Genomic DNA, 72,089 nt, shown 5'->3' with positions numbered 1-72,089 from the left:
CTTTCCTACTTTAATGCTTTCATTTGATGGAGGGGATATGAGGGTGATATTTATAAATCTTATATATAATATCAATCAGTCAAGGGTATTAGTGTCATTGTGAAGTAATGGCTTACTTCAATATCATGCACACAATTTATACCATATATGATATAACCACCCACTCTAGATAGCACCATTGGGTTGATCTATCCATATGTTAATAGTTCTGGAAGAATGGGAACGCCGCCATTAGAAGATCGGCATTCTAGAAATAGGTTACCTATATAATTCAAGACCAATGCAACGTTGGAAACATCACCTTCAGTCAGAAATCAGTGATGAAGAACATTGGCGCTGCCCCATTTTAATAAAATGGAAATATCCGACATTGCTGATGTATAATTTGTTGAATTGGAGGAATGAGTGTTCAGGTAGGACTGGTGTGAGTGAATAGACTCAATAATATAGGTAAATAGCGAGCCTGAGTTATCCCCGATTTTATGAATGAGAAAAGCTTTCATCAATATTACCTTTAAACCCTAACAAGACATTATAACCAAGTCACAAAAACTAAATGGGGAATATGAAGTATCAGAATAAATTGAGGAGAAAGAACATCGAAATGAAGATGAAGATTAACTACAATTATGCAGAGCCATACCTTAATACTCTAAATTACTTGATCATGATGTTACCCGAGTTTATAAAAATAGCATGTTGATATCATTTCATATTCAAGTTATTATTAATGCACAGCTAATTCATTTAATTCTTGTTATAATCGCAACCTAATCACGAATTAAGAGGAATTGTTTGTCATTAGTAGATGTCAATATACATCTAAGGTTACGTGCGCCATTCTCAAGCCATTGTAATTTTAGTATCTATTTTATCTCAACATACCAATTACCTATTAATTACGTTCCATCCCGGCTGTTTCGTACTGACTGGAGAATTATTTAAAAGTCTCAACACCCTCACCCCCCCCCCTTGGATTGAATGTCGGAACACCCAACCGAGTTCCATCGAATAAAAGAAAAACTAGAATTGAACAGGACATTTTATAAAAAAAACAATCAATTTCAATACATAATCACGAAGTTTCATAATGATACTTAAACAATCGAAATCGATTTTTTGTAAGCTCCCTGTACTATCTGATAATAAACTAATCTATACTTTCATAAGGGACAAAAAAAATTATTTCATAAATTTTATTGGGATTAATTATTTCGTTAAATATAATTTCATACTAGTTTCATTAATCAATTAATTGATTCAAAATTGTGTTCCTAATGTCATGACGTAATTAAATATTTCAGGCCAACAATTACTCATAATTTATAATCAATAGTGAGTGACTGATAGTCATTATTAAATAATGAACCAATGAAAGCATAAACAACAACTTGCAATCAATAATTGATCAAAACTGCACTAGGACTAATGTTAGTTGATTGCAGAATCGATTAGAATTATATTTGTTTAATCAATAGCCGATATAGCCGAAATAACATGTCTAAACTCATATTTCTAAATTCAACAAATTAAAGAACCCCTGGTATCTCTTCAATAATATATTATTTCCCTCTGTAAGATTCATATATATGTATACACACACACACACACACATATATATATATATATATATATATATATATATATAGAGAGAGAGAGAGAGAGAGAGAGAGAGGGAGATAGAGAGAGAGAGTGTGAGTAACGTCCCTTTTTAAAGGTGAATATTCATCATTATTATTGTTTACAATGAAATGTTATCGTATTCTTCCATTGTTCATTTCAATGAACAATTTTATTTTTTATACAAGACTCTTATCTGTCAAAATGTATTTAAAAGTATGCCAACATATTTATAAAGACATACCCGAAAGTTTCTATTGCCAAACTTTGGAGGCTGCATGGCTTTCAGTTATCATGACACATCCATTCAACCAAAGCCCCATCATGCTATCTTATGAAGATGTGAAAGTACTGGCACATTTAAAAGAAACGTTGTGACATTGTTTTGTTTATTTTTACCCCTTGTTCTCTTTACAAACGCGCCCACCAAACACAATTAAACACAACCACATTCAATTGCACCATTAAGCACACACCCTAACACCCACCCTTACACACACACACACACACACACTATACACCGACCTCATCCACTCGTACATACTCTTTCGATCGCGCTCGTTCTCCCCCTCTCTCTCCCCTTTTTTCTGTCTCACTCTGTCTCTCTCTTCCTCTCTTACTCTCTTCTCTTCTTTATCTCTCACTTTCTTTAACTCTATTTTTATAATTATATCATATAACTCTCTTTGCTCCTGCACACACGGGCAATTGTATATACAGTGCGTATCAAAAAAAAGTTTACACTTTGAAAAAGCCCTGAGAATTAAAAAATATACAACATGTGGGTATTTTTTCACATATAATCTTGGGTTTGGGTCTCATCTATCCAATGAAAGTAAAAGTTTTGACAGAATGTTACACTTGAGTGAGCATTGTCCATTTTTGTACAGCTCGCAGAAATCTGTTTGCACAGAAATGCTTGTTTTCATGCTGTGTCAAGGGGAAAGTGCGAAATCAAACTTACCCTGCGAAACATTTCTCATACATTTCCCATTGCACTTTTCGTCAATTGTAATAAATGGATACATTCAAGCATTTTGTAACAATTTTGCCACCTAAATTGAAATTTCAACACTTAATAAACACAACCTTTACCCTTTTTTTGTGCCAGCTGGATCTGAGGACATAACTAAATCTGAAAAAAAAGTTTATATCAGACATCTCCAGCATTTTTAACTAAGTTTTTATCATTTAAAGTGGGTTTACATTTCATTTTTCATTTAATACTTGTTTCTCCTCACCTTTTCCAAGCTTGACAATGATTAACAAAATGAAAATCAAGCCTAAGCCATTTCATGTAAATCACAGCTCAGTGTAAAGCAAATATTGTCAAGATGGCCTCGGTGTGTGTGGGAATGGGGTGGGGCGCAATGCACTCTTCGAAGTTTTTTGGGCAAGGAAACAAGTCAAAAGGGTAAAATATATCTTCAAATCAATTTTACTAGTTAAATTCAACGTGTTCTACATGATTAAGGTCTACTTTTATTCGCATAACTATTTCAAAGTTCTGCGCAAATCATTTTCCTCTAACTTTTCAAAAGTAAGTGGTGCTCACTCAAGCGGAAATATTTTTCAATAGTTACATCGTCATTTGCTTAAATTGATCTGTACCAATGTTAAAATGTGGAAAAATCTTCAGGATATTACAAACGTATAATTTTACAGGATTTTTTCTAAGTGTAAACTTTTTTTTGATACGCACTGTATAGCTTTTAAAGCTACCGTGCAAATGCTAGAAAATCAAAAGAAACTTAACCAAATTATTATCATTACTTGTAATGTCATTCAGGTTTCCTCTTTTTAGAAACCCTTTAATTCTCTCCGAGGTCGTTTGGTTTCATGTCGCACTAAATTCAGACCTCAATTCATATGAATCGCTGTTACCAAGACAACGCTAGATTATTTGTCACCGCGACTAAAGCTGGGGTTTGATATCGATATGGATCATTTTTCTTTAAAACCTTCTTTAACAATACCATCTTTTCATCACCAACTTGCGCGATTCTACACGGGAGATCAGAAACTGGATTTCGAACATAAAGAGAGAAAGAAATTTGAAACTGTAACCGCTCAACTCTAAACTCTAACAGACGAGGTATTTCATGGATTGTTATATCCTAAGAGCATATAGCTTAAAATTGATTATAATACGATATAAAAACCCAAAAAATGTGTATACTGTATCCGACACTTAAATACTTTGTTTACATACACACACACACACACACACACACACACACACACATATATATATATATATATATAATCTGAAAGAAATGAATGAAGAGAACAATTGTAGGCGTAGCTTATATCAAGGTTCCCCAGAGCAACCTGCCCTTTTTGAAAAATTGGTGATGCCGAAAAAACGTCTATGCCGAGAATCGAACCCGGGCCCCCAGCTTGGAACATTATATTCAATACAAGAGTTGCCACAACTGTTGTACATTTATAATTTCATAATTTCTAGCATTTATCTATATTGGTATCACCTATTGATCAAAAGCTGTTTTTCTACAGGTCCGTGCATTAACTACAATCTTACCTTGACCAAATTCAAATTGCGTAGATTAAGGTCCTCATTCCATATGTAGACGTTATTCTTAGATTGCTCGGTTCACGCGATATCAATCATCACAGTTGTAGGTTTCTTATGATCGGATTTATTCTTTATTCGTTGGTAATCCAACATTTATTGGAAGTTGAATTCGTAAACTTATTTCTATCAGACCATATGGAACGATGATACTGAGTAGTGAGGTTATTGATTTCAAATTTTAAGTATTGTTTTGCTGTTTTTTTTTCAGTTACTGAATCAAGTCATTATTTTCTGTCTAGAATAGCTACATTATCTATTTTTGTCTCCCATTTATTGTTCATGAAATTCAATTCGGCACTAATTGCAAACCTCCGACTTGAACTATGTGAAACAAAATAAGAGAAAATACCCTTAATATGGCTTTATTCCCCTTATGCATTTAGTCATAGACAACTGAGGCTCCATTTTTCTGTTCGCATAATACACGCCACTACCTAATGTTCTTTCTTCTGTTTCAACTAGGATTTATTTTAATCAGTGATCCAATGTTTTCATCTCGTATTGTCCATGACAATGACCATATCACTGTTTCCATCGTAAGAGCAGAATGACCCCTTTATTTGGATATCACGAACATATAGTGTCAAAATTCATTCACTCATATTGGTTTACAAATTGAATATCATTCTACCATTCCGATATAACTATAACGTTAATAACGATACAGACAACTCACTCATATACCCTAATTCCGTCCCCCTCTCTATCTCTCTCACTATCACTGTCCATCTCTCTCCCCTACACACCCTCACAGGTACAACAACAAAATAATCACGCGCACGCATACACTCTCCACTTCATTTTGTCTTGTTCTGTTAAACTCATTCAGGTATTTGGCAATTTTCTTTCATTTTTACCTTAAACATGTTAACCTCTTCTATTATCGGACAAGCGCTGAATGAAAAAAATGTTAGCATAAAAACCAACGGTAAGTTCTATATGAATAATGTCCTGAAAGCCAAAATAATATTTTTAAAATGGCAACGTCTTTTCTTATTTCATAGTCTGTCATCCGATATTTATGAATTGACCATTCTATCCCCCTTCTACATGTTTAGGGTGATAATACTATGAAACGAAAAAAAATCAAACATAATAACATATTATCCAACACCTTAATATGTATTCACAATATTATATCTTGGTAAAATACATTTAAAAATACATTTTTATCCTTCTTCCTTTTTTTTCTTTGATCTGCCACTTCACACCTATCAAGGAAATAATTTAAATGAAATAAAGGAAAGAAAGCCTTTGGAAGCTTGTTGTTGGAAGCTTATGCTGAGGACTAAACTTATCAGAGGAAAGTTGCAAAGAATTCAATTTGGTCTACTTCATGCATGCTCTTTTTAATGGCGATTTAACACTGTAAAAACTGTGGTGTTAAAACTGACACCAGTTGGTGTTAATAGAGGACCACACTCTGAGCTGTTTAAACAAAAGCCTAGAGATTGAATATAACACCAAAGAGTGTAAATGTAACAACCAAAGGTATTGTAATAAAATCTGTAGTTGTTAAACTAACACTTTTAATTTAACACCGGTGTAAAATAACTGGTGTAGTCCTTTATGTACACCGGTTAACACCACAGTTTTTGCTGTGAAGGATTAAAACGCAGACTTCATTGGATTTCTTATGTCAAGAATTCAAATAGGGTGCATACGCTTTATTTCTATACATATAACAACATTTGAACAAGAAGATTGTACAAGAAGTACACAATTCAGTATACTAGGTTCACAGGTTCTTCAGACCATGCAGTGGCGTAGCTAGGATTTTTTTCCCGGGGGGGCACTGGGGGGTCCTTGCTTTTTCAGGGGGGGGCACCAGCCATTTTTCCGGTGTGTGTGTATGTGTCCACAAGGGCGGATCCGACTTTCGCCAATAGGGGACGGGGCCCGAAATTATCTTCACCTATATCAGTCACTTCTTAGTTTTATTCTTATAAAACAACATAAATATGAAATAATCTCATAAGCCTTATAAAAAGTGCGAGCGCGAAGCGCGAGCGATTTTTTTTTTTTTTACTTTAATGTATTTTTTCCTGAAAATTTAATTTTCTGGGCAATGTTATGTGTGATCCTGAACAAGATTCGTATGTAACTAGATGGTTACTGCGAACGCCAAGCGCGATCAGAAATTTTTATCAACTTTTCTAGCATTATAGAAAAGGGACCTGTTAATGAATGCTTACAGTTACCCACGAAGATGGTATATATTTCAATAATGCGAGCGCGAAGCGCGAGCAAATTTTTTGACATTCCGACCTAAAAAATGGTCATTCTAAGCACTTTTTGTATTAATAAATGGGATAGGTATGTAATTAAATTCGCGCTTGCAATTGATGCGAGCGCGAAGCGCGAGAGGAAGAAAATTGAGATTTTAGACCTAAAAGCGAGACACTCTATTCATATTTTGTAAGTCATAAATAGGATATAGTCAACTGGGTATCATTAATAATGCGATCGTGAAGGGTGAGCAGACAATTATTGATATTCTGATGTGAAACTGGATAATTTAAGTACATTTTAAACAAAGAACATGCAGGCTATCGCGCATGTTTTAGATTTAGACCTAGAATCTGGGCATTCTGAATACATTTGTTTAATGGAACATTATGGAATACACGTAGACAATATGAACTTGGCAAATCAAACAATGTGACCACGCAGCGAGAGCTTAAAATGCTGATATGTAGACCATAAAACGGACATTTTACAGAGCACTTAAATTTGTAAATGAAAAAAAAAAGAGTGAGAGCTCGATGTCCGAGCTAAAATATGTTTTGCATATTGACTTCAAAACTTGCTCCATATCAGCCTATTGAGCAAGATATGAATCCCATCCAACAGGCAATTCAGGCGCGAAGCGCCAGCAAAAATTTTATATAGTTACATGAAAAGATTTTTTTTTTAATTGCAAGTCTTCCCCTCACATAATTTCATTCACTCGTCTTCCTCCTCTTATTTTCCTCTTCCTTTTTTCTTCTGTCTTTCTTCTTCTTTTCCTTTTTTCTTTTCTTATTTTCCTTTTTTCTTTCTTCTTCTCCCTTTTTTTTTTGCTCTGCCAATTTTTTCAGGGGGGGCACCTGGGGGGGCACACCAAATCTCAGGGGGGGCACGTGCCCCCCCAGGCCCCCCCGTAGCTACGCCACTGAGACCATGGTTTAAAACTATCAGCGCTTCTCATGGGCCGCTAATGATAAAAACATGTTGAACGCCTTGGATATAGATTGCATTTGGTAACACCAGGTAAATCTCTGGTGCGGAAAACGAAAGACAAATCGTGTTTTTATCGCTGCTCCAAACTTGAACATCATTATTTTTAATTACAATGGGAAAATCAGCTGTTCCACAGGTTAACACGAGCTGCGACTGGAACGGTGGTTGATCAATAGGGATAAAGTTTCATGTTGGGATGTGACGTATACAAGGTGTAATGATGGCGAACACATGAAGAGCGCAAAAGTGAAGCCATCATTAACTATTCATGAAGTTCGGTATTGAGCTATTTGGTATATGAGGAAATTACAGAAACGGTGCGGCTTTGTTGACATGCATGCACGGAATACCTCCCATATCAAATACCAAACGTAGTGAGTGCAAAGATGTGGGTTGTGTGCGGGAGAATGCATGTATGAGTGAGAAAAAATAGGGGCAACAATCATCACAATTATAGGTTTCTTTTCATCGGATTTATTCTTTATTCGTTGGTAATCCAATATTTATTGGAAGTTGAATTCGTAAACATTTTTCGATCGGACCATATGGAACAATGATACTGAACCGTGAGGTTGTTTAGTTCAAATGTTACGTATCGTTTTGCTGTTTTTTGTTACTGAATCAAGTCATTGTTTTATGTTTAGAGTAGCTCCTTAAAGAATTGTTTATGACACTGGGAAGTATATATAAGTTCTTGCATCAATATAGTTCTTAATAATTCAATTCAATTCAATTTATTCAAATTCCATTCAATAAAAATACAAGATACAATATATGAGAAATACATAGTAACAAGACAATTAAGCATACATAAATATAAAATGAAATTTGGGAGACTGCAAGAGACCGAAGGGTCTTGACGAGGCAGACCCCGAGTGCCATCATGGCAATACATATATTGGCATAGGTTAAAAATTATGACATGAACAGGATAAACAAAAAATGTATATACGAAAGTCCTAAACCCCCCTCCCCCATCTTTAAGAAGATTTATAAGTCATATGATGATATAATGTGTTTTTTTTAGCTTACGTTTAAAAGAATAAAGCGAAGAACATTCTTTTATTTCACAAGGCAGCGAGTGCCAAACATCAGGTCCTCTATGTCTAATGGATTTATAAGCAAGTACTGTTTTGGGATTACTAAGATGAACATTGTTAGAACCTCTGGTATTGTGTTCATGAACCTGGGTATTGAATCAAAATTTTTAAAAATTGTAATCATGCATAATTGTTATGGCGCAATAACATTAACTAAATCATTAAACATCACAATGCATTTTCAAGCTTGCATTTTACAGTTGTACATAGGCTGTTTAAATGTATAACTTGTATTTATTATGATATTCCTATATTTTGTCAATACATTTATAATCGTGAAAATTCCTGCAGCGGCATTTTTTTTCTTTTTCATGTAACGATCAGCATATTCAGCATGGGGATTTCGTTCAAAAAATCATATCTGTTCCCCTCCTAGTGTATGAGTAATTTCTTGCAGTCATCTTACCTAAGATATCACGTGTCTAAGTATTAAATGTCTCAATGCCATATGCTTGTTGTTTAATTTTGGTTACGTCCCCACTTTTTGTGTTTACATATTCTATCAGTTATCAATCATTATTTATCTAATATACTGGTTCCTTATAATGAAATTACTACGATTATACTTGTACTGATGCTCATTATATTTTTTTATCTCCAACTTTCTACTTCTTGTGCAATCATTTTTTTAATTTTCTTTAAAACACATGCAATCCCTTTACAGGTTTATGATTTAATTGCCAATCTCTTCTATTGATAATACTTCATGATTACCTTATATCATCTATTTGTACGGTTTTACATGTTTCTTGTGTATACCACCAATTTACTCAATCCACACTATCAGTCACATCCATATTCAGTTTACTTATTGTTACTAAATATAAACTGTATTTTTTAATGTATACTTAGTTCACAAACTGTTCGTAAAATCCTTGCCGAGTCAAAGGAGTTAGCTCAGCTCGCAATAGCTCAGTCAGTAAAGCGGGGGTTCGGATTCCGGTGACTCGGGTTCGATTCCCAAGTGGTGCGCTAGTGCCCTTTGGTAAGACATTATCCTCATTACCAGGTCCCTCGGAGAGGACCTTAAGCCGTTGGTCCCCTGGTTGCCTGCTCACAGGCATCCGTGATTTCTTAGCAGTCAGGTAAAAAAAAACATCGGTATAACTTCGGTATGACCTCATAACGATATTTTTTGCCCGCGCAGTCAAACCATTATTCTTTTGATTCCAATATCATTCTTAGTCTCAGCTTTACGAATTAACTATCTCCATCATTCCTAATTTTTGTATCAGGTCTTATTTTATACTACCAATTTTCTCAATTCATTATGCTATTGTGTACTTATCCTCTTTTTAATGTTCTATAAATTGTATCATTACAGACCGGTACTGGGTACATGTAGCTTGGTCGGGAGGGAGACCCTCGGGTCACAGTTATCAAGTTAAGTCAAAAAAAGAAATCATATGAGGACCCCTCGGTAGACCAGCAGAACCATGATTGATGCTGATGAGTAGGGCCATCCTCCCGTGTTTTTTTTCATTTATGAATTCACATGTATCATTTTAAATGTATTGTTATTTGTTTTTAACGGAAATAAATTCAATTCAAAGTTAGCTTTTCCCAAACCCAGCCAGCTAGTAGCTATATGTAACCGCACACGGTTCTGTTTTTATTCATATATTATTAAATCATCATATTGTAATTGCCGAATCGATAATAAATAAACATTGTATAAAGCATGTTCAATCATCAATTAACATCATTTGTAATTTTAATTGAATTGAGTCGAATTTTTAGGGTTAGTCAGGCACTATTTCCGGCTTGAGACGTCAGCCTTCAGATTTCTTGGCGTTTTTGCCCAATTTCGTGAAGTTCATTGGAATTATATTTGGTATATTGCAAGAAGGGTTTGAAGAGTAGTCTAATCACCAATTTTGATTTATTACGACGAATATACATGTACATGTAAAAATAAAGATAAAAATACTTATGGGTGGGAAATGAGTTTAAACGAAATTATTCAATATACTAATGGATTCATGGAATGTGAGATTTTAGGCGTACAAAACGTTTACACTGCCTTAAAGATGCAAGGCACCACATATGGAATTTGTGTATCATATTTCCCCCCCCCCAAATTGGCCCCTTTAATTAATGTTTGATTGCATGATTCACTTTCAAGATAACAAGGTATAAAGACACATTTAAGCTCTGTTGGTTTGCCGATCAATCAATGAGATGAAGAACGCATTATAGTAAACTTTTCGGGGAGAAAAATGATATCAAACTTACTCGAGTGTTTCGAATGAACCTTCTTATAATTCCCGCCGCTTGTGCTGTAGACAATTCACATCGGATTGTCAACTGTAGTCAAATTTTCGCTGTATATTTTTAGTTTGAGTTTGGTTTAAACGTTTGCTTTCTCTGTTACTTCAGTCCCTTTAAAACTAAATGGAGCAAATATAATACGCATGTTTATTGACTAAAATTGCATTAAGTTATTTAAATTGCAGCTTTTACCGAAAAAGGTAAATTTCACTTAATGTATGATATTCTTATTTCAATTTGTTAAATCAGATATATCAGCTGACAAATATTTGTCAAGTTATGAGAGTCTCGCAGGTAAACTTTAAGGTTTGACCTCAAATGGCCTTTGACCTCACCATGTGACCTCCGACAGCACCGCAACATGATGGTACTACTAATACATCTATCACCCATGATTGGTTGCCATTGGGTCAACAATTGCCGCGAAGTTAAAAATATTTCTATATTTAATGTGATCTCAATTAACATCTCAATTAACCTTTTACCCTTATCATGACCTCCAAAAGCTAGCAGCAGCACCGGAAGTAGTTGTAATAGTAGTAAGGGTGGAATAGTAATGCTGCTTGGGGAAGAAATACATACGAAGACAGTGAATACAGAATAGAATAATGTATGAATATGGAGAAGAAGAAATATTCATGAAGCGGAATGAATTATTCAGAGAACGAACAGCTAGGGGAAGGCATAAATCATAAAATAATGTAGAAGAGAGTAGAGAAAACCGTTAACTGTCTTGACGTTATTGCGTTTGTTTGAAGTGTTCGCTCTGATTGATGATGGAAGTAAATGTTTTCAGATGAAGAGTGATGAGATGATTTCCTCTCAAATGCATTGCATCCATGCACATCTCAACTTGTATCGATGGACCAATGCAAGAGACAGATGTAAAAATGAAAGCATGAAATCTTAGGATTCTTTGCTGCAAGTAACAAGATATAAGAGGTGAATGAAGAAATATATCCCTTTTTTTTTTCTCATCCGAATAGATATATCTATAATTGCATATGTTTGATTATTGCCAGTATTATCAAATACAAACTTGAAATTGGCAAAAATCAACATTCAGGTAATCATATATATATATATATATATATATATACATACCTGGATAAGCCTGTAAAATTGTGAAATATATCATATTAATTGAATGGACACTCACATTTATTTATTTTGTGACTAACATTTGCTTCAAATTAAGCAGAATATTTTTTTTTTCAATTCAATAACAAAAATATAAGTCAGTAATTATGATCATCTCCTCACACAAACTTGTCATGATGGCTATTATCACACAGTTCAGGGAATTTTTGTTCTAAAAACGACTTGCGTGCAAAAGGAAAGAGTGTCTGCGATCTTCTGTTCTTATTGAACATTTTGACCTATCAATGTGTCAGGTATAAGAGCCTGATTGAAACAGGAAAGGAAGCGAAGGCTTTTATTGTAACGTCGAAGAAATCTTCCAGCAATATGAGACGAAGGACAACAGTTACTTAGATTAATTGTTTGAAGTCGATGTATATACCCGCCCTCCCCTTGTCGAGCAAGGTATCGAAATTCTTAGGAGGCTGAACATGGCGTTTGGAAGAAATATTTTTCAATAGTTATAAACAAGCAGAGCAAAAATAATAATCTAATTTTGTGACAGATTTTTTTGTAACATCCCACCAAAATAACATGTAACACTTCATTTTTCGTTTTCTCCTTCTTCATTAAAAAAAAAAATTCTTTGTCGTGAGGCAATAGCCCCTCTTCCCTCAGAAAAAAAAATTGTAGTGAATTATTGTATGTCAACAATTGAGAAATCTTAATCATTAAGCAGATTTGTGAATTCATTTGTAAATTTTTTTTTAACATTTCAATTCTACTTTCTTAAGGAAATTATCACTTGCTGACAAAACAAAACAAAATAATAAAACACTACTTTTACTTCTTCTTTTTCGCCTACTACTACTACTACTACTACTACTATACGTCTACTACTACTACTACTACTACTACTACTACTACTACTACTACTACTACTACTACTACTACTTCTTCTACTACTACTACTACTACTACTATTACTTCTACTTCAAATACTAATTCTACTACTATTACTGCTTTTTCTTCTCCTCCTTCTTCTTTTCCAATTTGCATACGTAAATATTTTTATCGTTTTACAAATGCATTTGTACCCAAAATATGAGTTTCCAAATCACCCACATACACACAGGCATGTATGCACATTATCCACTCGGTGTAAATGCTAGCAATATGAAATGACGCCCACTTTAGCTCATACTGACAAACATGAGTATGAGGAAAATTATGAAAATGCATCGCCATCGGTACCTATTTAACACCTGGATTGAAAATGATAAGTTATGATTTCACTATTATTCAGTATATGGATCTGCGATGGGATTCGGACCCTGGATTCTGTGTGCCAGAACCTGGATATTATTTTTTATTATCCCTCTCCGAGCTTTAAGGGGCTTACTCCGATGATTGGGTAGTCAAGTTTTATAATTTTATTCGCCGACCATCTCGACCATTCAACCGCCGGTCAACTCTCGCAAAGTATAACCTTGCCAGGGACGGCAGTGCAGGTTGGGGTGGGCAGGGGTGACCAACCCCTATGATTTTTTCAACAAGTGTGAAAAAAAGAGGTAAGAAACACAGAAAAGAACAAAAAAGAAAATAAGAGAATAAAAAGTATTATGCAAACTGTAATTATTTTCGAGTTTTACCTCATAACCTCTCATATCCAATTGAGAATTGACGTCAACTTTGCATGCTCCTTACAAAGACCCTTTGGCCGCCCATGAAACATGCACACATCTTCACTGCACACAAAGCACACTTGTGTTTTCCACGCAACAACTTATCAAATTAGGGACTTTATTAAGTATTATTCTTATAATTTTAATACACTCTCGTCAGCCGTGAGTTATACTTCGTGGCGGAAAGAGATTCGGGGTTAACGAGGTATAAGTCAGTCCACATATTTATGTCATTAAAAAGCACAAAGTGTGGGAATTCAACTTTCTATATGACACGTGATAACCATGATGTTAACTCATCTCCCTCTTGCGAATAGATAAAATGATGAAGTGGATTTGTTTTGTTTTCATAGCCATCGCCTTAAAGATCCCAAAGATCCCTTGAAGTATTGAAGAAAATGGGAATGTGAAATCAACCACTCTGACGGGTGTGTGAGAAACAGATTTACTTTTCCATCCCGGGAATCTAATACAGGTATCTTCAAACGCTCTTGAAGTCACCTACCATTCCATATTTCTTGAATGAATATGAAAATTGTATTACCTTCTGATAAAGTAGTTTCTAATTACATTTGACAGTGCTGAAAATGTATAGCCTTAAAAGAAAACAACCCCCTCCCCCCAAAAAAAAACAGACATCCCTCATATATAATTATTATGTTGCCTTTTATACAAAGCGTTTGTTGTAAATGTTCGTTTTAACACTAGAGCAGAGATTATCATCTCAAAATGATACCATGCGGACATGCTTAAATAGTTCTGCCAAATTTGATATGTATCCGGTTACCAACGAATTTATTATTGTATATTGTTATCTAATAGATCAGCTGATGAATTTGTTCCTAATTGATCATGACGAATAATACATTGAACCATAGTAGAGCCACTGCCGGGCTAGCAACCAATGAAATGTTCAAATCTCTCTGGTTCCATATCTTTTTTCTGACCAATCACTCAGATTGAATACAATTTTATTAACTGGAAAATGAAGAGGCAAAATTTTATCGTTTTAAATTACTATTTTCATTTTCCCCGTCTTTATAAATATTATATATATATATATATATATAATATAGAATCCCGAGTCAGCAGGCAACTTGAGATTCTTCCCGTCGATATTTTCTAACGTGTTTCTCATTGATCAACCTTTATGTATGACACGTGATAATCATGATGTCAACACATGGTCGTTATAAAGCTTTAGGTAACAGTTCAATATCATATTGGTATTAATTACCGCTATTGGGCTTCCAGGTTCGTCTCATATTTACACATAACAGTAAAAATCTCTTCACGACACTTTAAATTATATTAATCTGGGTTTAATCAAATAAACGAACTTCATAGTCAAACGCAAAAAATATCCATGTATATTTTTAAAATTAAAATACATGTAGTATCTCTCCAACAAGAGTGAGGCATAAATTTTGCATGTCTTCATAAAAGAAATAAATCTTTCATTCTGCCTGATTGCTTTAATGCTACAAAACCTGCCTAGTGACTTTACTTAATTCGTTTTGTCCAAAGCAGAAAATTCCTTCGTACAGCAATCAATATGTGTTTTGCAAATTAGTTCCTCTCCACAAATTCACATCTACCGTGAAAGCGAGAGAATTCAGTCAGAAGAACAAATCGATTAAATTGCCATAGGTAGGACGTTGTATTTTCATGGCCAATTCAAGTAATACTCTGACCGAAAGCTAAATTTTGCCCTTTTTTCTCAGGTGAACTAAGAAAAAGGAACAGGCTAATTTATTTTAGACATGACATAATGGAATGACACATTCTTCGAAGTCCGCCTTACAGCGCGCTGTAACCGTTAGTTCAAAACCTATTTTGAATGAATAATTAACTGGTCAGGATTTGAATAAATTTATATGTTATTTACTTTATGTAAATAAACTTGAGGTGCATTTTTTTCTTCTAATTTCTGACAATTCTTCATTTCAAGTGGTTATTTCCCTTCCACTGGTACACCTATCATCCTCTTTCTCTCTCCCTCTCTCAGTCTCTCTGTCCATATCTCTTTTTTTTACCTTCCTCCCCTTTTTTTTTCTTTCTTAATCATCCATATCTTCCTTACCTTTTAAGTCTCATTTTCTTATATCCTGTCGTGCTCTGTCACTCGGTTTCTTCCAATTTACATTTGAAACACTGTCATATTCATCACTCCATGCATTCATTTGGCCTTACTATGATCTATTCATAAAAGTATAAATGTGTAATAAAAAAGTGTAATAAAGCATGAAAAAATTAGGATTCTTAAGACTCTGTGTCATTAAATCTGATTATTGTCTCTTCTACAGAATAAGTAATGTTGTACCAGTGTTTGGAGTCGTAATAAATATTGCCTGTGAGGAACCTCATGAAATTCTACTCATCGAGATGCTGTCTTAATCTTGTATCCATAGCAACGGTCCTGAGCGACAAGACACTCTGGTTTGGTATGTTTCCATTACCAGGATTAAGTTACGATTTTAATTAATTTTACCGATCTAAAATAATCTCGCTAAGTTTCTCCACTCTATACATCGTGGCACGGATTCTACCAATTCATTTTTTTTTAATGGTGATGGTGATGATGATGATCAGTATAGGCCTTATAGCGCTGCTATCGCAATAACCACCACCGCCACTACTACTACTACTACTACTACTACTACTACTATACTACTTATTTTTATTATTATTATTTTAATAATACTAGAAAGAATAGTAATAAGAATAGTTATGATAATGACAATTCTAACAGATATTCATTAAACTTTGGGGGAATCCTTTTATTCTAATAATAATAACAACAAAAATAACAACAATGATAATGACAATTATTATCATATAAGGCATCAGCATAGGGTCGTCTTCCTATAGTATTTTTTTTTCTTTCAATCCTCCTATAGTATTTTTCGTGGGATATTGTCCCGGCTTTAGCTCGAGCTGCCTCTTTTAGTGTTGAGTGAATTCAATGAATAAGACTATCCATTCACCTTAACTAGGCTGAGAATAGCACACTATGGATAAATATCTTGCTGAAGGAAAACAGGCCATGACTCAGATTCGAACCCATAAACGACCATCTGTTTGAAAGACGCGAGTCACAATCAACAGACCACGATGAGCCCATGATAACTGTTTTAATAATAAAAATAATAATCATAATAATTATGATAATACTGACAATATCAATAATGAAAGAAACAGTGAATTTATGTGAAATCGATAAAAATCATCAACAGATGGTTCACAAGATATGTTTCATTTTCTATTATCAATCATTCTATCTTTATCATCTACATCTTTCTATCAAGAGGCTTTGTTTCAATTATTATTATGACGTATTATTTACGATAAGTAAAGAGGGAGAAAGATTTGAATAGAAAGAGAGAAGGAAAATATAAGAAAGATGGACAGATATATTTGACATGGGGTTCAATGATAAGATCAAGAAAGACACAGACGAGAGACGTAAGAGATAGAAGAAATTGGGGAAATCGAAAAAATTGAGAAAGGAAGATACAAATTAAGGAAAAGAAATCAAAATCTATTAATTCAAGAAAAATGCAGAGAGAGTGAGAGAGAGAGAGAGAGAAAGAAAGAATAATCTCAGATATAGTTCGTCCATCAGACAGTTGTGTGCACATATATCAAGGGCTTCACCATCCATTAAGGACCTATTTTTATTTTCCACGAACGGCACCAACTCCATATTTAAAGGGAATTCTGCTTTAACTGTCGTCAGTACAGAACAAGCATTTAGAAAAAAATATCAAATTGGTTATTCATGAAACGAAAGTATTTTGGCTCATTATTCACGAATTACTCGTGATGATTTTTAAATTGTCATTGAAAAAAATGTGTTCATCCTGACGAATCTCGTCTTTTAATGAGAGGGACTTGGGTTTGAATCTCACCCAAGGCGTGTTTTCCATCAGCAAGAAATTTATCCACATTGTGCTGCACTAAACCCAGGTGAGGTGAAAGGATACCCGGCAAGATTAATTCCTTGAATGCCCCAAGCGCCTTTAGCAGCTAGAACTACAGCCGGGGTAATATGTAGTGAGCCATCGAATAGGGAACTAGATAAATCGGCGTCTCATAAGTGCTATATTATTATTATCATTATCATCATCATTATCATCATTATTATTATTTACATGGCAAATGGTCGAGTTGATATTAATACGTGTGTTATTGAGTCGATTCATAGCTAATTTCCGACGAACGTACGTAAGATATACAATATAATGAAAATAATTTTTATTAAATACATTACATAAATTTTATTGGACGATTGACATTGTTTTAAGAATTCGTTTGATATTTATTTAAAATATATATTATCTAAGTTATCAAAAGGTAGAAATAATTACAAGAATTCGATGGATCATCATATTTCGGGTTTATTCTTAAAGCAGTCATTCTGTTATAATATCCATGGACTGGTTGAGGCGCAAATTGCAAAGACGGTGCTAACATAAAATTTGACCTTTCTTTCAAACATTATTATGAATTTGTTCCGTTTCCCCCCCCTGTATTCTAGTAAAGTCTTCCAGCAGTATTAATTGCAATGACGTCACTTCCATACGACAACCGCTATGTCAAAACCTTCTTTTAACAAAGGGTCTCCCGTAAAACGAAACATTCCTCCCAAGTCTTGGGTACGATGTTTGGCGTGTTAAATCTCCGGCAGGCATATCACGTGACATCAGTTGTCATGGAAACACAAATTATCTCCACTGTTGGGGCTGTATGGTCTCCGAGTCTTGTTCACCGATTGATATGAGATGACTTGGTAGTTGCGTGCACCAAGATGAGTTGGAAGAAGAACTTGGCTGATGAATAGTAAACAAGTGGTTGACTGAACGGTAGAGACGTTGCGTTGCATCTATTATAGACAATTTCCCGCCATTTCCAAACTATTTCCATCGGCTTTCCAAGTAGCTTATTTTTACCACATTATTATCATACTCCCTGATACTGGTGTTTGAATATTTCCTTTGTTCTGACGTAATAAATGAGAGCAGTGTAGGGGTACATTGTATCCGCCTCACTGTAAGTTATAAGGTCAGTTTGGAGATACAAAGTAACCAAAGAAAAGAACAATACCTCGGAAAAGCATTACTGGAAGACCCAAACGGTAGTATGGTTAAATACAAATGAAGTATAAAAAATCTGAACGAGAATCTCACTTAGGATACATATAAAGTTGACAAACCGATGCGTTTTAATATTGGAGTAGACAGCCATTTACCGATGGCGTGTCAAATGCCTATTCTGCTATGATTTTAATCTTCATTATTATGTACATACACCGTCCTAAGGCAAATCAGAACATGCATTGCTACCGACCAGGGTACTTGAATGATGTCAGCCGTGTAAAAGCTCTATACTACCGAGTGAATACATGGCATGGGCTCGTTTGCCCAAGTTCGTGTGGTTTGAGACAGAGCTGGCCGTTAGTTGTGGCGCCTTGGGTTCAAGACATAAGATATCGATTTCGCACCTTTGTTACGCCATTTGAATTCAGACCACTTTAACATTTTGCATATGTTGGAAAAGGTGAATCGTAAAGTAATCTTTGTGATATTGATGAATTAACCCAGGGTTCTCCCGAAAAATAAGATTGATTATTGTAATGCATGTTATTATATCATTATGATCGCCTCGAACTTGTTACATTTTTCAATATGAAATAGTCCTCACTTTCTTTTCTTTAAATATGTAAATATTCAATTCTTCATCTATTCTCCTTATCGGCGACTACTTTTCTTGCATTTGTATTCATATGCCCCCGCCCATCTACCCTTTCTTTCTTATGTCACTCTCTCCATCGCTCTTCTCGGGTCACCTTCATAAAATTACTAAATATCGAGTATTCCAAGATACATGACCATACTTGGATGGTAGACGTGAGTCAGTAAGTATAATTCTTTACTTTATCTGTTCATCAGATCATCTGCATGCACTTGAATCTATTAATCTGGTATGATAACCTTCCTATACCCCTAAAATCTCTCCCTCGCGATCTATCTTATTCTTCCTCTCTTCTCCCTACGCACGCAAACACACACACGCATCATTCCATCCACCCTCACCCACATCCGCATACACACCATGCACATACATTTTCATAAATACCCCACATACACGCACGCACACGCCCATTCTGGTCCACACTCTTTCTCAGTTTCTTCCATTTCCTCCTTATCTCTTTTCTTTTATCTGGTTATCATTGAAATCTTGGATCAATGTTCAAATAGCATGGCATTTCGCATCACTTATAATTCACTCTCCTGGCCATAACATCTTAAATTTTGGACCTAAAAGTTTTTTGTTAGCATGTAATTTGCACGTATATGCCCATGTCATCAGACAATCTCTTAAAAGTACTCGTGTTGAATTATGTTAGAGTAGTCAAAAACCATGTCGAAGACGGAGTAGCAATTTGTACAAGTGTGTATAAGTAGCAAGTTCGTATACTCCCACTTTATCTTTTCACTAGAGATTTGCAATAAACAAAAAAGTTTGAAATTGTGCAAGCCTTGATATTTTTTATCAAACGAAATCATTGTTATGCCGCGTTGTATTCTTCGCTTAGGCCTATAGGCCCCTTTTCTAAACAAAGTTTATGTTCATTGAAAATCACGATTGTCTTATAATAACATTGTTAATATGTGCTAATATGTTGTTAGTACCTGCACTTGAATGGTTTTATTCTGAATTCCATGTAATGCTGTTTATTACTTTCCATGACTCCCGAAATCTTAAAGCATGTAATCGGTATTTTGAGTGATGGGTAGGTGTTACCTAGGCCTGCGGCAAGTGTTAAAGCGGTTGAGAAGGACATAACTTGAAGCGCATGGGACTGAATTGAGAGCATGTTTTGATACGAATCCTTACCCGACAGGTTTGTAGGCTCCTTGTTTTTCTACATCAAATTTTCCCTAGGGAACCTTGGGAAATGATGACCATCGTAATGCAAGGTAGTAGTAGCTTCACATTAGAAAGACAAAATATAAGCATTCTGGTTTCTTTTCAATTATGATTCGACCAAGTAAGTTTGATCGGCCTAGCTTTAGTTTCTTCTGCTTGCAGTGCAATATTTTTTGGTTTCATCCACCACCTTATCATTATGATTGTAAATCTTTTCCTTTCATTCGTCATGAACAAATATTAATTTCAAAATAAAACACTTTAGTAACGTGTGAATTTATAATTCTAGTATTATGTATATGCAATTTCTGCCCTTTCTAACTAAGAATTATGTGATCTTTAATGTTTATCACTAACATATACTCTTTATTAAGAGACGAAAGCAGAAAACGCACAATACCCAGCCATACGGATTCTAATTAATTGTCCCCACGTTACATTCATAGACTGTCTGGTTCATTAGACATTAAAATCATTACTGAATCTACACGACGCTTTATATTGAAGATTTCTATTTCACATTTACTATGAACACACTATTGTCATATGACGATGATTTTTTTTTTATGCAATTGTTTGTTTTTATTCAGAGTGACATAGATTTTGTTGAGTATTGGGTTAGTTCGCTATGTCCTGTCACTGACTTTGGAAATATATCATTTGAAATCATTCAAGACAATTATAACGATAATAAATCAAACGTTGTGGCTTGATCTACTCTGTTATAATCCAATTTTAATCATTAACGAAATCTAGAAATTATTTAGCAATGTAGCATTCTAAAAAAATGGCAAGTATTTTGGAAAGATATCTAACTCACTGTTTCTCAACAATATTGTCACTTTCACTTTGTATTCACTGAAAATATATTTATAAGTCTTCCTTTAAGATGTAGGTGTGTTGTTTCTCTCCTTATTGATCTGTTTGAGCATCATCCTTATGTCATCTGCTTCTTATTTCCACCCTTATCTCCCAAGGCACTTCTTTATGACTCGTTAGACAGTATGTTCGAATGCACTAACATGGGTTTTTATACGAATATATATTTAAAAACATCATTAAAAGCCTTCCAAATATCTGAAAAGACAAGCGAGGCGTGAGACTTCCTTAGTGTAGAGTGTTAGGCAAATCCACTAGCCAATTGAAACAACATTTGCTCTATTCTATTCTTGTACAATAAAGACACTCAGACTGAGACCCAGATCATTCGTTGCTAAGCAACGGAAACAAAATTCTAATAGACTTTTTCAAACTCTTAGACAGACGTCACGGCCAGTATCGGTAGTTTTGTACAAAACCTTCCCCTGACGAACAAGCGTTTTACGAAGGATATGAATGTTCGAGGGTGGCGAAGCATTGAACGCTGAAAATCGCGTATACTTTGAAACGGAATCTAGTATTTTACCAGTTATTCATTTTATAGTAGAGCCTCACCTCTTCTTTCATATCTACTTAAATATACCCATTCTCGTGGCGCATAGTAGCTGTCTACATGCAACAGCAGCCACATTCTTTGAAATAGGGTCTGTCACCCTTTGCATGTCTGGATCTGGCAGACTACGCTGAGGAAACCACCAGAGTGGTTCAACGGACAGGATGGCGGATATTGCTGAGCGTTGAGGAGCGTGATTAGGGCACTGTGCGACACATAGTACACTGCTTACCAGCCACTGTATCCTGACTTATCTCCAGCCGTCTCGACCAGTCTTTCCACTGGATAAAGACAGGTCAATGACGACATCATTCTTGGTGACTTCAATGCCAGAGTGACCACGCATGTGTGGCGCAGAATGCTGGACAGATCGCCACTTGTTAATCTCAAAGCTAAATATCAGGATCCAGCCACCCAGACGCCCAAGGAAAGAAGACACCCAATGCAGAACGTCTGGATGTACAAAAGCTTAAGAAAGGTGAGGTCACGCAGTTACTGACAGAATAATTCAACAGCAAATAGCAACAGCAGAGCTTTACCCACACGATGTTGAGTTTGCTTGGACGCTTTTTCGTGATACTATCTTTGCCGGTGCCTCTGATATGCTGGGTACCACCACACGTAAGCCCCAGGACTGATTTGATGACAACTATGACCGCATCAAGTCGTTGCTTTACGAGAAACATCGCTTTCACTGTGCACACCTTAACGACCCATCTTCACAGTCAAAGAAAGATGCTTACTGCCAAATCAAAAGACGTGTGCAGGTGGAACTACGCCACAAGCAGGATACTTGGCTATAAGAATGACTGGTGGTCCTTTCTTACGCGCTAAACCATCGAACAGCTTTATGAAACACCCACGAGATACGATGCAGTCTTATGCTGATTGGAATGAACTGATAACAGACAGGGAAAAGTTCATGAACTCTAGGCTGAGCACTTCAGAAATGTCTTTAACCGTCCATCTGCCATCAAACGGAGAGGCGATCGTCAGGCTTCCCCAGGTTTCAACTCAGCACTCTCTTGCCGGCATTCCTTCTTTGGCTGAAGTAGAAAAGGCTGTGAAACGTCTGTCCAGTGGAAAAGCACCTAGCGGTGACTCTACAGAATTCTACAGAATTCTACTCCGGTGGTGTTCCAACCCTGATCAAGAAGCTCTTACAGCTATTCCAATCCATATGTAACCAAAAGAAAATCCCGCAGCTTCAATCGTTCACTTGTACAAGCGGAAAGGGAACCGCCAGACATGTTACAACCATTGCAGCATCTCGTTACTCTGCATTGCTGGAAAGATCCTAGCTGCTATCTCATTTCTCATCTGGAAGAAGTTTTGTGACCTAAAAGTCAGTGTGGATTCAGACAGGGTCAGAATGTTGGTCTCTATACCAGCTTTGTGGACCTGACTAAGGTATTCGACACTGTCTACAGAGAAGGACTCTGGATGATCATGGCTATGTTCGGCTGTCCTACCAAGTTTATCTCACTTGTCAAACAATTCAATGATGGCATGCAAGTTAGCGTGCAGAACCAAGATGTGCACTCAAAGCCTTTCCCTGTCACAAACGATGTCCTGTTCAGTCTGATGTTCTTTGCTGACGGATGCTTTTTATGAAGGCGACATTGGAGTGGACTTCAGATTCCATACTGACGGATGCTGTTCAACCTACGGAAACTACAAGCTAAAACCAAAATCCAGGAAGATTCAGCCAGTGACTTTCTCTTTGCTGATGACTATGCATTGAATGCTAGTACCCAGTCTGACATGCAGGAAATCATGGACCTGCTTGCCAAAGAATGTGATGACTTTTTGACAATTGGCACAAAGAAGACTGAAGTGATGCCTCAGCTAGTTCCTGCAATTCTCTACACAGAGCATTCCATCAATGTCAACAGTGAGAACTTGACGGTTGCAGATAAGTTTATTTACCTTGGTAGTACGCTGTCTCGGTCTGTCAGGATTGATTGAAAGGTAACTTACAAAATTGCAAGTTCCTTTTCGGCTTTCAGCAGACTTAGAGAACGGTCTGGGAGAGAAGATGAATAAGTCTGCTGAGTGCTGACCAAACAAATTGTGTATCGGGCAGTCATCCTGCCGTCCTGTCGTCTCTATATGCATGTGACGCTTGGACAGTCTACAACTGGCAAGCCAGGCAGTTGAATTCTTTCCAATACCATTTCTTTATCTAAATGCAGGACAAAGTGCCAGACACAGAGGTTTTGCAGAGAGCTCGGATGGGAAGTATTATTGCCATGCTCAAGCACTCCCAGCTAAGATGGGCAGGTCATGACCACATAATGGCCGAAGGGCGTTTGCCAAAGAGACTTCTCTACGGCGAGCTGATGGAAGGCAAGCGCTTGCATGGTGGTCAGAACAAGCGTCATCGCTGTGCGCCTGCCCCACTGCCGGCTGGTGCTTGCCCACATTGCAACAGACTTGTTCGGGCGAAGATTGGTCTATTCAGCCATCTTCGTACCCACAGGAGTTTTTGAAGTTGTGATCGTCTTTGCTAGCGAAGGACGAACATCATCAGTAAAACAAAAAAATCATTAAAAAAATCAAGAGTACCTTCGATCATATTCCTGATCTATGAGGAAAAGCTTCGCAAATCTTTGTTGGATTTCGACTTAAGCGTCCTTTAAAATTGTGTGTTTTTCAGCTTAAAACAGAATTTGTAATTCGAGAGATTCAAGCGTATCATTCCTCTTACCGACGTATTCCCTTTATTGCCTACCCACTACTATCCTATTGAGATTTATCTTAATTTTTCTCCTCTCAACATCAAATATATGAATATCTATGTCGTATCTTCACAGCAACTTAAGCTTCACATCAGCAAATAAATTCTCATAAAAATTACTTGATCTTGTAGTACTTGCATTAATTTAATAAGTCGAATAAGAGTATGATAGAGAGACAGAGAGGGGAGAGGGGGAGTGAAAGAGAGAGGGGTACATACAGATAGGGGGTCAGAACACCCATGATTTATGCATTATTCAAATAATTCAGGATTTTTTTAGGCTCTATATTTGCTGTATTTCATTACACTGGCTCCTAAAAAAATTCCCCTACCAATAAAAAAATAAAAGGAGAAAAAAAAGAAAGGAAAAGAATATATAAAGTTGAACTATGATATTCTTTAAAATATAATGCAAATTTCATAACAAATTAGTTTTTAATCTGAAAAAGGGTAAAAATTCGCTTGTTTTTGATAAATGTCTTGCTCCACTTGCCAAGTTGTGCCCCTCAAAGCTTTTGGCTTATTACACCATTGAAAAAATACAAAAAAATAATGCAATCGGGTTATCTTAGGATTAAACTTTAATGTGTAATGACTTGCGAATTAGATTTGCCCTCTCTTTCCGATTTGATACGTTTTTATAAAAAAAAAAATGGTGAACTTGCTCTCCCTTTATTTGTAGAATAAACATTAACATGTCCCTTCACTTAGAAACAAAACAACCATTGACATAATATATGACATCTTCCATATACATTCAAAAATATATACCTTAAAAAAATCTAACCTACTAATTTCATCCAAAACTGCAGCTACAGTTGGATTGTGTTTATTCAGTTCATAACATATGCAATCGGAGATCTGGCATACCTTTATCGACAACAGTTGCCAAGACAACGGACTTCACGTTTATCTCGTATGTATTTCTCATTAGGAGGAGCAGCAAACCTGTCCACCACTTTGTCTAGATTCATAAAAACAGTACTTATTCGGCATCGGTGCTCTTTACTAGCCGAATTTCTGATTACAAGACTTTAAAATTTGTTCATGAATGTTCATGTACCTGACTGATTATAAAGCGTGAATGCTTGATAGTAAGAAACCAAAGGACCAACAGTTAGATGCTCTTTGAGGGACTTAAGCATGCCTAGCTGACTCCCCCCTTGCCCATCGTTGTAGAAGTACATAAGTATATACAAAATGTAGAGATGTAAAACAATTGATAAATTTCCGGAAATGCGGCTGAAAACAAAATGTCTAATTTATCTAAAGTACTTAACGTTTATATCTCGAAAGGCTAAACCTTGACATTGAATATTAACATCATTATTAATATTTAGAAGCAAGGCAAAAATAAATTCACTTCAGTGTTGTGAATTCGATGTTGGTATGGTTGAAGCGAGTCCTACCAAATTTGGGCTGTGAATGGTTTTTTTATGGTGCTCATTCAAGATATGAATCTAAATGAATATATAAAAAAAGAAGATGCATAACACAAATTGTGACGTCATCACTTTGGTAATTAGACAAAAAATCTTTAAAGTCAATAAAGACACAACACTATAACACTTTTTATTGTATTTTGTTGTCCCATTGTATTCTGATCGCAAATCAAATAAAGGGAAAATATTTCAAAGTGTGTACGTTCTTTTTTCAATTATTGAGTCTTCCTGCATTTCAAATAACTGACGGCAAAATATATTGAGCACTTTTTTAATCTCAGTTTCAGGACACTGAAAATTTTCTTTGTTTTCTCTATATATTATCAGGCCTACAAGTACTATGACATGAAAAATTACTTTTCAAATTTGAATTAAAAATAGTTTGGACTATTGAGACATATCATCAATAAAAATAGGAAGAGAAAGAAAATAACAAATTACGTTTTTGTTTTTCTTTCTTCAAATGTATATAAATAGTCAAGGATATTATAAATGAACAATGGAAAAAATGACGATGGGTTGTAAAGTGGATATTTCATTGCATATTCAAATATTGCAATAAGGTGAGAGTAAGAAAGAGTCACTCTGGAAGCAGTTTAACTGATACCATGAATGTCAAATGTAAGTCACATGAATCCAGTTTATGTCTTGAGAAGGCAATCATATAGTGGATGACTTGAATTCATTCCACTTTTAAGCTTTCTACATCTACCATGATCTGTACTTTTATAATTATCAAGAATTTCTTTAATGTCAGATTTCTCATTTTTTCTACATATTAATTGGCAATTATAAAGAAGTCCATTTCATAAAATGGCAAAAGACAAAAATTGTCATAATGTAGAGTGGTATCAGTACTGTAATGCTTAAATGAATCAGTGAGATATGGAAGTTGGGAGTCTTTTCTGCATCGATGTCTATTTATATTTTTGTTATTGTGTCTCCTTTTCCGCTCGTTTTATCTTACTCATCTTTCATTTTTTACATGACATGTGTACCGGGTATGTAGTAGTTGTTCTCCATTGCATGTATAGTATATATTAATATCATTATAAATACCGAAACACGTGCGCAGACACACACACACTCACCCTCACAATCATTTTCTCACTTTCATTCGTTTCTCTCGTTTTTTCTCTTCATTTCTCTCCTCTTTGTCCATTCAATGGGGGGGGGGTATAAGCGCACTCTGAGACATCCCCACGGGACTGTTAAAGATCAAAACATTTGCCAAGTGCGGTGGATGGAGTTATCATGGGAGCGTTTCATGAAAGGATTTGTTGGACGTTTCATCCGACAAGTCGTGTTTTATCCGACAGTTGCCATAGGAACAGTGCCTCTCGACCAATCAGAATCAAAGAAAGTTGTCAGATCTGATAACTTGTCGGACAAAAATATTGATGAAACGCTCTCCAGAAAAGAAAGAAAAGTTAAGGACGAGTCAAGTAATCCTCTCACGCGGTACTCTCCCAGGACATTTTGATCCAGAATTGTGGTATACCTCAATTTATTAAAATATCCTCCCGGTTTTTTTAATTTCATTCGTCATGTTTGTTGAATCTATATACGAGAGAAGAGGGCAAAAAACAATGAGTATAAGAATCTAGCTAACAAATTATATCGACAATTAAACAAATATAACCACGCATGGAGGACGTACAAAATCCAAAATAAAATAGCTTCAAAGCTTTACATCACTTTGTTTTCTTTTTGAAAATACTGCGTGAAAGTTCATGTTGCTTTGAATAGGTTGGTATTGTTATCAAATATCTGATGTTTAATTGTATTATCTTAAAGTAAACTCAATTCTACGTCTCACGATATACCGCATATTCCATAACTAGTTCATTGATCTTGCACGAAGGGAAAAAAACATAAGATGATTACTATATCCACATCTATAATCCAACTTACTCAAATACGTGATAAGAATTTAGGTTTAATTCAAGAAATTGATATTGATGAATATTGGACGACAAACTCAGTCAGTCAGACGGTTTGGTGGAAAACCGATGCTAAAAGTTTCTATACGGGTCAAAGTAATAAAATATTTTTTTATGAGGTCAATTCATATAGAAATATATATATATATACATGTATATATATATATATATATATATATATATATATACATATGTGTGTGTGTGTGTGTGTGTGTTCTACCCTCTTCGAAATATAGACAAGCTTCGCCTATTGCAAAAGGTATTTCATTATTTATTTGAATATGAATAAACAGCTCGACAGTTAATATGGTCATATACTTATACGGTGCTCTCTCAGCAGCAATTTATTTGACCTTAAAACTTTTAATAGACATAAACCATAAAACCGCCAAGATTTCAAGCTCTAATAACCGTAAAGGGTTTAATAGGTTCATCATTACCGAAGGCATATGTACTTGATTTATAGCCACACGCAATATAAATGCACTTTAAAGCTAAATGAACTTAGTTGCAGTTAAACACTGATTCGTGAGAAAGTTTATAAAACCAAGGTAAAGTATTGATATATCATCGTGGATCTAGATCTGGTACAGTTACATAAACTGAACTTTGTGAAATCATAATATCTAGCTAAAAAACGATCACACTGAAGATCGCCAACACAGATAGGCACACGTGGGACAGTGTATTATTATTGCTGGAATAAAGACCCGACGGAAGTGACCGAATCCGCGCTTATTTTGCTTATTTCTCAGCAATTACACAATTTCTTCCAGAATCCTTTGGCACATATTTTTTATTCATAGAAACAGACACTTTGGTGATCATTATATAAAATTCTGTAAAAAAGTCATTTTGAGATCGTTCCCACAACTGGAATTTATCTTTAATATGTAAATATACGAGGTAGTTCGCAGTATAAGGGTTGACAATTCGGGAACATTTTTTTGGGGAAACCTACATAAAGCATGGCGGTATCCGACCCAAGATAAACCTGATAAACAAAAACAAATCAATAAGCAAAAAATGATATGTCATTATCATAAATATAAAGACAAATCCGAAGTTTTGACGGCTATGGCTTTTCATGGCATACCACACCCGTATCGGATAAGGAAACCTTCCATTCCAAGATAGCCCAATTGAAAGAGAATTTTTCAATTCATGTTTCACTATCTTCCTCCTAATCTGCGTCCCTCCTTCATTATACATCCCGTTCTCTACCACCCTCTCTCCTTCTTTCTGTCTCTCTCTCTCTCAAACATACAAAGAAACAAACATGAAGATATAATCAAAACACAATAAGCATTTCCCTCATTTATCTTTGTTAGATTGGTCACACTGGAGAATCGCATTGACATTTTGGATTATTGTAAATATTAACGCCGCGGGAAATAAGAAGGGCGGTTAGATAATGAGCTCTATCAATCAGATGGTAAGAAAAGTAACACTTTTAAAATGCCATATTACATGGCTCTTATGACACGTCTTTGAGGCTCTTTCTAGTCAGTTTATAACCTACATTAATCAATTCAAAAGTCAAACGTTGACATCACCCACCCTAGCCACAAGCCTATATTAATACATACAATATAAGCCCGTCTACATATTGAATATTACATTAAAAGGCCAGAATTTGGATAACAAAAATAATGGGCGACATGAAGATGATGCAATAAAAATGCACATGCCGAGAATCGGGAAATTATATGCATGAAATAGGTAAATAAATTCAGATTGTGATAAACTTTCGATATCAAATACAGCAAAACTGCATTTTATTTTTAAGATGATAATTAATTTCTTTGATTAAACTTCACTTGCAGAAATATAGAGTTGAGACTTTGAGAGGTATCATTAATTTCAGTTACCAAAAGCCAATGTACATGCATTTGTACGGTATTAGATAAGTTAATGTCCACAGAAACTTTGATATGCCAGTGTGTATATAATTATGTGTAGGGGAAATGATTGTGTTTTGGTGGGTGTGCGTAGGTTGGTATGTTTGTTCATTGATTTTAGCGTTAAAAGACAAAAATACGCGTTCGTCAAACTATATCATAAACAGTCTGTATATTTCCATCTCCCTTTCTTATAAATATATATATATATATATATATATATATATATATATATATTCAAAACCCCATTAGTTTAAGAATCTACCAAGAAACTGTTAACTGTTCTTGCTCATGCAATATGTTTCTCTTTACATGTAAGATCAATACAATCATATCATTTTATTAGATTGAGAGCACTATACGCAATGCATTCATTATCATAAAGCATATCACATAAGCACTGACATTATTGATTTTGACATTTGGTTTCTGCAGTGGAATATTGTTCCAGCCGATGACTTTCATGGCTTGAGTATTCATGGGTCAAGCCCATTATAGGTTAATATCACGGCCAACGTAATTGTTTTCATATATCAGGAATCATTTCATTCAAGGCCCTCTACAGATATGTAATAAACTCTACTAATCCGTCTTTCATTTTACCATACATGTATCCAAAATTATGAGGAGAGGGGAGAAAATAAAAACAATAGGAAGAAAAAAAAGGAGAAGAAGAAGGAGGAGGAAGGCAAGAAAAAAAGGAGAAGAAGAAGAAGACCAAGAAGAAGAACAACAACAATAGGAAGAAGAAAAACAAATTAAGATCGAAATATGGTACATCCATTCAAATTAAAGCAAATTCTTACAAATCAGCATGCATTTCGAACTTAGGCATGAGGGGTTGTATTCATTCCAGGCGGGTGTTTCTTAAAGCTGTTCGTAAGATAAGAGCGACTTTAAGAACGACTGGTGATCATTTCTTATGCGCTAAACCGTCGCCAATGAATATACCATTTACCACAAGAAAGGATCACCAGTCGTTCTTAAAGTCGCTCTTAACTTACGAACAGCTTTATGAAACACCCACCAGTATTACTACTTCAGTGAACATCTAAACGATTTATGATCAAAGTAAAAAAAAACGCTGAGAAACTCACTCATCACTATGGAAAAAAAACAGTGGCTTTGAATATTGTGTAATTTTGCAACTTTTGAAAATTGACCTTGCCCCACATTTCAAGGCACTGCACCTCCATGTAAACCATAATCATATCATGTAGGGTATAATCTTAAAGAAAATTAAATGCTCTACTCATTTCTATTAATTACACTTTGATATTTACTAAAAACCAAGGAGGTATTATCGATCAAAGCCAGATTTCCAAACTTTTTTTGAGGAGTTTATATATATATATAAATAAATATATATATATATATATATATATATATATGTAAATCTCTCTCTCTATATATATATATATAGATATATGTTTATGTATATTTGTATTTATCTCTCTCCTTTCTTTGCCTCTCTATTTCTCTCTTACTACTTTTATGATATTCTCTATTTTTCACTTATTCGTTTTAACTTTAAATATTTTGTATACTGGTGTTAGATTGTCTTCCATCCTCTTGATTACTCTAGGTTGCTAAATGTTTATGTATTAAAAAATAGTGACGGAGTTTGCCTCTCAAGCATACATATATACATATAAATATATACTCAACAAAAAAAGTAAGTACCCCCTTAAACAGACATCCATAATTTCCAATCAATGCGAGTTTTTAACATATTTTTACATGAGCGTGTAGGTAATTTTATAAGCTACCCTCTGAGTAAATGTCATGGACGTATTTTATGTCATGCTTCAGTGAGCATCGCCAGAAGGCAAAATTGTCACTTTTCTAAAGTCACAAGCCAAATATCAGGATTTTGATCCCACTTCATTGGAACGAATTCCACATTCTCATCATGAAAAATAGTCAGGATTGTAAAAGGTACTTTCTAAAAGACGATACAAGGTTTTTGCTAAATTTCACGGTTGAGTTAACACAAGTTAGAGTTTTCTATTAGTGGAGTTTTTTGACATTTCTATCGATAAAAATGATCGAATATGATGACAATTATTTTTGGGAAAAGTATCTTTAACAATATTCATCGTTTCACGAATCAATGAACATCTAATGAAAGCAAAAAATACGAATTTCAAATATCATAGACAAGTATTGTTTCATTTTGGTAACTGAAATGATCTTTCCTCAACTTTTTTTGTTATGTTCATGACCAATTAACATGCTTCAATGATTCAAATGCGTTTAAATAAACATTCACGCTTGAATGAACATGTGGAATGCGATTAGCTCTTTTTTACGTTATTGGAAAAAAATGCAATTGCTAACTATGGATATTTGTCACAAACCTCCTGGCATCGTTCATTTGATTTGATTTTTATGAAAATCCCTATGTCTAATTCTTCAATGAGCACACAATATTAAAAAATTAAGCAAATGAGAAGAAAGTTTAAGACCTTGGCCCCACTCTGTGCCATATCGAAAGATTATTTTGGTGTGCGCGCCTTTTGGATAGTATTAATCTAAAGCTATGTGCGAAGTTTCATGAACAAATTATTGGCAGAAGTAACAAAAACCGTCCATGAAACAAACCCTCATTTCATTTTTGTTAAAATGTTGACTTCCTCTCTCATAGACATTGTGTACACTATGGGTGCATATGTTTAAGAATAAGTGACCCCTTATTCAATATGGTGGAACTTTTTTCAAGGCTGTCTTTAGCAATGTCATTTGGCAGTTATGTTTATCAACCTATGGGCAGAATTCTGTGCAAAAGGAAATCGATATTTTTATTCATTGATGAGTGAGCATGCATCAAAGTGGGAAAAGAGGCATTTTCAATGTCACAGACTCATTTTGAGGGGGTAATTAAGTGAATAATGAGGGCAAATTCGGTTTCAAATATGAACTAATTGCTGTTGTTTTTATTACCATCAGTTTTATCACCACACACTTTCCGAACTGTTTACATTTTCATGGTTGAGCGAGCACATTCGAAAACTTTGGAATAAATACTCTTTATACTGCATAAATGCATCCTTTTCCTAACAATTTATCAAGATCAGTTGAATTTATGGCAAATCAGTGTTGGATCCAGAATTTTGAAATGGGGAGGGGCCAAGTAATTGGGGGAGCCACCAGCATTTTCCAATTTCAACATGTTTTAACAAGTTGTATAGGGGATACTACCATAAACCCCTATGATGATACGTCACAAAACATTGTGCTCACTCAACCATAAACATACGATTTCAAAATTGTGTGTGAAGTGGCTAAATGATGGATAGTAAAACAGCATTAACATCATGAAATTCACCTAAAAACAACCCTTGTCCAACTTTGTATTTACACAATCCGAAAAACGACTCTTATGACTTTAAAAAATTGTCATTTTTAATTCAATCTTTGATTACTCATGCATGACTCTCTCATTTTTCTCCAGGAGTGTAGAAACTCACCTACGAAATTTCATATTTTAAAGTTATTCCGTTTAAAAGTTACAGCAATCTGATTTAGGGGGACTTACTTTTTTGATGTGTGTATATATATAGATATATATATATATATATATATATAGAGAGAGAGAGAGAGAGAGAGAGAGAGAGAGAGATAGAGGGAGATGGAGAGAGGGGTGCGTGTTAGGGGTGTAACGTTATGTGAGGATGTGTGTGATTAAGGGATAAAGCAACTGGTAAAGATCGATTAAGTTGATTGGAATAGAGTCTCAATAGAAAAAAAAAATATTGGGAAATATCATCTGCGTGAGATGCTTTAGTGTGTTTTCTTGGTGTTTGGTTTCTATGGTAGGGTAAGATTCTAACCAATCTGAAAATGTCATGCAATAGTGTTCCACAATATTATCTATTCTCTCAAGCGGTTATTGAAATAATTTCTTGTTTGAAATAATCGTTCTTACGATGGCTCTTATAACAAAAGTACAAGAAAGATTTACGGAATTGAACACCAAAAATTGATGTCACATTCTTGAAATATGTCCATTTCATGTCCATATCGCTCGTGAAGAATTGTTTGATGAATGATAGTAATTTTTGGTTGTCATTTTTATACTTACTTTAAAGAATAAACTTCTCTTACGTAGTAATGGATAGAACTAACCTGACTGTTAACCAAGTTACCAGGAGACATTCATCAAGAGTGCTTTTATTTTCATCATCGGGAAAGAGAGAGAGCTAAAAAATATAAAAGGGTTCGTTTGCTTGTACGCTGAACTAAATGAGTTTGAAACCAGTAAATTAAGTAAGTCAACCACTCAATTAAAAAGTATAAAACCAGTCTGACTATACTGAAATGGAAAATGGATCCCATGCAATTCTTTTCTAGATACCTCCTTGATCCGTCAGCCAACCCCCCCCCCTCCTCCCCTAAAAAAGAGAGAAAAGGGAGATCAAACTCACCTTGGTGTGTGTATTAATGGCTGGTCTCTAGCGATACAATTTCTCTGCGCAGATGAGCTCAGTTGATTAACAGATATCCGTCAGACTGCGAATCAATGAAATCTTATCAGATATTCTCTCTTCCCGGTGCTTTCTTTAATCAGTTGCTTAATATGACGGCTTTTAACCCTTCAAGCAAAAGATTACGCAACTCTACTTCGGCAAGGCTAATGTACTAGAAGCTTATGACAGTTTGTCAATAGAAGTGGTCAAATGTCCTCACTTGCCAGCTTTGCCTCCGTTTACTGTTGTAACTTTACTGCTCTGAGATCTCACACTTTATTGTTTGACATATCAATCTACCATAAACTAATATTGATTTGAAAACTTGTTTGTTTCCTGTCAAGTGGAGAATAGGATTCCAAGAATAAGAGTTAGTGTGGTGTGAAATGAGTCTACGGTAGATATGAAAATAGTTGATCATGTAGGGATTCTATCGTTATTCACATATCAATTCCTATGTACAAGAAACCTTAAATGAGATGAGCGTGTTACAGATTCTATTCATGCTTCTACGCTGTAGCTTTACAGGAAGAAATGTTAATCATCCGGAAAATGTCCAAAACCACAAATAGATTTAATGGATATTGTTATTTTTACAATGTCTGAAATGGCGTTATTGTCGATTTTGTAACGTGAATAATTCGCGATGGATTTCAAAACTTCTTACAAACGCAAAAGATCAATGCACTTAGCAATCGCGGTCTACCATACTGTCGGTTTAATAGAATACTAAATATGACCTTGGTTCAAAGCATAATACTCGATTTCAATATAAATAGAAATATATTGACATCCGGTAGTTTCGATCAGTGTATACAGCAGTAATGTCCTCAAATTGGCAAAGTGTATTGATTACAATTTTGAGAGCATTCACAAATGTTTTGTATTGAAAACTGATTTTGATCAGTCTTATAAGTGTATCATCCTCAACATATGCTCAATAGCATAAACGTATATCGCAATCCGATGGATAGAAACTAACAACAAGTAATTAGAAACAATTTTTACAGGATCCCCATGCTCAAGATAACCAACCGATGAAAGTTATTCTCTTGATGCAAATATAGATGGTAAATAACTAGTGTCTGTCAGAATCACTGCTGCAGTCTCAATAAAAGCTCATGTATTTTTATCAGGGTAAGAGCGTAGAACGTAAATCAAAGACGCTTACTCTTTGACCTAATACATCAAGCAAAAGGTGAATCACGATGGGCAGCAATTATCATAAGAAATTGAATCGCACCAAGCCTTTCTTCGTCACACACTTAAAAGATCAACCCAGCACAGGTATGAAGAATGGGGAATGTCACACCAGTTCCCTGAGATGGAGTAAAGGCATCCGACCACTCACAAGACGACGCCGTTGCTATGCTCCAGATTGTAAATGAAATGACCATTGACTGAATTTTAACAGGTAGTTTTCCCGCGCTTCAAGATGTAATTGACTTTTGTTGCATCCAGATACTTGGATCCTAATATGACATAACAAGAGAAAGCAAATCGTTCATTCCCATAGAGGAAAATTGAAAGATAGGTTAGAATGGCAGTTCGACGAATGATCCAGTGTACTCATAGAGCAGAGTGATTTTACGGAGCAAGCAAGTCCAGACGGTTTAGAAATTTATATTGCGCGGCAAGCAGACGATAGCGTGTGTAGATGTACAAAATGATAGAACGTTGTGTCCCGCTTGCACGCGCACAAGCTTTTTTCAATATTACGATTCATCCACATATTGTGCTAAGAAGTATGATGTACGGGAAAGCGAGCGCATCGCATGTACACGAAAGTACTGACAGTCAAGATGTACATAGGAGGGGAGGAAAAAGTGCCCTTCGCCGTATACAACAGCTAGAATAGAGGGATTATGCCCCGTGGGACGAGAATACGACATTAATCAGACTTGGTACTTATGCATAGGGGATGTGCAGGAGGTACCCTCATTGATGACGAAAAAATGGGAGAATGAGAGAGTTAAGAGGAGAAATGACCAGGCTTTGAGTGAATAAATGAATAACTGATTTCTAATTTGGTGTTAAATGACATAATGTACATTTCGTTTTCAGGTTTGGATTGTAGATCGAACACGAGTTATAATAGGGGAAATTGAGATTGACTCTATCATATGTACTGTTGAATATAGCAAATTTTTATTTGGAATGTTTTATATATCCTTTTTAAGAATCGGCAATGACGCAATGACATTTAATAGAGAAATTGAGTAATAGAGAGGCCTGGTGACAACAATCAATGTGTTAGTACCCTTTGGTGAGAAAAGTAGTTCTCGTTGCCACGTCCCTAGGTGAAGATAACACAGAAGATCATTCGTTTCACTTGTTTCAGTACAGGCATTTGTTTTTAGTATAGTCACAGTGTTTAACTATCAAGAAGACATTTCGTGTACATCATCCATTACTATAATAGGGCCGGATCCAGAATTTTCTGAAGGGGGCATTTTTTCCAAAAAAATCTGACAAGCAAAGAAATTCACTCCCGAATGAATGTGATTTATATCACGTAAAATTTGAAAAGCAAAATAACTAAATAAATGCCCCCCCCCCCGATCTAGACCTGCAGTGATTACGATTAGGAAAAAAAAACCTTTGAATCATCCATGTCCATTGAATCCAATCTCCTAATAATGAATAAAGAATGAACATGGAAAGTAAGACAACACCAGACATGCATTTTACCTAATATTTCCATCCAACAAACGTACAATTTCATATTAACCAATGAACTCGTTTTTAAATATAGGAAATGAAATTGCATAACCAGCATATAAGAGACGAGAAATTATGAAATATGAGCTTTATAGCTCTTTTATATGCATGCGCGTATTCGGGAAGGCGAAAGGGGGGGGGGCAAAAAGGGAAAGGGAAGGGGTATAGAAAGAAAAGGAAAAAAGGAAAGGGACAGAGGAAAAGAGAGAGGAAAAAAAAGTGGAGGAAAGAAAGGGGGAAAAGGAGGGGAGGGGAGGGGAGGAGAGAGAGGAAAATAGGAAATAAATGCGCGGAGGGGACGCCAATTTGATGTTGACCAACTTGACCTGAGGTGCAAAATTGATGTTCGACCAAAGGGGAAGGCGCCAAATTTATGTTCAACCGAGGGCGCCAAATTGACCTGTAATAATAATTACTATTTAACCCCTCAAAAAATGACGGAAATTAAATTTTGGCGGGCCGATCGGAGTAATTGTGAATGTAAACATTTTTTCCCCCCTCTCTATTAATGAAAGCTGGATCTGCCCGTTGGTATGACGTAAGAAAATGTGACTGAGGAGAATAAGAAACACTAACAATCATGACTATTGGTCGCTTACTGGGGAAGTTTTGTTATTGTATTTGAATTTCTTGCTTGCCCTTAGTATATACGATCGCATACTTGATCTGAAAAATAAGTTAGAAAAAAAGTATTGAAACCATCGGGATTTGAAACTCTTATCTACTAGTAGATGAGAGGTTCAAATCCCGCTTGAATATGATAATGAATAGACATGGTTTTAATACAAGATCTGCCGATTCTCTTAATGTAATCTTGCCAAACCCAATTTAAAATGTTTCAAACACGGTTATATGTATGCAGGAGGTAAGCTGTGGAACACTTTTCCATATGCTACAAAAATTCAACATCTGTACGATCTTTCAGGCATTTGTATAAGAAAGCATTTTAACTGATTGTTGACTTATACGTATCTTTACCAGTGTAAACGCCAGCTACATTTTTTCTCTTTTCAACTTTTCGTGCAATAATTAATTCTGTTAAGCGCGGACCTGGACGTTACAAGTTTCGTCTCCTATTTACAATAGTTATCTTTGTACGTTTAAGAATGAGCAGTGTGTGTATTGTTTTTAATTCATGTGTTCTTTTCTCTACTATGTGCCATTTCGATTTTCGGAATTTTGGAGGGCAAACTGCCCCTGATTCTCAATCCTTATTCTATTTGTAAGAAAGACTTAGCTTCAAAAGGAAATATTTGATAATTGTCACAGAATCTCGAATGAAATACACTGAATATTTAAAAAGAAAATAATTGGTATTTTCTTTGGACAACCTATAGCCAATCAAATCAACAAAAGGCATTTTTATCGTATATAAAATAAGTCTGCTTCGGCATATGGAATAAAAGAATCACAAATAGTTTAGAAAATGCCGTAGAAATAAAATCGTATATATATATTATATATATATTACACAAACACACACACATACATATATATATGAGCGTTATGTTGAAGAATCCATTAATTATCATTATCGTCATTTTCATTATCCTAATCATTATTGCTATTATAGTCTAATTCTCATTGTTTATCTTAATTATTACGTCTTTTATTACTACTTTTGGTTCACTAACATATGCATTTATCTCGTATAAACATGTATTACTTTTATGTTGCCACGATACCTTGCTTACACCATCAACCCCCCCCCCCCTCTCCCGCACGACTGGAATTTTATCTTTTTTTATCAAATAAACTGCGTAATATCTATATTGACATTTATTTTAAGTCTTACTTTGATATGTCATTTCTCATTTGTATTAAAAATTTCCACCTTTGTTTTACATTTTCAACTCAAACGAGGAGGAGTTAGGTTCAACTTAAACAAAAAGTTTCAGGTAAATAATTAGATGACTATTTGTTTATGATGACTCAACACGCTTATGTAAACACACATTTTTTTAGAATCATATTCTTGTACAAAATGTTTATTATTTCATCTATCGTATATGAAGAAATCTGTCTAAATATATGTTACTGTTTCCTCGATTGTAAGTGAAGTTTGTTTCATTCTTTGCATTTATTTAAATTCAACAGGTATAATCTGCGTGGGCTTTATCATTTCTGGTTTTATCTTTCTCCCTGAGCTTTCCTTCATAGTATCCATAACCAGCCTAATTATTTGAATGCTCTAATGAATCAGTAGTGTGCCTATATATATATATATATATATATATATATATATATATATATATATATATATATATTTCTATATGAATTTATATATTTCTATATGAATTTACCTCATGAAAAATTATTTGATTACTTGACCCGTAGCAACTTTTCTGTGTGTGTGTGTGTGTGTGTAATACAATGTTCGTGTACAATATCCATGTACAATATCGACTGCGGTGAGGCTATTCTCTGATTTTCACATGGCTGTAGGATACACCTCACAAATTATTATTGAACTAATTGATTACTTATAATCAAACAGAAACAAAACAAGGACGAAAACCTTTATATTGGCAATGGATGAAGATGATATTAATAACCAAAATCGGTAAATAAATCATGAAGTGCCCTAGGTACACAATTAGTTAAGGAATTACTCAAGGAAAATGTCTTCCTTATTTTGCAGGAGCAGGCGTGCGCAGAGTATATGAAAACTTTTGGAGTAATATGATTTCGTCTTTCTTTTTCGCTGCTTTTGCAGTAAAATCAACCGCATGTCACGAGAGTATAAGCAGTGATTTATATCAGATATTTTCCAATCACACAACTGGAATTGCTGTGATGTATGAGAGTAGTCCAGTAGATCTCGCTTCAATGACCACTTTGCTCTGATATTCATCTATTATGTAGACAGACCGCCGTTATTCTGCATGCTTGGCGAGTTCTGATAAATCATGTGCTGATATCGATATGAAATTTTGATGATGATGACCAGTTAAAGTATTTGGTAACTAGTCTCAAGGGCTTTTAAGAGGGGTTGAAAATAATCATAATTATGTTTCGAATGCGATTTTTTTAAAGATTTTTTAAAATATTTCTCGGTAAGCAGTCTATAGTTCAGTGAAAGAGGTTATGATAGTAATAGGCCTACTGATTGATTTCTCAGTAGTGCTATATAACTTTTATTCATATATATATATATATATATATATATATATATATATATATATATATATATATATAAAACACTGATGCTTTTTCCATTTCATCACAAATCATTGTTATTCCATCCATTTATTTGCAAACATGTTATGGCTAACTCTGATAGCTGATTTACGTGTGTTAACTTCTGGTATTTTTATTTGTCACTTTACTTTCACATTGTGATAAGCTAAAAAATTATTGTACCGGGTACCTGATTGGCTAAGGGCATTTTTTGTCAAAGTTAAAAAAATCATCGACGTGCGAGTTCACGATGGTAGACCCCAATTCATGCAAAAGGTGAACAACTTCTCCGTAATCAGAATTATATGCACTAGCGTACCTACGGGGGGCAGGGGGCAGACTGCCCCTCCCCTGACGAGTCACAAGCGAAAAAAGGCGAAGCGAAAAAAGGGAAAGAAAAAAGAAAAGAGGAAAAAGGAAAGAGAGAAAAAAGGGGGAAGGGGAAAAAGAAGAAAGAGTTTAAGAGAAAGGGGAAAACAAAACCTGGACTGCAGACTGTCGAAAAAAATGATAAACCGTCGGGCACACGGGGCTGTTCCAGCTGATTTGTTTTTTTAGTTCCGCCATTGTCGGTAAATGTCTATTAAACTGTACACTTTTATCGGAAAATTGCGATTTTACGCAATGCGACTTTAAGAGCTCTCTGTACCAATAGTAAGGATGGACTGGGCTAAACAGGGACAGGAAAAAGGTAGAGAACAACTTTTAGGTAGTATAATTATAACAATAAAAATTTCGCTCGCGCTACTCACTCGCATCAATTTTTCAGTTGGGTACCTAAAATAATGTCTAGTTTTCAGGTTGAAATATCAAAAGTTTTCAGCTCGCGCACTTCGCCCTCGCGTCAATTGATTAGTTAGAAACCAATTTGTTCATGGTTACAAAAAGTGCTTATAATATCCAGTTCTTAGGACGGAAAATAAAAATTTTCAGCTCGCGCTTTGTGCTCACATATAACTATTTAGGTATATCCATCCTGTTCATAGTAAATGAAGTGCATAGAATGTCCGGTTTTCAGGTCGGAATATAAAAAATCAAAAATATATCATTAGAAACCAATTTGTTCACGGTTACAAAAATTGCGTAGAATATCAAGTTAGAATAGGTCGGAATATCAAAAATTTCAGCTCGAGCTTCGCACTTGCATAAAATTCCATCTGTTCATAATTAAATGAAGTGCTTAGAATGTAAACTTTTCAGGCCGAAATATAAAAGGTTTTCAGCTCGCACTTTGCGCTCATTAATATCATATTAATTGTTTTTAACTACCATCTTGTTCATAGTTTTTTAAAAAGATGCTTAGAATGTCCACTTTTCAGGGGGGAATATCGCAAATTTTCAGCTCGCTCTTCGCGATCGCATCAATTAATTATTCAGTTAGAAACCAATTTGTTCATGGTTACTAAAAGTGATTAGAATATCCAGTTCTTAAGTCGGAATCTCAAAAGTTTTAGCTCGCACTTTGCGCCCGTACGACTGTTTAGATACCCATCTTGTAAAACTGCTTAGAATGTCTAATATCCAGTTAGGAATATCAAATTTTTAGCTCGCGCTTCGCGCTCGCATAATTTATTAAGGAAGATACCCATCCTATTCATAGCTAAGTGCACAAAATGTATCGTTTTAGGTCTAATTTTTTAAGAAAATTTCAGCTCGCAATTATTATTTGTATATAATCTTAGTGTAAATTGTTAGGCACTTGCAAGTGAAAGTGAAGACTTTTTGGGGGTGGAGCTTGTCATTTTTTTGTAAACAAACTGTCCCCTTGAAAATCCTGGATCTGCCCCTGGGTTGGATATAGATGAGTATTGGTCGTCGGACGTCAGTAATCGGTACTGAAATCTGTCGCTAAAGGCCTAGCAAAGTAGCATTACCCCTGCTGACACATTCCTCTGGTTATTACCATCCCCCTTTCTACCCTATGTACCCGATCCTTTCGTCCGCTAATCTATCTTTTCCAATTTCAATTCCCTCAACCTTCTAACATTCCTGTCAGTGAGTGAGTGATTTTCCCCATGTCTAGTGATATATCATGTTACTGTCGCATATATTTTCACGTTCATATTTATTTTTTATGAGTGAATGGATGCATTTATTTTTTGTTTTAATTGTGTACATGGAAATAAAACAAATTCGAATCAATACAAGAATACAACACCTTCAAAGAAGAACAAAAGACGTATTTCAATATAAACATTGCAATTACCACTTGATTAGAAATATATCGATCACGATCCAATACATTTCATTTCTGGAATGATATACAAAAAAAGAATTAATTTCGACAATAAAGTACAATCGCCCGATAGCAAATATCAGTAGTAGCAAGATCCCAACTGTTTTTATTGGGCACCCATGAGTAACCTTTCCCACCTCCAGTGCCACTTCAAGACCTACACATCCAAACGTGTATGGGAGGGGGGTGGGCTGCAAAATGCAGGGAACGAGGACTGCGAGGTGCCCAAATATCCTCGTGTATTGGTAATTTTGTGACCGAATGTATAATTTCTGCAAGTTTCATATCATGTAAGAAGGCTAAATAATAATTGAAAAAATGTTCGCTCGCTCGAAAATAAAAAACTGAAGTTGATATTTGGGCAATGATTATAACCTCCCCTCGAAAAAGTATGCCTCTACGTCCATGCCTACTACCCCCCCCCCCCCACCTTCTGACCTTGCTCATCCTTGTCGCTTGCCCCCCCCCCCTGACGAAATATGCCAGGTATGCCACTGATTATATGGATATAATGCGTCACAATTGGCTACGAAATTAGTTCTCAAACCGAAAATTAAATAAAATATACGGATATAATTTTTATCCAAAAATATGATAAAACCTTAATCAAATATGTCAAAAGTGTTTATAATCACGATTAAACATTATCCTTTGACAACACGAATATATCAGTACACTGCTAGACAAGGGACTCGGATTTCAATTTGAACTATTTGTTTACGTTGCCGTATCCATGGTAACGACGGGCAAAACTACCAGTCGTTCGTAAGCATTGACATTACGTGGGCCTACAAATTGAATTGGAAAGCAGTATGGCAATGCCACACAGTTAACAAGGTTTTATCAAGCTTCAAATTGCATTACTCTATTCTGCTCTCTTTTTCCCCCTTTTCTGGAAGAGGATTTCTTTTTCATTTTTATGACCTTTATACACTGAAATTTCGCCACATTGTCACACTTCAACATCTCTCTGTCTCTCTCTCTATCTCTTAAAAAACAGGATGGGTTCCTTTTATTATTTCATGATGGGTTTGAAAATTTGTCTTGTATATATAATTTTGGAAGCGGAAAAAGGGCATATAAATTTACATAATTCTTTATTCTTTTACGGAGTTATTAATTTTGAGTCTTAATATTCCCTTGTAAATACAAATTTCCGCAACCAAGTACTAGATAATAAAGGAAAGCAAGAAATAGTACGTGAAACATGATATCATTTTCTGAGTGTCAAAATCTATCACAAATTGAGATTTGAAAAGGTCAAAATTTGCCATGTATGCCCTGTTATGAAATTCTAAAAGTGTTTTATCTATTATGTCTTTACACACACCCATATAGGCCTATTTCATATTCATTTATACGTTATTATATATGTAAATATATACCGTACATACACAACCTCATCCCACCTTCACGGACACATCACTCCACACACATATATAACTTGAAGTTTGCCGATTTGTCAGATATGAAGACCCATATCTACACCACTTGTGCAGAATATGATGTTGTGGAGTGCCTGGCTGCCTACGATGTAGCATCACTGTGTCTTCACTGCTACACATAAACAAACTAGGGTGCAATGTGCCTGAGAAATGTGAATAAAAAAGCAAAGGAAAAATTAAACTATATACTTGCTCATTCTCATTTTTACCAGTAGTGGTCAAGACCCAAGAAATATTGTGCGTAGCCGAAGCCGTTGTAGTAGATCCATGGACGAAATAAGACGCAAATTGGCCGGGTCAAGGTAATTTCGCTTTTATTTGTACATTTAACAGAAGAATGAAAGCAGGAAAATTTATATTTCACTCTTAATAATGTTCTCAAATCTTTAAATGGGAATGAAACCCTTGAAATAATTTGGCTTGTGTGGAAAGAGACAAATCAAAGATTAAGATAAAAGAAAGTCTGAGAAAAATCGGACAAATAATAAGAAAGTTATGAGCATTTGAATATTGCGATCACTAATGCTATGGAGATCCTCTCATTGGCAATGCGACAGATATGTGTGATGTCACAGGTGAACAACTTTACCTTTGATGGACTATAAAAATACCCCCAAAATGTATCTTTTGCTCGTTCTTATGGTGATACACTCTCTTCATCCATAATATATTCTTTGAAAATCTGTATTACAAGCCCTCCTATAGAAAGAATTAATGATCTGATAAAAGAGGCATTTTAAGTGAAATATATACAAAAGCAGTGGGAAAGTTGTTCACATGTGATATCACACATCTTTGTCGCATTGCCAATAGGAGGATCTACATTACAATAATGATCTAAACTTCAAATGCTCATAACATATTGTTCATTCAATTCTACTCAAACTTGTTGATCTGTTTCTTTGATTTTTCTGTTTTCACACAAGCTATCTTGTTCCAAAGGTTTCATTTTCCTTTAATCGAATTATTCGCACCATCATACACACTGGTAGTAAATAGGTCATGGTGTTATTATTATCCTGCTTTACCATAACAAGCCGGATCCATGGCGTCAAATTTCATACATAAGCAGTGGAATGGTATTTACAGTCATATATTGCTATCTGTGTAAATCAATAAATCAATCATAATTCCCAAATAGATTGCAGTCATCTAACACATGTCTCCTTTATCTTCTGCTATAATAAACGATTTCAGGACAATTACATATAATTGTTTCGTAGATATTGCTTTTTGCCAGGGGAAGTGGGGTCTTTTAACGCTTCCGTAATAGAATCAGCAATCAATTCTGCCAAAATTAAAGATTGTGTTAATATTTTGTTAATATATATCCAGATGCATTAAAAAATGATAAAAGCACCTTCTTTAGTTTATTATAAAAAAAAAGATAACTTGGATGTCTTATCCAATCATCAACATAATCATGAACATCATCATTATCATCATCATCAACTTAACCATTGTTATCATCATCACCATCATCATCACTGAAGTTATAATCAGCATCATCACCATAACCATTGTTATCTTCATCAGCATCATCTTTATCCTTATCATCATCGTCACCACCATTGACGCAAATCAATCATTTCATAAATCTCACTATTCTTTTAATTTCTCACCTTTCATTAACTGAATCTTTGAAAACTTATAGTCAGCTCTCCAACCTACTTTTATTCTCCTTCCCCCTGTTTAGGTTCCATATACAGATATTCATTGGCCTCTGGGGGTATATTAGTAGGTACCTTATTGGACTCTGGTGTTTCAGTCAGTAAGCATTACCATGGAAACAGATTCCATTTTAAGGATGATGAGCACTGATACATAATGCATTTGTGCAGGGACTTCCCTTTCTGCAATTCCAGAGTTAGGATATCCACATTCACGTTTATTCAAAGCACATCTTAAATGTCAATTCTGTATTTTCTTTCGTCTTTCATGATCTTGTTTATTCAATAACGATAAAGCCGGAATCTACATCCGTGGGAAAAAATTGACCACAGATTTAAAAGTGCCATGCAGTTTGGATACCATGGGAGAAAAATTGATGTATACTATGAAAAAAATCAACATCATTAACTTACCACTGATTTCGATTAGATTTTCATACACATGTAACTACCAATCTGGGTGAAATTGTAATTGATCTAAAATGAATTATATCTAGCCTATTGTAACGCTAGAAATTGCCAGGCCACAGGAGTGATTTCTTATTCACATGCCAAAATTCTCTAAAAAAATATATTGATCTTGAACGGACTGAAATGTCAAAGGTCTGATTTTCGGGTTAAATCGGAATCGGAAATTTTGTTTAGTTTGTATAAAACGGATTTTTGACAGCAAAGTGCTTAATTAATAGGTAGACTGATGGATATCTTGTCTTGCGATATTACCCATCTGGAACAGGAAAAATAATATATTCAAAATTAATCTTTTGAACAGAAATAGTGACCATGTTATTTAGTAGTCAATGAATTCAGGCGAAATTTTCATATTCTATTCAAAGTAGTTCTCTGGTCAAAAATTACTGTGATTTTAACAAAATTGTAGTACAATTAAACAAGCAATATGGACAAATTTACGAAATCAGAAGAAATTTATGATACAGTTGGGATATTTAAGTTCTATATTATTTAGATGAGGCATTTGTATGGATATTGTGCAGTGAACGAGCTTATGAAATAGTATTTAAGAAATTATATTATAGATATATGGACTGCATTGAGAGGCTCAAGTGGGCAATGACTAAATGAATGGCTAATGTATATGCTTACAGTTCCCCCTAAATAATGCAAATTTTGAAGAATGCAACAACTGTGCTTTTCTTTCACATTTCAATTAAATTTCTGCGTTTTGCTTCCTTAATTTTACTAAGGTTTATACAATTTATATTGATTTCAGGCATGCGTAACCATTACGTGTTATTTTGTCAGTCATTTTATTAATTCATTTAACAATATTTTGATAAAAGAAGATGACAGTCGTTGGCATTGAATAGATATCCAAGGATAGCTTTTATTTATCTCTCACAAATTAATGCAATATGGAATACATCACCCTGATATCATAACATAGGTACACAGAAATATACACTCAATAATTTGAGGTAAAGTAATATAACATATGAAGAATGTTTCTGATAATCACAAGGTTTTTTTGATCTCATAACGTCAATTTCCACCATTATATGTCTGCATATAATTAATAATGCTAATATATTTCAAAGAACTCGTTTAATGTCAATTGTAATAATTATCAACCAACAACAAAATGTTAACAAGTTAAAATAATTAAGTTTGAATGCTGAATAAGCTTCAGTATCATTAAGCTAATCATCGTACAGACAATAAACTGAACCAAATCAAACAATGTGACTTAACCTATTGCCTTCTGGGAGTAGCTGATCCCTGTTTAATATACTGCATGGAATGACAGAATTCAGTACTCAACGGGTTAATGGTGTGAGCATGGTGATACAGATAAAGCAATGTATAAGTATGTAATAGTAATGTATGAGATTTGTAAAAGGTCTTTTATGTCTTAGGAAAGTGTTTTGATGTCATTGTTTAAGCATTTGACATTTTAAAATGCACCTTTACAAAGCTTTCTCATTAACCAAATGACATAGGCCTACTACTTTTAGCTCCACGATCGACATATATATATATATATATATGTATAGAGAGAGAGAGAGAGAGAGAGAGAGAGAGAGAGAGAGAGAGGGAGAGAGAGAGGGGGTTGTTTAAACTTGGTTTATTATTTCCGGTCCAAGCATAATAACATCAAGAAGGTATAATCATGATAACATGAAACACGGCTATAGATTTAACATACTAACAAATCCCTTGAATTATAAGATTTAAGGAATATGTATCCTAATACAGTTTGAATTCAGTTTACTAATTTCCATACTTTGAGCAGTAATCGTCTTTCACTTTTAAATTAGCATCTATATACAATAAATTTTAATGTACATGTATATGACACAATAGCATAACCGTGCACTCATGAACTATTTGCAAAAATGATTATTTGTGTTGATGTTACTGAAATGCGTGTGAAAATAAATAACAGCATAAGTTAACAGCATCGTATGGCAAAATAAATAATTAATATATTTCATTATATACAAATAAAATGTGTTTCCATTTACGAACGTTTAAAACATAAATGCAACCACTGGCTTACAAAAAGTTTTTTTTGTTTGGTCAATTATCGGCAATAATAGATTAATCCAAGATAAGCTGGAAACAGCCAGGTGATTCAAGAAATGGCTTCTCTGTTGGAGCACCATTCATTAAATAATTGAATATCGATTTTTTTTTTTTGGTAATTATTATCTATGATTTGGCTCATTTATCTTTAAAGCAAAAGTATGCGTTTAAATAAGTAATATACTGGATAGAAGCACAAGGCCTATCTAGATTCGTTGTTGTTTTAGAACTCTTTATAATTGCGTAATGATTTGTCGATAGTCATATCGATAGTCGATAGTCATTCAAATTCCATTCTTGTTTGTTTTCTATAGTTGTTGTGTTTTGTGTTTATTTTCCTTGAAGCGCCATGAGCACCGAAAGGTGGACCTGTGCGCTATATAAGTAGCCACCATTATTATTATTATTATTATATCGTCATCAAGAGACCATTGTATAAATGAGTAAAATGCTTCAAGAAATTACATAATATATGAATATTTCAAACTGCATTTTTTATACGCACTATACAATTAGCATCAGCAACAGCAGCAGCAGCAGTATATAGTAGTAGTAGTAGTAGTAGTAGTAGTAGTAGTTGAAGTAGTAGTATTATAGTAGTTGAAGTAAGGGTAGTAGTAGTAGTAGTAGTAGTAGTAGTAATAATAATCATCATAATAATGATAATAATAATAACGGTATATTTACCCAGGCTGGCCACTTCAGTTCCTAAAACTGTTCTCCCAGCGGGCCCTACTATTATTATTACCCTAAGCTGGGCTACCGATTCAGGTGCACACAGCTTTTTGAGGAATTATTTCCTGCCGGTACCCATTTACCTCACCTGTGCAGTGTCGAGTGCAGCACACCGGGGATTAATTCCTTGCTGAAGGAAACTACGCCATGGCTGGGATTTGAACCCACGACCCTCTGTTTCAAAGTCCGGAGAATAATCCACTGGGCTAAGACGCTCCAGTAGTAGTAGTAGTAGTAGTAGTAGTAGTAGTAGTAGTAGTAGTAGTAGTAGTAGTAGTAATAGTAGTAGTAGTAGTAGTAGAAGTAGTAGTAGTAGTAGTAGTAGTAGTAGTAGTAGTAGCAGTAGTAGAAGTAGTAGTAGTAGTAGTAGTAGTAGTAGTAGTAGTTAATAGTAGTAGTAGTAGTAGTAGTAGTAGTAGTAGTAGTAGTAGTAGTAGTAGTAGTAGCAGTAGTAGAAGTAGTAGTAATAGTAATAGTAGAATTCGTAGTTGTGTTAGTAGTAGTAGTAATGATAATGATGGCAATGATGATGATCGTCATCATCATAGCCGTCGTCGTAAATTAGTAGTGGGCAATTTCTAGTAATAGTCGTAACAGTATCATCCTCTTTATTATCGTCACTATGTTGTATAGAGATTAAAGAATATGAAAGAGCGAATCTTTGCCCATAATTATGAGGCGCCGAATGTACCAATATTATATAGAACAATTATTTGTTATATAATCATTATTTATTAAATAATAACTATTATTTATATATAATTTACATTTTATTTGTAAATAACTACTATTATATAAAATATCATTTCTAATTATTTATATATAATTCCAAGTAATACTTCATTATTTGTAAATAATAATAGTTCGACATTCCATTATTTATAAATAATGATTATTTGTTTTTCATTATTTATAAATAATGATTATTTGTTTTTCATTATTTATAAATAATGATTATTTGTTTTTCATTATTTACAAATAATGATTATTTGTTTTTCATTATTTATAAATAATGATTATTTGTTTTTCATTATTTATAAATAATGATTATTTGTTTTTCATTATTTACAAATAATGATTATTTGTTTTTCATTATTTATAAATAATGATTATTTGTTTTTCATTATTTATAAATAATGATAATTGGTTTTTCATTATTTATAAATAATGATTATTTGTTTTTCATTATTTACAAATAATGATTATTTGTTTTTCATTATTTATAAATAATGATTATTTGTTTTTCATTATTTATAAATAATTTGTTGAGTTTTCCATTATTTATAAATAATGATTATTTGTTAAATAATGAAAACGTCTACTTCATTATTTATAAATAATTTTTTCGAGTGCACCATTATTCTCATTATTTATAAATAATCATTATTTAATGTTCGAGTTTTCCATTATTTATAAATAAAGATTATTTGTTAAATAATGAAATATCTACTTCATTATTTATAAATAATAATTTTGTTTCAATATCCCATTAATCATTATTTATAAACAATTTTTACAGTTTGCCATTATATACAAATAATCATTATTTATATACAAATAACCATTATTTATTAAATAATGCCATTATTTATTAAATAATGCCATTATTTATTAAATAATGCCATTATTTATTAAATAATGGAAAACTCGCTATAACATGCAAATGTGGGACCGCCCATGATATGAATATTCATGATGCGATTTCCTTTTTCGTGATTTTTCTTCACAAATTTTTGTCCATTTCCTCTTCATAATGACATTTCTTGAAGCAATTTTCTAGGGATATGGTCTGATTGTAATATTCTTCATTTTCTATATAACTTCGTCTTCGTAGAAATATCAAAAAGTGTAATTTTATACGATTTTTCCTACAGTTCACAATCCCCATAGGCGCGCGTGTACGGTAGGGACAACCGGTGAATCGACGGAGTGCTCTTCATCGAAATACTACGTTGGTTGGTCCCCGGAAGTGGCGGGCGGAATTTAGCCCGAATCCTCGATGGAAGTCGATCAAGTGCATATGAGCTGAGAGAGTGAAATATCAGTGTACTTGTACAGGCCCTTCTACTTTTTATAAATATTTCTTGTTGCTTTTTTTGTTAAGTTAATTTTTCCAGGTGTAGAGATAAGTTTCAGTTCTAATAGTGCACTTCAAATACATTTTGGAGTGTCTGTTTGAGGCGTTTGGGGCGATTTCACCCTGGCCCCAAAATGCTCGCAACGACAATACGGGGGCATGATGACCCCTAAATTTTTAAAAACTTATTTTTCTATTGAAAATTATCTCAAAATTCACCAAAAGTGTGCACGAAAGCCTTCGTATTTCACTTTTAAAACTCCAAAAAGTGCCCAAATGACAAGCTTGGTCGCTTCGCGGTGTCGCATTCAACTTGAGAACGTTTACGCGTCTGCTTCGATATATCCCCCCCCCCCTCCTCCGAAAGAAATTCTGTATACGGCCATGCTCTAAAGAGCCTGGCACATTGATTTATGTATACTTCATTTTCATTATTTTTATCTCATTATCATCATGGCCTTACGCAGAATTTTTTCCGGGGGGGGGGGGTGGGGGGAGCAGGACGCGCGTAAACTTTCTCATAAAAATCTTGAAAAAGCGAAGCGACCAAGCTTGTCATTTGAGCTTGGTCGCGTCGCTGTCTCGCTTTCAAGATTTTTTTGAGAAACTTTACGCGCGTCCTAGCTGCTCCCCCCCCCCCCCGGTAAAAATTCTGTGTAAGGCCATGATGATAATGTGATAAAAATAATGAAAATGAAAAGTACATATAAATCAATGTGCCATATGCTCTTTTGAGCATGGCCGTTCACAGAATTTCTTTCGGGGGGTGGGGGCAGACGCGCGTAAACGTTCTCAAGTTGAAAGCGAGACAGCGAAGCGACCAAGCTTGTCATTTGGGCTTGGTCCCGTGGCTGTCTCGCTTTCAAGATTTTTTTGAGAAAGTTTACGCGCGTCATGCTCCGGCCCCGGCCCCCCTGGAAAAAAATTATGCGTAAGGCCATGTTGATAATGAGATAAAAATAATGAAAATGAAAGTATACATAAATCAATGTGCCAGGCTCTTTAGAGCATGGCCGTATACAGAATTTCTTTCGGAGGAGGGGGGGGGGGGGGGGGGGGGGGATATATCGAAGCAGACGCGTAAACGTTCTCAAGTTGAATGCGACACAGCGAAGCGACCAAGCTTGTCATTTGGGCACTTTTTGGAGTTTTAAAAGTGAAATACGAAGGCTTTCGTGCACACTTTTGGTGAATTTTGAGATAATTTTCAATAGAAAAATAAGTTTTTAAAAATTTAGGGGTCATCATGCCCCCGTATTGTCGTTGCGAGCATTTTGGGGCCAGGGTGAAATCGCCCCAAACGCCTCAAACAGACACTCCAAAATGTATTTGAAGTGCACTATTAGAACTGAAACTTATCTCTACACCAGGAAAAATTAACTTAACAAAAAAAGCAACAAGAAATATTTATAAAAAGTAGAAGGGCCTGTACAAGTACACTGATATTTCACTCTCTCAGCTCATATGCACTTGATCGACTTCCATCGAGGATTCGGGCTAAATTCCGCCCGCCACTTCCGGGGACCAACCAACGTAGTATTTCGATGAAGAGCACTCCGTCGATTCACCGGTTGTCCCTACCGTACACGCGCGCCTATGGGGATTGTGAACTGTAGGAAAAATCGTATAAAATTACACTTTTTGATATTTCTACGAAGACGAAGTTATATAGAAAATGAAGAATATTACAATCAGACCATATCCCTAGAAAATTGCTTCAAGAAATGTCATTATGAAGAGGAAATGGACAAAAATTTGTGAAGAAAAATCACGAAAAAGGAAATCGCATCATGAATATTCATATCATGGGCGGTCCCACATTTGCATGTTATAGCGAGTTTTCCATTATTTAATAAATAATGGCATTATTTAATAAATAATGGCATTATTTAATAAATAATGGCATTATTTAATAAATAATGGCATTATTTAATAAATAATGGTTATTTGTATATAAATAATGATTATTTGTATATAATGGCAAACTGTAAAAATTGTTTATAAATAATGATTAATGGGATATTGAAACAAAATTATTATTTATAAATAATGAAGTAGATATTTCATTATTTAACAAATAATCTTTATTTATAAATAATGGAAAACTCGAACATTAAATAATGATTATTTATAAATAATGAGAATAATGGTGCACTCGAAAAAATTATTTATAAATAATGAAGTAGACGTTTTCATTATTTAACAAATAATCATTATTTATAAATAATGGAAAACTCAACAAATTATTTATAAATAATGAAAAACAAATAATCATTATTTATAAATAATGAAAAACAAATAATCATTATTTGTAAATAATGAAAAACAAATAATCATTATTTATAAATAATGAAAAACCAATTATCATTATTTATAAATAATGAAAAACAAATAATCATTATTTATAAATAATGAAAAACAAATAATCATTATTTGTAAATAATGAAAAACAAATAATCATTATTTATAAATAATGAAAAACAAATAATCATTATTTATAAATAATGAAAAACAAATAATCATTATTTGTAAATAATGAAAAACAAATAATCATTATTTATAAATAATGAAAAACAAATAATCATTATTTATAAATAATGAAAAACAAATAATCATTATTTATAAATAATGGAATGTCGAACTATTATTATTTACAAATAATGAAGTATTACTTGGAATTATATATAAATAATTAGAAATGATATTTTATATAATAGTAGTTATTTACAAATAAAATGTAAATTATATATAAATAATAGTTATTATTTAATAAATAATGATTATATAACAAATAATTGTTCTATATAATATTGGTACATTCGGCGCCTCATACATAATAGACACAACCCATGGCTGAATGAATTATTGATTTGATAGGCTACATGTAAAGACTCTTTTCCCCAAAATTTGTTCCGGCTTAAAAGGTTAAAATGCATGGAACCTTATCAGTCCGTCAGAAGAAGCAACATTTTCACAGTGCCTTCAATAACACAGCCTTTGAAGTCTTTATACTCAGTAAGAAAGCAATGACTCAACTGGGTGAAAATGATACCTGCCATAACTTCGACAAAAGATTTCCATTAGTTGAGTTATGCGTACTGTTAGAGGCACATGTAAGATATCAATGGAAACCTGAAAAAATTGTTCTTTCATATTTTTGTAAATTCCACTTCTAAATTTGTGTATTCATAATTTCTTGATATCGCCTCCATAAATGTATATTGATGCGCTGTAAATTATTATCAAATTGTTATCTCTTTTTATGTTGTATATCATTACTATTTTGAAGTCGTCAAAAGATGGCGCACAACTATAAATATTTTTTTTCTGAATTTTGAAGAGGGTAATGATATGGGACGCATTCGGTTCTTGTCGGGTCAATTATGGTTTTACTCCACACAAATTGCAACAGAAGGTTTTTTTTTTTCAACTGATTCTGTAGTATTTGACCCCAGGAAAAACATCCTAAAAATCATACTATCAAAATCCACGTCAGGAAAAAGCGGTTATTTTCAAGATGGCGTTTAAAGGGGAGGTTCAGCCTGACAAAAAAGGTTATTGCAAAAAATAGAATTAAAAAAATAATAAAAATTAATGCCCAAGGTTTGAGTAAAAATGGAGTATAAAATGGCTGCTACTACTTAAAAACCGACATAGTTCATTTATTTTACGCTTGAGGAATATGATTCAAGAGTCAAGTAATACATTGAGACAGGTAACAATGACAGTCAGTGGTTGAGTATGTCCAAAATCCAAGATGGCTTATCTTCGACCAACATTTTGAGCGTTTTTGTTCGAATTAATAGTGCGATCAATTATTTAGCTCTCACATATAATTATACAAAACTTCTGATATCATGTAAACATTCTCTCGATTTATTTTTTTCCAATAAATTAAATATATTTTGATCTTTATTCATCAAACGAAAGTGTGCTCATCCGGCACCGATATAAGAAAACGGTCAGGGTAAGTGTGAAATGAGTTAGTGAAAAGTAATATAGAACAGCGTAAAACATACATCCAAAAATTTGGTGTCGTGGTATGAGGAAGGACTCATGTTGGCTTATGCATGCATGTTACATAGAATCGATCTCTTTTCAATGGAAAGCGAGGGTTGAAGGGAAATATTGTCACTGTCCTCAATTCCTTTTCCTTACAAAGATAAGGGAGTGTAAGATAGTAATATAACTTCACATAATTAGCCCGAGAGTTTAGAGAAAGAAAAAAAATACATCCTGAAAAAAAATATTACAAAAGATCAATGCACATGCATTTGAACCAATGTCACGCTTAAAATTTGTTTTCGAGAATATTTGCAGATACTGTTGACTGGTTGAAATATAATTAAATCTTTAAAATAAATATGAGGCATTCCCTGGAATTATTGGAACATAAGAACTTCCATGCAATCACTCCTCCCTGATATGAAGCAGAACTTGCTGATATACCGTAATGTGATGTAAAACTGATTGGTCACTGATAGACGGGAGAGGGCTGAATACACTATCCGACTTCTTACTATAAATAATCCCCAAAGTCACATTCTTCATCGCTTTGATCGGGACAGTCGTATTCACCATTGCACATACCAAATATAGAATAGCACTTGTCTACTGTTTTACACCGCACTTGACCCTCAGGACAACCTGTAATAGAATATAATGAAGAAATTCGTAATATGAAATAAAGAAGCCTATCTATAAAATATCGAGTTTTCTTTGCATACCAGAAACCCTAATTTCTTCCCTCAAGGGCAATTACTTTTCTTTTTAAAGTGATGTCACATTCTTTGATCGCAAGAAATCTGTTTATGACTTATTATCATTAGCATTATTTAATCATAAATGTAAATCATAATTTAGAAAATTGTGAAACTCTATATTTTATTCAACTATTGGTCAAACTTTTGATTATCTGTTAGTGTCTTGACAAGCAATTGGTCATTGTTTTCACTATATGTGTATTAAAAGCACAACCTTCGACCGAATTTTCCTTCCAATGAGCGCAGACATCTGACATTGGTAACATAATTTTTTTAACCAATATTTTTGCAGTGTCTAATGCCAATCTAACTTTCAAACCTCCTACAGATTCCCCCAAATAATAGCAAAATATTGAACTTGTTCTTTTTTTTCAATATCTCGGGGTCATGGTCTACGCTACTGAATTAGTTAAATAAAGAGTTATCAACAAGAACATGAAGAATGCTACAAAACCGTCTAGAAAGAAATAGCGAGATCTCGGATAGTTTCCGAATTATTAAATGTTTGAATCTTTTGTTCAGCACCAATGAAAGTTAGATATAAGTATATATGTTCTCGGTTATTATTCTACAGTAGGCATCTCTACTTACAGAACCACTCATCATGGTGGTTTGGACACGCTGTATATCTATCACATTCTTGATGTGAGAAAAAACAGACACTTTCATGAAGGCATCTTGTTCCATTCAGGTCATGGCAGAAATCCCAGAAAACGTCCGTCTCGCCAAGGTACATGTTAAATGGATCATGGTCTGTAAGGAAAATGAATGGAAATTGCAGCATAAAATATCAGTATATTACAGCTGATAATTATGGTTCGGCCGATTTAGCATATCATTTCTTTTGCAGCGGAAAATTATGTTTGACAAACTAAAGGCTAAGCCTATATCATTGACCAACATCATAAATGATAAAGGAAGATAATTGACGATGAAATGTGCCGGTATATCATAAAAATTGATAGGCCAATATAGACGGCAATAAATGGTTTCATGTTTTTTTTTTCAATTTAATATAAACATGATGTTCCTCCCTAGTCGCTCAGCTTTCTTGTATAAGTCATTCTATATAATACCGGATCATATTTAACCTGGGATTCAGTTTGTTTGGGTCATACAATAACCCGAAATGACGCCAGATGAGACACCGACAGGGTCGAAATGACCTGATCCGGAATTTTTAAGAATGCAAATTTCTAAAAATGCAGCATTACAAATAAGCAAAAGCTTTCATTATCTCAGCAATTTAATCGTAACAAGGAATGTATAGTCGCTCGCTTGTAAAGTAAAATAAAAATGGTGGTACGTTTGGTCTTATTCTCGATAGTGTCATATTGAAAACAAAAATGTTATGTCTGCAAATATTGCATTAAATATTGAATATGTAAATATGACTTTTGTCACGGAATATTTATCTTTCTATAGAGAATGATGATAAATTTTACCCGCTACGTGACATTGTTTCATCATGAATACAAGTCGACACCGAGGCCATAATGATCTAACTGACCAAAATATATGGTGTCTTTCCCTTATCAGATACTTTCATTGAACACATTCCATTTGGCAGCATCCTGGGAGTAAGAAGTGGTCTAACAGTGTCTAAAAGAAGTGTTAGTAGAGTACGCAAATTTATAAAAAGGGATAAAAATAGGAAAAAAAATCTCCTCTGGGAAACCAAACCTTACCACTAATTTTTCCGGTCAAGATACTCTTGGAAATCAGTAAAAGTATCTTGGTCGGAGAAAGGTCAGAGTAAATCTGTTTAGACGGGCACTACTCCGACATTTCCTCCGACTGGGCTTCCTCTGACACTTCCTCCTATCAAAGCAGCCTTTGTCCTGGTGGGGATAAGAGAAATATCTTTGGAATTTTAATCAATGCACAACAAAATTTTACTCCGACTTGGATCTCATGTCTGAACGAGGCTGAAGACTTCCATCTTGAATTGTAAATAGCAGGTTATAATTGTTATACGTGTATTAGTATCATTTAAGGTCAAGTCGACCACAGAAAATGTTGATTTAAATGAATAGAGAAAAATCAAACTAGTATAACGCTGAAAATTTCATCAAAATCGGATGTAAAATAAGAAAGTTATGGCATTATGAAATTTCGCTTGTTTTTTCAGTGATATGCACAACTCAGTGTCATGCAAATGAGTCAGTCGATGATGTCCATCACTCACCATTTCTTTTGTTTTTTATTGTTTGAATTATACAACATTTCATTCTTTACATACTTGACAGTAAGTACCAAGTTGAGTGAACCATAAAAAATTTATGGTATTAAACAATGCAAATTCAACATGTTCAGGGAGGGATTAATCGTTGTTTCACTAGACAATGACGAGAAAATTAGAATATTTTATATTTCATATAATAAAATATAAAAGAAACAGTGAGTGCATGACATCAACAGTCTCCTCATTTGCATACCGATCAGGATGTGCATAACTGTTTGTGAAATTAAGCGAAACTTTAAAATGTCATAACTTTCTTATTTTTCATCCGATTTAGATGAAATTTTCAGTGTTGTGTTTATCGGATTTTTTTCCTTTTTTTTATTCAAATCAACTTTTTGTTGGGGTGGACTTGTCCTTTAAAGTGGATATACATACCACATGCAGTCTCGTCACTTCCATCAGAACAATGAGTGTAATTATCACAAAGCCAGTCAGGTAGAATACACTGCTTATCATTTGCACACTTCATCTGACCAGGTTCACACTCAAATGTACCTGGATAGCAGAAAATTTAACGAATAGTGTTTATACATCGCCAGGCAACACAATGGTCTCACTCAGGGAGGGGACTGTCGTAAAAAAGAACAGTCATCTTCATTTCTCATTACATGTATTTGATTGCATCACTTAGTATGGGTCCGAAAAATTGTAGTTCAAGGGACTGCAATATATGACATTCTTGAAAATTGATATAAGTTAAAATTATGTTGATGGTTATGAAACTGTTTCTTTTGGAAACTATAGGCCCCAACTCCAAATGGTGTCTGGATCCGTCGGTGAAATATGCCTTTATGACGTAACAAGAAACATATCATTAGGCATGTTATTAAGCAAATGATATCGAAATCGACATCATCGTAAAATAGACTTAAAAACGGCTGGTACTAAGCCTAAATTGTTTACCATGACAGCCAATCGCGGCTCGCCGTTTGGCGTCCATTGTCTCTTTCGGTTCTTTTATATATTGTTTCGCTCTAGCGTTCTAGTCAGTCCGGACCTTTCGTTTGAGGACGCGCACGCTTATTTACGACGTTAGTTGATTTTGGAAGAGACTTTTTGGGCCCGTCATCATGGTCGTCCTGCAATGCAAATTGTGTGACATGAGATTTTTTTTTCGTTTCGCATCTGCGACGGAAACATTCAATATGCGTTTCGTGTGCAAAATTTTGGTTGCTACTATGGTAACAGCGATATATCTCATTGAGGACGACTTTCCAAAGCCACATTTGACTCCTCCTAGAGCTCGAGAGGCCGCCCGGGGGGCCCACTTCCATTGATTAGTGGATCCCAGGAGCGACCACGCGTAAAAGGGGACAGAGTGGGCAGGTACGTTACGTATAGGCCTATGTAACGTTATAAGGGTGTCAAAACGATGTTTAAAATGCTGACAAAAAAGGGATATCCAATACTTGTAGGGTTTCACAAGCCAAATTCTTGTTAAGAGATGCATTTTCATAATCTGGAAAAGAATTACTTCCCAGCTTGTTTAGGGTATTTTTCGAAACCCCATGGTCGTGCCTGGTATCCACTCATCAATGGAAGTGGTCCCCCCGGAATTTGAATCTAATCCCCATTTCTGGGGGAAGTAAAACATAATGCCCATTACATCGTGTGCGAGAGGCATATCGTTTGTGTAGAAGGAATAAACAAAAGAAACAAAAGAAACAAAAAGAAACGAGTTCAAATGTATTACATAATGGTGTGCATATATCAACTCACGCGAAATGTTCGGCTGGAGAGGTTGATCTGACCCATGAAATCAATTGCCAGTGATACACCAATAATCCACATTAAATGTAATATCGATTCGATGGACTGTAATGATCTATATCTAAGCCTTCATTCAGTAAGTTTTTCCTCACTCAATATGTACTCGATTTGTTTGAAAAACCACTTTCTTATCCATGTCATAATCTATTTTAGGTCTTCATTTCGAATATCTCAAACCATCAGTCGTAATATACATGCTATGTATGGTGCGAGTGTCGCAGAAAAGGATTTTGCACACGAAAAGCAGATCTGTAGGGCCTGTAACCCCCCTGTAACACAAAGTTTAGCATTGATTGTAGAGCAGTTTTCTACGTTTGATTCTATTGACTATAATGCACATTCAATCTTAAAAATCAAGTGTATGATTAAGCGTTAACTTTTGTGTTAGGGGACCCTAATATTAGCGTCCGTGAGGATTGCGAAAGGTCCCAATTGATGCGATTCTAGTACAGTACGATGAGTGCATGTCGAAAAGCTTCAATATGTCCGTTTTTAAGGCTATTTTACGATTTGCGGTACCAAACACTTATTTAAATCAACATTAGATTGCACTTCAGTTCAGTGCACATGGGTGTAACATTGTACTTACAGATAGATCCGAAATTGTCTTTGCTTACACTCTTAGTTTACATCCCTTCTTTTCCCGAATGAACCGATCACTTATGAATAATGTAAGAGATATTACACTTGAGAGATAAAATTAAAATAATTATTGTGAGCTCTCAAATTCTTTCTATGATATAGGAAGAACATAATTTTAAAGTGACCCAGGGAATATTTTTTATATTAAAGTTCCCTTACATATAACACACGAAACGGCCACCATGTTTTTGTTTGTGGTATCATGCATTACTATTCTTTCTAAATGACTCCAAGCAAAATTGCGTCAATTTATTTGGTCATGCGCAATCGAGCCAGCGCCGTACATTAATCTTTGCCCATTGCTATTGTTATCATCGATTATTATTTGTGATATGAAAAGAATTAGTCCGCGACTGTTATAAAATTCAAGATAATATCTTTACAATTATCGTACCTATTTTTAAAATAATCACCGCCCGGTGTAACAGCAGAATAAAAAGCAATATATACCTGGAGAAATCTGATACTATTCATGATGGTTTGAAACGTACTTCCCCCTGCGGAGCCCAAATAAATTAAGTTTAATTGAAAGGATGGCCTTGAGATATTGTCTAACGGATTCCATATAATCATCTAGCTATTTAAGGAGATAAAGGATAAGTAAGGTCGTTAAATGTAGGGTCACCAACTTTACGATTTGTTTTATCAGTGGTTGCCATTCTCCTCCTCCCCCCACCCCTCCCAGACACAAAATATCGCATTATTTAATTTACCGAAAATCCCGACTGGGAACGACTGGGGAGTAAGCCTTGTACTATTTTCAGAAACTTCGGCTGGTATACTGCCTAGGTAATATTGACTACCATGTAAGAGGTCATAAGGACGAGCGTTTGGTGACAATGGCGTTTATTCCGTCACTTAGAGCATTTAATAACAGATGCTAATTGCGATTATTTAGTCATTAAAATTACTGGCAGATTATCTCACCAGCATCTAATAATACGTTATCTTGCATTTGCACAACCCGGATGATTCGTAAAGCCGTCTTTTAACTTAAGGGTACAAATAACGTCACGAATCACTGGAATATGAAGCACCAAATGTGTTGCAATAACATTGGTCATTGTGTGAAAAATTTGAAATTTTTTAACCCAGACAAAATTGTTGAGGATTTTGATTACTCAATTATAAGCGGCTGTGATACTGCGAGTACTATGTTCCATTCCTTCGTAAATAATGCGTTACTCAATGATATTAATGAACGGGTGTGTGCCACCACATAGACGAGTTGCGTCAAACTTGTTTAACATTAGAAACTCGGGATTGGCCTTGGCCTTGAACACAGGATACCATTCAGGTTAAATGTCCCCCAGTTCTCTATGATAATGTATTTTCTGTATTAAACATTGTCTAGCACAGAATGTGTAAGATGGAATGATATACATACTACAATTATATTCATCTGATCCATCTGGACAATCAAGAAGACCATCACACCGCCATGATGATGGGTAGCAGGTGGATCCTTCCATACATATGAGATTACCTTCAGGACACAGGGCTAGCAAAACAAATCAAACAATAGATATCAAGTTAGTGGTAAATTATCCAGTGAGAAGGGGAGTATTATAAGGAGAAAAGGAGAAAGATATAAGAAAGGGTGAGAGAGGGGGAAGATATGAGATAGAAAACGAAATAGAGCGCCGCAGAATCGATAGCCTAAAATTGAATACACAGATATAGTGTAAAAATTCTGTATATATATATATATATATTTGTAAAGCTATACATGTACAACAGCTTTGACAACTCTTTTATTTAAATATTGTAAAGAAATGGATGAAGAGAACAATGGTAGGCGTAGCTTAAATCAAGGTTCCCCAGAGCTGTCTACCCTTTGGAAGGGTAGACCTTCCAAAGGGTAGACAGCTCTGGGGAACCTTGATTTAAGCTACGCCTACCATTGTTCTCTTCATCCATTTCTTTACAATATATATATATATATATATATATGTTTATATGATGAGCTCAGTTGCAAAAAGGGGTTAGGCCCATTATTCATCAAATTTGATTTTTTGTTGTCTCAATATATAGATTTTTAGTAGCTCTATAAGATGAGACCAAAGAAAAGTTGAAATTCCCATTAAGAAGTGAACAAAAATGGCAACAAAAAATCACCTTTTTTCAAAAGGGGTTAGGTCCATTTCAGTTTTGTTGCAAAAGGGGTTAGGTCCACAAAGATTTTTTTTGGAAAAGAATATTTAAAAAATATGAAGATTGGTAGATTTCTTTTATTTCAAATTTCATATTCACATGGTAGGGTATCATGAAAATTTATTTTCGCATAAGAATATTGCAATATGGGAGGGTTAAAAAAAATGATTTTCTTGGAGTGGACCTAGCCCCTTTTGCAACCAAAATCTTCTGAAGAGATCATTTGTCAAAAGGGGTTAGGTCCATTTTTCATAAATTTTATTGTTTTCTGTCGCAAAACCTATAGATCTTTAGTCGCTCTGATGATACCAAAGAAAATTTTAAATTCAGGTTAAAACGTGAATAAAAGTGGCAAAGAAGAATCACATATATTCATAAGAATATTGCATGCAATTAGTGAGAATAAAAACATGATTTTTCTCGGAATAGTCCAAAGAGGACCTAACCCCTTTTGCAACACATGTATATATATATATATATTGTTCTCTTCATCCATTTCTTTACAATATTTAAATAAAAAGAGTTGCCAAAGCTGTTGTACATGTATAACTTTACACATTTATATATATATATATATATATATATATATATATATATATAAGTTGATTTCAAAATATTGAATGATTTTAAACTCAGTCGTATTTCTTTGCATGGATGAAAAGGTAATGTTCAAGTTATGAATCTTCTAACTAAATTGTCATTTTTTAATGTAAAACTTAATTTTCTGCAATGACCAGCTGGTAATATATAATGATAATTCAACAGAAATTTAAACCAAACAAGAAAAAATAATAAATTAAAACAAAAACATCCTATAGAAAACGCGAATCCCAACTTTGAAAGCGTTTCCAATTTGTTACCTATTTCACACTTTATTCCAATGAAACCAGGTAGGCACGAGCAGTTGTAATCATTGACCATATCGTTACATGTTCCTCCATTATCACAAGGGTCGTCTGCACAGTCATCAGTATCTGAAACGAGTATCACACGGATTATAATAGTATTCCACTTTTTTTCATCTCTTTAGGCTATGTGTGCATGGCCCTGGGAAGCGGGAGTGCTGGGGTACCCAAAAAATCATATGGGGTGATGTGTGTATCATTCTCCCTAGGCAACACCCCTAGGTATTCTGGAAAATGTCTAAAAATCGAAAATGATAACCAAAATGACCTTCATTTCAACTTCTCGTGACCAATTTGACCTCCAATTTGTTGAGAAAACCTTTTTTTTTTTTTTTTTGGGGGGGGGGTCAAAGTTATATCAGCACCCTCTGTAAAAAAAAATTGTGCCCAGGGCCCTATGAGTGACAGTTTCTTTATGTTTTTTGGTTTGTCATTGACATGGGGAGGGGGAGGGGCGTCTCATATTGGTTACTGTACTGAAGACATTCTGTGGGAGACACGTGCGGATTGCTACCATGCCAATGGATATACACATTTCTGTAACCCCTATTACCCCCACTTTAAGACTGGAGTAGAGAGTAGCAACGAGTAGATTGATGTCTTACCAAAGGACGCACGCACCACTGGGAAAATTCCAACGCATGAGTCTGATATACTATACCACAACATTCCAAGACAATATTTTTGGTTATATGCTAAACAGAACCTTGAAAAATTACATTTATATATTTACATGTATGTTATATGTGCATGACTATCTCCCCTGATTTAAGGACGAATCCTCAAGATACATCCACTCCTAGATCAAGTGGGTAACAATAATATATTAAAAAGTAAAGCAGAATACTTATAAACTTATCAAAATCGTACAAACACAATTATGGCAAAGTATACACAACAAAAAAAGTAAGTCCCCCCTTGAACAAACATCAATAATTTCCGAACCAATGCGAGTTTTTGATACATTTTTACACGAGTGTGTAGGTAATTTTATAAGCTACCCTCTGAGTAAATGTTATGGACGTATTTTACGTCATGCTTCAGTGAGCACCGTCAGAAGGCAAAAATGTCACTTTTCAAAAGTCACAAGCCAAAAATCATGACTTTGATTCCATTTTATTGGAACTGATTCCACATTCTCATCATGAAAAATAGTCAAAAGGCTTGTAAAAGGTACTTTCTAAAAGACGATACAATTTTTTGGGCTAAATTTCACGGTTGAATAAACACAAGTCCAAATTTGCTATAATTGGATTTTTTACACATTTTCATCAATAAAAATGATAGAATATGATGACAGTTATTTTTGGGAAGAGTATCTTCAACAATATTCATCCTTTCACGGTTCAATGAACATTTATTGAAAACAAAAAATACGATTTTCAAATATCATAGGCAAGTATTGTTTCATTTTGGTAACTGAAACTGATCTTTTATCAACTTTTTCGTTATTGTCATGACCAATTAACATGCTTCAATGATTCAAAGGCGTTTAATTAAACATTCACGCTTGAATGAACATGTGGAATGTGATTAGCTCTTTTTTACGTTATTGGAAAAAATGCAATTTGTAACTATGGATATCTGTCACAAACCTCCGTGCATGGTTCATTTGATTTGATTTTTATGAAAATCCCGATGTTTAATGCATCAGTGAGCACACAATATTCGAAAATTATGCAAATGAGAAGAAAGTTCAAGGCCTTGGCCCCACTCTGTGCCGCATCGAATTGTTATTTTGGTTTGCGCGCCTTTTGGATAGTGTTACTCTGAAACCATGTGCGAAGTTTCATGAAATAACTGTTGGCAGAAGTAACAAAAACCGTCCATGAAACAAACCCCTTATTTCATATTTGTTAAATTTTGACTTCCTCTCTCATAGACTTGTGTACATTATGGGTGCATATGTTTAAGAATTAGTAACCCCTTATTCAATATGGTGGAACTTTTTTTCAAGGATGTCTACAGCAATGTCATTTGGAAGTAATGTTTATCAACCTATGGGCAGAATTCTGTGCAAAAATGAAATCGATTTGTTTATTTACGGATGAGTGAGCACGCATCAAAGTGAGAAAATGGGTATTTTCAATGTCACAGACTCATTTTAAAGGGTAATAAGGTGAATATAGGGGGCAAATTCGGTTTCAAATGTGACTTTAATTGCTGTTGTTTTTATCATCCATCATTTCTATCACCACACACTTACCGAACTTAACATTTTCATGGTTGAGCGAGCACATTCGAAAACTTAGGAATGAATACTCTTTATACTGCATAAATGCATTATTTTCCTAGCAATTTCTCATGATCAGTTTAATTTATGGACAAATCAGTGGTGGATCCAGAATTTAAAATGGGGGAGGGGCCTATAATCGGGGGAGCCACCAACATTTTCAAATTTTAATATGACCTAACAAGTTGTAGAGGATACTACCAAAAACCCTATGATGATACGTCACAATACAGGGGCCGCGGAACGGTTTTCAAAGTGTGGGGAAGGGGCTGAGCCAAAAGTGGAGGGGGGAGGGGGGGGGCTGACCATGCAAAAAATCACAATCTATGGTCATTTTTACATTTTTGTACATGATTTTGGAAAAAAGTGGGCCCCCCGCACCCCCACTTCCGCGGCCCCTGCGATATTGTGCTCACTCAACCATGAACATACGATATCAAAATTGTGTGTGGAGTGGCTAAATGATGGATAGCAAAACAGCATAACACCATAAAATTCACCCAAAAACAACTTTTGCCCAACTTTGTATTTACACAATCTGAAAAACGACTCTTGTGACTTTCAAAAATTGTCATTTTTAATTCAATCTTTAATTACTAATGCATGACTCAACCGATCAATCTCATTTTTTTGTTAAGTTTTTTGTTAAGTTGCTTAATGAGTGTAGAAAACCACATACGAAATATCATATCTCAAAATAACTCAGTTCAAAAGTTACAGCAATTTGATTTAGGGGGGACTTACTTTTTTTGTTGTGTATATTTATTAGTTTCATCAGACAATGATATGCAATAATGGAGAGTATTGATGGGGATTCCTGTAAAATAACACTCACTATTCTTTTTGCTATTCATGAATATTTAAATTTTTGTTCTAAAAAAAACCAAATTTTTCAGAATGAATTTTACATAATGTTCCTGTGACTAAAACAAATTTACACGACAAATGTAATTATGATAATTTCATTTTCAGCATAATTGATTTTCAGCATAACATTAGCATTGTGTGATTTAGCAAAGTAAAGCCTAACCGACGGATTTTAGATTGAATACATGATATAAATGACCCATGAACCAAAGGTTAACTTACCACAATAAAACTCGTCTGATTCATCTAAACAGTTCACTTCTCCATTACATATATCTGAAGCAAGAATACATTGCTTGCCGTCAGCACATTTTTCCATCGTCGCGAGAGGGCATGATTTGTTTTCTGTAAGATACAAGATTCAAGAGGACTTCATCTCTCATCATGTTCACCAATTGCCAAATGTCTCCAGAGGTTTCGAAGATCGAATGCGTTCCAAAATCCAACAGTTCTATTTTTAATTTCATGGTCCAAATGACCGCTGAATTTAAATTAACCTAATCTTTGGCTAACAATTTGTGATATTTTTAAACTATGCATTAAACTTACTGTTGGAGCATTATTGCAAATATCTGAATTTGCCACTTGTGACATTTTCCCGTGAAAACAGAACGCCAGAAGATTTTCACATTTCCTCGAGTCATGAAAATTTTTCACATCTTTGAAAAAAAAATGTGCACAAGCAGAACAGCCAGTGAAAACATGATTTTGTTCATTTTTTCAGAAATGTTTTTTTTTATTGTACCAACCAATATCAAGACATAGTGTACATTTTAATGCATGCTTTCAATAAGAAACTTTCGAGAAAAAGAAATCATCAATTTTCAACTGCTTTAGAATTTCGATTCTTTGCCATAATTACCTTTGAATTAATATTCGTTTATGATGTTTTTTTTTTCTCTCGTCAGTTTGTTTAATGGAAACTCGTTCCAACATCTGACTTCTAACGATATTTGGAAATCCATATTATGCATTACAAGATGATAATACACAAGATGATAATACAACTTATGCCTCTGGTGATGACTATTGCTGGTTAAAAAGGGGTAATTTGATTTGATATCTCTGTATGACATTTTTTAAATTATACGGTATTTGAGTGTACATTAAGAATGTTGGTTTGTTAGTTTATCATGATAACGTCATGCATTGCCATTAATCCTTGGCCACCCAACTCAGAGTTTACTGATTGACCATGGTGATGATCTTTTACAATTGATGCCTCGATTCTTGTGTATCCATTCAGAAAAGATCAGCCTCATGATCAATCACCAATAGTAATCATAAAATAAGGATAAATCATATTCTCTTGTAAAATAACGAACGGAAAGTCGACATGGTCGGGGTATATATGAAAAGAGGAATAAGAAATGGGAAAGGAAAATTAGGTGCGTTGATAGCATGCGGGTTTTAATCAAATAAGAGAATAAGATCGTTTGAAAGAAACAAAATCATAAGAAAAACAAAAAGAAGGAAAATACATTAAAAACAAATTACAAGTAAACCCAAAACGCGGTTTACATGTTGAAGGAAGGTGATTTGCCATATTTTGGAACAAAGAAGCAAATACTATTCAAAAGGACATTAAGAAGTGATGATCAGATGATTTATGTATCTTTACGGTGAGATGAGAGTTCATCGTAGATACGTGTGAATAATATGGTTTTAAAAATATGATGTCGAAGCAAAACCATCCAAAATTATATATAAGCATCTATTAATACCATTATTGGTATCCAAGAGTATCTTGGTCGGATTAAAGTCGGAGTAACTCTGCCCAGCCGGGCACTACTCCGACATTTCCTCCGACTGGGCTTCCTCTGACCCTTCCTCCGATCAAAGCAGCCTGCGTAATAATGCATAGAATTCTACTGCGACTAGGATCGCACGTCGTCTGAACGAGGCTACAACTTCTCAATCTTAAACATCTCACTTGAAGAATGTGGCATTTCTAAAACATGGTCAGCATTCATTTTCTTTGCAATCTTTTAAGGAATGGTATTCATTCTTGTATTTATTATTATCATTTTCATCTTTTTATATCTCATTTTTATTTTTCAAGATGAATTTTAATAAGTCTGCCAACTATCGAAGTAGATATACCATTAAGGAAAGTTCATGAGGTGAAAACGAAAAATAAAAACTAAGACGACGTTACTGTGATTCAATCATCTACACCATCATTTTTGGCACAAAATTATAATGAACAAAAGGATTTCAAGTGTTTAATACCTAGTTCCTGCATCACTTGTCAGTTTGAGCTGTGTCACAACAGATCTATTTTGATCAATGACGATGTTGTACCGCGGTCACTGGAGAGGTGTTTGATGTGTGAATCGTCTCAGAAAGAAGACGCTAAAGGGGTTTCAAATGACTCCCTTGGTACTCTTTCCTCGTCATCCGCCACGCCCACATCTCTACAAAGGACTTAATGAATGAAAGATCTCTCTAAATGGAAGATCGTTGACCTTTGGGTATTTTCTGAACACCTTCCATGTCCGATCTCCTCGGTACTGATATCCAAAGGTCAGTTTCTTTTCTTCTTCTATCTATATATTCTTGACCATTTTCCGCACATTTGGTTCCATTTCTCCATTATTTGGAAAAAAGTTACTACAATCCCATTTGATTTTCGTGCGGCATGATTTTCTACTTTTTATTGCCATTAAATTAATTTTTGATTGATTTTCCCGAAACTTTGGTTGATGTCTTTGTAGACATTTTCTTTGTGGAGCTTCCACTAGGGCTATAAGCTAATGTCACTCTAATCACTTTCGTATGAATAGACTTATTGCCGTGAAACATTTACCACGAAACCAAGTTCTCTTCTTAAAGTGCGATTTTTTTAAAAGCAAACCAGAAACTATTCTTACATTTGTTTAGGGAATGCACCCACATTTAACCTCTTTGGAATGAAGTGATAAAATCTATAAATATGAAAATGCATAATAACATTAAATTTACACCCTTTGAAAGAATGTTTGGATACAAAGGCGATACATTTGTGACTTGTATTTTTTTTACTGAAATATGTTATTTATATTTGTAAATTCCAAAATAACTCCCCCACCTACCAAGCTTTTAACATTTATTCGAATGTTGATAGAGAAACATAGTATAGGATAGCCAAAAAGCAAATTAAACTAGTTCTTCATTTCCGCAAATGGAGATTTGAGCTGTAATTTGCTGTGAATGTTCAATGTCATCTTTATTAATCTCTATGTGATAAAATTCATGTCGCTCCTTTATTCCTTTTTCCTTTCTTATTTATTCAATTTTTCTTTATATTGTAATGCCATTGTAATTTTTTTATTGTTGTTTTATAATTATTTAAGCAATAAAACTGAATTATATAAAATCTTTTTAAAAAAATTCTTCTTAAATGCAACATATTATATCTATAAAAAATCATTTTGTTATTCCAACCACTATTTTTTTAGACACACTTGGCGCATTGTGTATGTTTTTTTAATATAAACTGAGGTATTCTTATAATTGCTTAAGGTTTACAATTCCAACCATCCTCCCCTCTATCCCGCCATTCAAGACGAGGGCGTGGTCTTTAGTCACCCGTTTGTCCCTTATCCTACACTACGCCATTGTTTACTTCGTCTCTTTCTCCATTTCATCAATTTTCCTTTTTATCATCATTTCGTCTTTCCTTTTTATCGTTCAAGGCTATTAATTCTAAATGCTTTTAACGATTCGTATTGCTGTCAAGACTAATTGTAAGGATAAAAAAGAGGGGGGGGGACTTGTAACATTTAATAATATAAGGAACACGCTCTGACTAGAGGCGAAGCTAATATACGAATTAAATTTTCGCATCAAGGATTGGAAAGTTTTTAAAAGGAATCTCAGCTTGCAGCAATTAGACTTCTAATTAGAGTTTGCCGGAGCAGTGCCTCTGACGTATTCTGATATCTTATCAAAATTCCTACGTTGGCTATATCTTGTAAACTGACCAATCTTCGTATGAATTTGGACTTACGAGCAAATAAAGAGGAAGAATCAAGAACAAAAATAAAATTTCCCATAAAGTGGAAGTCACCCCACTGGCATCAAATTCAATGAAGGTTTTAAAAATCCATCAAAACAATAGGTTATTATTCTGTAACGTCATATGAGAGCAACTTTCTTATAGACAAACGCGGTTTGAGTGATGTTTCTATTCCAATATCTAACCTCTTCTTCATCATCTTCTTCTTCTTCTCCTTCTTCATCTTCTTCTTTTTCTTCTTTGTCTTCTTCTTTATCATCTTTTCCTTTTTCTTTTTCTTCATCATCTCCTTCTTCTCCTTCATCTTATTTTGTTCTTCTTCTTCTTCATCATCATCATCTTTTCTTCTTATTATTATTTGTCTTCTTCTTCTTCTTCTTCCTCATCTTCTTCTTTGTCTTCTTCTTTAACATCTTTTTCTTCTTCTTCATCATCTCCTTCTTCTCCTTCTTCATCTTATTTTTTTCTTCTTCTTCTTCGTCATCATCTTTTCTTCTTATTATTATTTGTCTTCATCTTCTTCTTTTTCTTCTTCTTTATGATCTTCTTTTTTCTTCTTCTTCTTCATCACCATCATCTTTTCTTCTTATTATTATTTGTCGTCTTCTTCTTCCTCTTCTTTTTCTTCTGTTTTCTAAATTCTGCATCATTTTCGACATGTTTTTTCGTAGTAAAATTAAACTATTTTTTCATATTTTCCTATCAAAACAATAGGTTATTATTCTGTAACGTCATATGAGAGCAGCTTCCTTATAGACAAACGCGGTTTGAGTGATGTTTCTATTCCAATATCTAACCTCTTCTTCTTCATCATCACCATCTTCTTCTTCTCCTTCTTCATCTTCTTCTTTGTCTTCTTCTTTATCATCTTTTTTCTTTTTCTTCTTCATATTCTTCTTCTTCTTCATCATCATCTTCTTTTTCTCCTTCTTCATCTTCTTCTTTTCTTCTTCTTCGTCTTCTTCTTTATCATCTTTTTTTCTTTTTCTTCTTCTTCATCATTATCATCTTTTCTTCTTATTATTATTTGTCTTCTTCTTCTTCTTCCTCTTCTTTTTTTTCTGTTTTCTAAATTCTGCATCATTTTCGACATTTTTTTTTTCGTAGTAAAATTAAACTGTTTTTTAATATTTTCATATTAAAATGAAATTCTACAACATACAACCAGTTTAACCTTGTGTTAAAGACTAAAAGAACAGGTCATATGAATTATCTGCCTTGTTTATCAATGGGGCTTTTTGTTTTTCCCCTCGAAACGGATGCAATTTCTACGAAGAAGATAATTTGTTCCCTGATATTTGCTGACGCCATTGGGGGAAGGAGATCAGATGAACGAACTGAATGCGTTTCCTAATTATGAAAGTCTTCGCCATCTCGTAGATATTGGCGATGCCGACACCTGTAGATTGCCTGCGTTAATTATCAGTATCTTGTCAAAATACATTTCAAGCGATGGCAAAGGGAACTG

At 34.5% G+C, this 72,089-nt stretch overlaps 1 protein-coding gene across 1 annotated transcript; it reads right to left on the bottom strand.

Moving 5' to 3' along the window:
• Positions 1-53,901: 53,901 nt before the first annotated feature.
• Positions 53,902-70,880, bottom strand: LOC129254232 (sortilin-related receptor-like). The gene is made up of 7 exons (XM_064105427.1): positions 70,772-70,880; positions 66,844-66,966; positions 63,477-63,590; positions 61,850-61,963; positions 58,426-58,545; positions 56,397-56,558; positions 53,902-55,689 (listed from the first exon to the last, which is right to left on the bottom strand). The coding sequence occupies exons 1-7, from the start codon at positions 70,878-70,880 to the stop codon at positions 55,562-55,564; spliced, it is 870 nt and encodes a 289-aa protein (XP_063961497.1). The 3' UTR covers positions 53,902-55,561.
• Between the last annotated feature and the right edge of the window lie 1,209 nt (positions 70,881-72,089).

The sequence above is a fragment of the Lytechinus pictus genome, chromosome 1, assembly GCF_037042905.1.
Source record: "Lytechinus pictus isolate F3 Inbred chromosome 1, Lp3.0, whole genome shotgun sequence".
NCBI lineage: Eukaryota > Metazoa > Echinodermata > Echinoidea > Temnopleuroida > Toxopneustidae > Lytechinus > Lytechinus pictus.
Note: the sequence above shows the minus strand (reverse complement) of the source record. Positions and strands in the feature narration are given on the sequence as shown.

Excerpts from the sequence above, each read along its gene's own strand:
- LOC129254232 (XM_064105427.1), bottom strand. The coding sequence starts at position 70,880 with ATGATAAAGAAGAAGACAAAGAAGAAAAAGAAGAAGATGAAGAAGGAG. Across the intron at positions 66,967-70,771 it reads AGAAACATCACTCAAACCGC|AAAACAAATCATGCCCTCTC; the intron begins GTTTGTCTATAA and ends TGTATCTTACAG. Across the intron at positions 61,964-63,476 it reads TGGAATAAAGTGTGAAATAG|CCCTGTGTCCTGAAGGTAAT; the intron begins GTAACAAATTGG and ends TTGTTTTGCTAG.